Below are 72,089 nucleotides of genomic sequence, written 5' to 3'. Positions count from 1 at the left end.
CCTCCTTTGTTTAATGATTTTATTTCTGCCATATCTTTGATATTAGTGTAGCTCTTGTCCTGCAGCAGGTTGGCCATGGCAAGTTGGCCATGGCAAGTTGACTGTGGCATGTTTGCCGTGGCAAGTTGGCCATGGCAAGTTGACTGTGTCAAGTTGGCTGTGGCATGTTGGCCATGGCGAGTTGACTGTGTCAAGTTGGCCATGGCAAGTTGACTGTGTCAAGTTGGCCATGGCAAATTGACTGTGTCAAGTTGGCTGTGGCAAGTTGGCTATGGCATGTTGGCCGTGGCGAGTTGGCCGTGGCGAGTTGGATGTGGTGAGTTGGCTGTGGCAGGTTGCTCATGGCGAACTCGCTGAACTGAGTTGTCATAGACCCAGAGTGCAATAATAAACTTTGAAGAAAAATAAGGGGTTGCATATTAATCATGCTACAAACCAACATCCATCATTCACTAGCCAAAGTTAGTTAAAGAAAAGGATGGTTTTGAACCCAGCCAGGTTATTGCAAGCTGGCTTGTTACGGAGAACTTCAGTTGTCTTCCATTTTCAGCAGAAAGGAGGAGAGGAGCTGAAGGGTTGATGCTGAAGACTCTCATGAGGCTGAAGAAACCACTTTCTGCTCTTTCTAGCAGAGAAGCTATTCTGGAAAAGAAGTTTTCTGGAAAAAAACATCACTGGTGCACCATTTGGCCAGACTAGAAATTAGTCAGGCAGAATGCATTTTTTTTTTTTTTTGCATATTTACTTCAAAAATGTAATCGTACCAACGGGGAAACCTTCAAGCCCGTGGCATGCATAGCAAATCGATTTCACTCTGGGTTCTCCCAGGACGGTTTTACCTGTTTTGCTCCTGCTTGCAACCTCCACCAGGTTTCCCAGACCGACTCAACAGCCTTAGACATGTTTTGCCATGTTCAGGCTTTGTCATGTTCAAGCCTCTTGGTACGACGTGGCCTGGATTCAAACCACCCACACACTAAAGGGATGAAAAGATCGAATTAGGAGAAAATTTCCACCTATTTATCCTCAAGAAGGAGGAGGGGGGGGATGGCAAACAAATAGTAAGCGTTGAGCTGCAGAGGTTGCCGCGCCCAACTCTTTTCTGTCTGTCAACCGACTAAAAGGCTTAGCAACTTTGCCATGGAATGCAAGGTTCTCCCTATCCAGTTGTGTTCAAGTCTAATTTCTTGGATGTTGTCATCATTTCCTCCTGCCGGGGTCATAGTATCTAGCTACCAAGCTGATAGATGGCTTGAAATATCGAGAAAAACCATGGTAGATGACAATCGCTTCAGTCATCTGCCTGCATATAGCTACCTCGTGATTCTGAGCATGCAATCACTCTGAATATTTATTACTAGACGAAAAGAGACTGAAGCAATATAACCCTTCGGGATGGAGCAAAAATTTTCAGAGGGGGGGGGCAGAGATCCATTATCTGAAATGATAATAGATTAACATCAAAAACACACCTAACATTTGTTTTTGTTTTTGTTTTTTGTTTTGTTTTTTCTTCCCTGTCTTGTCTTTTGTTCTTTTTGTCTTTTTTTTCTTTTCCCACTGGTGTGGGCATGTATTGTTTAAGATTATTATTCTTATTAATATTTTTAAATAATAATTACAGTCAAATGAAAATGGATATATGATGATAGCAATAGCAATAGCAGTTAGACTTATATACCGCTTCATAGGGCTCTCAGCCCTCTCTAAGCGGTTTACAGAGTCAGCATATTGCCCCCAACAACAATCCGGGTCCTCATTTTACCCACCTCGGAAGGATGGAAGGCTGAGTCAACCCTGAGCCGGTGAGATTTGAACAGCCGAACTGCAGAACTGCAGTCAGCTGAAGTAGCCTGCAGTGCTGCATTTAACCACTGCGCCACCTCGGCTCTGATGGTGATATGTATGAATATTTGAGTTAAAATGCTCGAGTTAACATGAGTTATGTTTGTTGACGGTGGAGGAGATGCACGAAAGTTTATTTGTGACCGACTGACACACTTTTTATAGCATGTAAAGAAAGATGTTGTACTTGTTTTAAATTAAAAATTAATTTTTTTTTAATAATAATAAAAAAACACACCTAACATCAAAAAGTCATCAAAAAAGCACAAGAAAGAATGTTCTTTCTGCACCAACTCAGAAAGCTCAAACTGCCCAGAGAGCTGCTGATTCTGTTCTACAGAGGAATTATTGAGTCTGTCACTTGCACCTCTATAATTGTCTGGTTTGGCTCTGCAAACAAACAAGACAGAAACAGACTTCAACAGATAATTAGAACTGCAGAAAAAACAATTGCTACCAACCTGCCTTCCATTGTATACTGGACGAGTGAAAAAGAGGGCTGTGAAAATATCTACAGACCCCTCACATCCTGGACATAAATTGTTTCAACTCCTACCCTCAAAACTACACTATAGAACACTGCACACCAGAACAACTAGACACAAGGACAGTTTTCTCCCGAATGCCATCACTCTGCTAAACAACCAATTCCCACAACACTGTCAATAATTTACTAAGACTGTATTACTATTATTCTTCTCTTCTTTCCTAGTATCTATCTCTCCCCACTTATGAGTATAACCATGTTCCTTGTATCTTTAAAATTTATATTGTTTTATTTCTTTCCTAGTATAATTTGATTGCTTATTAGTAACCTATGACTATCACTAAGTATTGTATGTTATGATTCTTGATTAATGTATTTTATTTTTCTTTATGTCCAGTGAGAGCATATGCACCAAAGACAAATTCCTTGTGTGTCCTATCACAATTGGCCAACAAAGAATTCTTTTCTATAAAGAATTCTATTCTATTCTATTCGAGACTGTGTGTGTGTTTGAGTTTGAGTTTCATTTTATTTATATGCCGCCCTATTCCCTGCGGGACTCAGGGCGGCGCACAAACCCAAAGGAGGGGAAGGGAAAAACACAAAAACTACAAAAGTACAGGGCGTTTAAAAAACAACCAACAGCCACACGATTCGAGAGGGGAAGGGAACTCATCAACCCCAGGCCTGCCGACACAGCCAGGTTTTAACGGCTTTTCGGAAGGCCTGGAGAGAGGTGAGGGTCCGAATCTCTGCGGGGAGTTCGTTCCAAAGGGCCGGAGCCGCCACAGAGAAGGCCCTCCCCTGGGTAGTAGCCAGATGACATTGGCTGGTAGACGGAACCCAGAGGAGGCCTACTCTGTGTGATCTAATGGGTCTTTGGGAGGTAATTGGCAGCAGGCGGTCTCTCAAGTACCCAGGTCCAATACCATGAAGGGCTTTATAAGTGACGACTAGCACCTTGAAGCGTATCCGGAGACCAATCGGTAACCAGTGCAGCTCGCGGAGGATAGGTGTAACGTGGGTGTACCGAGGTGCACCCACAATCGCTCGCGCGGCTGTGTTGTGAAACGTTTGATTAAAGCCTTGATAACTTTTGCACACGCACTTGGCATCTCTTTTCCCATCTTCAGTACTATCTGTTATTTACTTGCAATGTGTAATGATTCAGTCAGATCTTTATACTGCAATGAGCCAACTGCACATATTAACATACTCTGCAATCTCTTCAAATAAAGAATGGCTTCAGAGCCAATTCTGTCATCACCTCTTATGAATTTGCATTCCTTTTTATTTTATTTTATATTTTTAGCGGGGGGGAAATCCACTCAAGGCATTTTTATCTAAATCTAAAATTATCACCTGCGTTACTTACTTCTGCAGATATTTTCACCCTGTGTCTTATTTTATTATTTATGGGGTTTTTTTTATAAAAAAAGAAACTTTGATCTTTATGCCAATCATGATAAAGGGAGAATTTTTAATGAATACGTGGAATAAGATAGGTAGTTTAACAGCCAGTTTGTCTAGTTCGGGTATGTGTTTTTGTGTTTTTAAATGGGCGTTGGCGTTTATTTTTTTTACTTGTGTAAGATCTAGTTCATAATACTGTATCTGTTTCGATAGTTTAATCCAGTGTTTCTCAACCTTGGCAACTTGAAGATGTCTGGACTTCAACTTCCAGAATTCCCCAGCCAGCGAATGCTGGCTGGGGAATTCTGGGAGTTGAAGTCCGGACATCTTCAAGTTGCCAAGGTTGAGAAACACTGGTTTAATCACTCGCAAGCTTTCAGGTAGCACCGATACCTTAAGACAGTGTTTCTCAACCTTGGCTACTTGAAGATGTTTGGACTTCAACTCCCAGAATTCCCCAGCCAGCATTCGCTGGCTGGGGAATTCTGGGAGTTGAAGTCCAGACATCTTCAAGTGGCCAAGGTTGAAAAACACTGCCTTAAGATAAGCATCAGAACTAACCAAAGGCATAGGTAATTCTGTATGCTCAATAATTTATTCAAAGCTCAGATGCATTTATTAAAACATAGAATCAGTCTATTGAAAACATCAGGAATTCCCTTCTGATCAGACCACTTAATTCTGCATTGTGCTAAAAGAAGAGTGTATTTGTGGCTCGGGGTTGAAACGAGGGCTCCTGGGTGATCTCTAAGCTTGGTTGTTTTCTTGCAGACATATCATTACCCAATGAGGTACCATCATCAGTGCATTTTGCTGTTGCTTCTACGAAGATCCAGTCTGGTGACCCAGGAATCTCATAACCAATCTTTGATAGCAGTGGCATACCAGAGCTCTTAAATTGGAGATCTTTACAACAGGTTGCAGGCTTCTCCCAATGGACCTTCAAATAAGGGGTAACAAAGCATCTACCTAGTATTGATTGAGATCACTAGTCCAATTTGTTCTGGATTGTCTCTTCCAACTTCACCAATTTGGGGCCTTAGACTCTGGAAAGAGTGCAGGGAAGAGCAACAAAGAAGATTGGGGGACTGGAGGCTCAAACATATGAAGAACGGTTGCAGGAATTGTATAGTCTGGTAAAAAGAAAGACCAGGGGTGACATGATAGCAATATTTGAGGGGCTGCCACAGAGAAGGAGTGGGCACGTATTCTCCAAAGCACCTGAAGGCAGGACGAGAAGCAATGGATGGAAACCAATCAAGGAGAGAACCAATCTAAAACTAAGGAGAAATTTCCTGATAGTTAGAATTATTAATCATGGAACAACTTACCTCCAGAAGTTGTGGGTGCTCCATCACTGGAGGTCTTTAAGAAGATACTGGACAATGGTATAGGGTTTCCTGCTTGAGAAAGCAGTTGGACTAGAAATCCTCCAAGGTCCCTTCCAACTCTGTAATTCTCTTACTAAGATCTATTAGGTGGGAAAAGACGTATGGGAGAACATCCTGGGACAGTCTCTAACCCTACTGCATGTTGATCAAGGGTCTTTTCCTCCCTAGAGTAGATAAGTTCTTCAGTGCTACTGTCATAGATTACGTTTTGCTGCCAATGGTGCTGCAGGTGAGCATTTAAGAATTGTCACACATCTGGCAGTGTTCCTACGTTGCCTGATTTTTTTTTTCTACCCCATAACTCTTCACAATCCAGCAATGGGCAGGGTGCCACCGAAAATAGAGAATGACTCACCCAGACTTAGTCCCATCAACACTGGCTGAAGACTGTTTATATTCAAGCACTATTTAACAGTAACAAAATGTGTGGATGTGTTCCTTATTAGTACATCGACCAAAGCATTGTTCGGTCAACAGTCTATTTCACTTTTGGTCTGGTTCAGGAGTTCTGTTCATCTGCTTCAGGAGCACCTGGTCTCCACTTCCAAATTTAGAGAGGCCATGGACACAGAGGTGACATCCTCATCCTCTCCCTTTAAAAACGTGAAGCAGGAAAGATGAGAGACCTGGTGTCAGGGGTGGGCTGCTGGGGGTTCGCACGGTTTCGGGTGATCCTCTAGCTAGAGTTCTGTCCAGTTCAGCAACCCCCCCCCAAATGCCAACTTGGCTGGCCACGCCCATCCTTCCTCTTACGCCCTGCCCCGCCCATCCCAAGAGTCTCCACATGGCCCATTCATTATGCAAGGTAAGTGCAGGGCCCACGCAGTGGCTTGGGGAGGGAGGGGAACAAGCCCACCGGAGCATGGCTGGGTTCCAGCTGCTGCTACTGCCGGTTTGCTCAGAGACGCATTGCGTGCGCGCATTGGATGTGTGCTATGCGTGCATGCACAGTACTTTTAAAAGTGCTTCTGCACATGCACAGAAGCAAAAACCAAGATGGTGGCGCTTATGGCGCCGCTGAGAGAACCGGTTAGGAGGCATGACAGGCCAAGTTACTACCTACTCGGCTGAACCGAGCCAAACCAGTAGGAACCCAGCTCTGTACTAGAAGTTCCAGAACTCCAGAAACTGGCCCCCAGAGCCCGGGGGAAGCAGTTTTTGTCCTCCCGGAAGCTCAAGAAATCCCTCCGGAACCTGGAGAGGGTGAAAAATGCTCTCCTACCATGGTGCAGGAGGCTGACTAGGCCATGCCCACCAGGGCCACACCCATCCAGCAACAGTGCAGCAAACCTGTTGCTGCAATTTTTGAAGTCCACCTTTGTCTGGTGTGTGTTTTATTTTTACTAGCTGTTTGTATGATGTTTTATAACCTACCCCTACTCTGGGGAGGAAATACCCTTTTGTCTACTTCATTCTGATAGTTCTTTTTTTTAAAAAAAAATCCAGATCATAAGTTGATTCAGAGTATATCACTATCACCTGTTGCTCATTCTTACCTTGATCAGCTTGGCTTCCCTATTATCAATTTCTGCATACCGTACTTTTCGGAGTATAAGATGCACCTTTTTCCTTCAAAAAAGAGGCTGAAAATCTGGGTGCATCTTATACACTGAACATAGCCTTTTTTGCCCCCTGAAACCCTGCTGCCTTCACTAAAATGGACAAGCATAGCCTTTAGGAGGCTTCCAGAATGCTCCTAGGGGCTGGAGAGGGCAGAAATGAGCTCAATTTCGCCCTCCCAGCCCCCAGAAGCACTCTACAAGCCTCCTAAAGGAGGCTTGTAGAGCTGAAGAGCCGAGGTGGCGCAGTGGTTAGAGTGCAGTACTGCAGGCCACTTCAGCTGACTGCTATGTTGCAGTTCAGCGGTTCTAATCTCACCGGCTCAAGGTTGACTCAGCCTTCCATCCTTCCGAGGTGGGTGAAATGAGGACCCAGACTGTGGGGGCGATATGCTGACTCTGTTAACCGCTTAGAGAGGGCTGAAAGCCCTATGAAGCGGTATATAAGTCTAACTGCTATTGCTATTGCTATTGCTAAAGGCTATTCATGGCCATTTTTGCAAAGGGGTGGGGTTTCAGGAGGCAAAAAATGCTGAATTCAGTGTATAAGACGCACCCAGATTTCGTGAAAAATGGTCCGTTTTTAGGAGGTCTGCAGAGTGCAAAAACTTTTTTTTTAATTTGCCTCTTCAAAACCTTGGTTTTTATACTCCGGTATGTCTTATGTTCCCCAAAATATGGTAATTTATTTGTTCATTAGATGCATCTAAGTCCACCGCTTCACCGGTTTCATGGGGTATTATAATGCTCCTTCCTCTAATTTTATCTACAAAAAAGTAATGTAGATTACTTAAATATAGATTACTTAAAAGAGGTTGGAACAGAAGATCAATAGGAATCCAAATCACCCAGTGAGGTCCCATGAGTGGGTAGGTGGGTGGGTTTGGGGGTGTTTTTTTTGCAATATATTGCAGACAGATTTGAATGCTGGGATTCAAATAGCTGGGAACTGCCACCATCCCTAGTAAACTCCACTCAACTGCTCCCATGCCAAGAGAGAGTTGTACTACTATGAGCAAGTTGATACAGGTATAAAGCCGAGGAGGGAGGAGGTATTGCCAGCACCCTCATTTGATCTCCTTTTATGACTAAAAACAAACAAAAAACAGGATGAAAAAAAGTATGAAGGCCCTTAGTAACAGTACACAGAGATTTCCTGTGGCACCGTGTCAACTGGTATGTCGTGAGTAGGCTCCTAAGGTTCAACCTGACCTGAACCTCCAACAAAGTCTCTTTCGGTGAGATTCAGGCCAAGAATTGATTAGCATTGATCATATTACTATGCAAGCAGTTTTGGAAAACATCTAATTTCCAGCTCGAAACAGAAGCTCCTGCTCAAGAGGAAGTCCCATCCAATTGCTTCCAGCCAGATGAGTGTTATTCATGCTTGGGGCTTTAGCAATACTTCGTGAATCATATCTCCTGCTAAAAAAAGTATCCAGTGGAAATCCTTTTGGCAGTGGTGTTCTGTTCTGTGGGTGTGGCTTGGTGGGCGTGGCAGGGGAAGGATATTGCAAAATCTCCATTCCCACCACACTCCAAGGGAAGGATATTGCAAAATCTCCATTCCCACCACACTCCAGGGGAAGGATACTGCAAAATTTCTATTCCCACCCCACTCCAGGGGAAGGATACTGCAAAATCTCCATTCCCTCCCCACTCCAGGGGAAGGATACTGCAAAATCTCCATTCCCTCCCCACTCCAGGGGAAGGATACTGCAAAATCTCCATTCCCTCCCCATTCCAGGGGAAGGATACTGCAAAATCTCCATTCCCACCACACTCCAGGGGAAGGATTGTGCAAAATTTCCCTTCCTACCCCACTCCAGGGGAAGGATAGTGCAAAATTTCCCTTCCTACCCCGCTCCAGGGGAAGGATACTGCAAAATCTCCATTCCCTCCCCACTCCATGAATTGCATGCATAACCTAATGGAGGCTTATAGAGTGCTGCTGGGAGCTGGGGGGGGGATGGCCTATTTTTTGCTCATTTCTGCCCTCCCCAGCCCCCAGGAGCTCTCTGAAAGCCTCCTACAAGCTATGCACGGCCATTTTGATGAAAGGGTGGGGCTTCAGGAGGCAAAAAATGCTGTATTTGGTGTATAAGACGCGCCCAGATTTTCAGCCTCTTTTTAGAGGAAAAAAGGTGTGTCCTATACTCCGAAAAATACGGTATTTTCTGCCCCTTTTAGAGCTATGCCGCCTATGGTCTGACCTAAGCATAGTACATAAAATTGTCTGCTACACCGTCTTACCTGTCAACGACTACTTCAGCTTCAACCGCAATAATAGACGTCTTTTAATTTCTGGGTTGTAGTCCCCATCTATGGTGATCTTGGATCCCAGGAAAATAAAATCTGTCATTAAACACAAAATTGCCTGTTAAAGTGTCCTACCTGTCAACGACTACTTCAGCTTCAACCACAACAATACACAAGTACACAATAAATACAAACTCAAGGTAAACCCCACCAAACTCGATTGCAGAAAATACGACTTCAGCAACAGATTGGTCAACGCCTGGAATGTTCTTCCTGACTCCGCTGTTACTTCCTCAAACCCCCCACAGCTTCAGCCTTAAACTGTCTACTGTGGGCCTCACCCCATTCCTCAGAGGTCAATAGAGGCTTGTATAAGGACACTAAGTGCCTAATGTCCCTGTCCTACTCTCCCCATTTATTCGTATCTATTTCCGGTGTTCTCATTCATGTTTATTCTTATTCGTGTTATCTTGTACATGAGTGACAAAGTAAATAAATAAAGTAAATAAAGTAAATAAAATAAAACAAATAAAACAAAACAAATAAAACAAATAAAACAAATAAAACAAATAAAATAAATAAAATAAATAAAATAAATAAAATAAATAAAATAAATAAAATAAATAAAATAAACAAATAAAACAAATAAAACAAATAAAACAAATAAAACAAATAAAACAAATAAAACAAATAAAACAAATAAAACAAAAAATAAAAAATAAAAAATAAAAAATAAAAAATAAAAAATAAAAAATAAAAAATAAAAATAAAACAAATAAATAAAATTATAAAATTATAAAATTATAAAACAAAACAAATAAAATAAATAAAATAAATAAAATAAATAAAATAAATAAAATAAATAAAATAAATAAAATAAATAAAATAAATAAAATAAATAAAATAAATAAAATAAATAAAATAATTAATAAATAAAATAAATAAAATATTAAATAAAATAAAATAAAATAAATAAAATAAATAAAATAAATAAAATAAATAAAATAAATAAAATAAATAAAATAAATAAAATAAATAAAATAAATAAAATAAATAAAATAAATAAAATAATAAATAATAAAATAAATAAATATCAATTCTACAGGCATCCCATTTGACTTCCGGCTTCACATGGGAGCATGTTCAGGGGCCCTGGAGACTCTGAACAAATTTGCATGGGAAGAAATTAAAATAAAAGCACTTAATTGCTCATCAAAAGGATTGTTCTCCATCTTCTTCAAAAGGTAAAAAAGCTGGAGACGAGGCCCTCATCTTTGAAACACCACAATCAGCAGCTCTGAAAGGAAGAGCAGAGTTTTGCTGAAATACCTGTTTAAGGAGAAACGAGTATGTCACCCCTATTATCTCCTAATAGAACATTTATGATGAATTAAAGTTTTAATGGCCCATAAAAAAAAACCCCAGCTTTGTGATTAAAAGAAAGACAAACTAGAACACCACCCTCATCTAAGTTACTACGCAACTGGGAAAAAATAATCATAATAACATAAGATCAAGGCTCAGTCTAAGAAGTCTAGATTTATATTTCTGGGGTGAGGCCAGCAAGATTTGAAAGATTATTTCTTTTTCCATCTAAATAGAAGGGAAATAATACAACCCACTGCTTAACAAACAACTTACTAGATTCTGAATTGTCTTGGGAGACAATTTAAAAGAAGTTTGAATGCAAACACAATTGCTGGGTTGGTTGCTCAGACTAAGTGACTGGAAAATGGAACCCTAACGAAGAGAATGGAATGGAGGATAGGATGGGATAGGATAGGATAGGATAGGATAGGATAGGATAGGATAGGACAGGACAAGATAGACAGAGTTGGAAAGGAGCTTGGAATAGCAATAGCAATAGCAGTTAGACTTATATACCGCTTCATAGGGCTTTCAGCCCTCTCTAAGCGGTTTACAGAGTCAGCATATTGCCCCCAACAACAATCCGGGTCCTCATTTTACCCACCTCGGAAGGATGGAAGGCTGAGTCAACCCTGAGCCGGTGAGATTTGAACAGCCGAACTGCAGAACTGCAGTCAGCTGAAGTAGCCTGCAGTGCTGCATTTAACCACTGCGCCACCTCATCTCAGTAAGACTTCTAGGCCAACTCCCTGCTTAGACAGGAAACCTGTGATGGCAAACCTATGGCATGAGTGTCCAAAGTGGCACACAAAGCGATGTCACGCGGCACACACGGCCTTGCCTCTTTGTCTTCCTGGTTTCTGGCACACATGCGCATGCAACAATCAGCTGTTCTTCACATGCACAGCAGTGCCAAAAAACGGTGTGTGCATGCTGATTGTCAGGTACGGATGTGCACCAGAACCCGGACGTTTGGCTTTTCCGGAGTGTGATCCCTTCGTGCACACAGCAGGTCGAGAACCGGCCTGCGAGAGTCATCCAGAACTTTGGACTCTTCTTTGAAGGATTGTGGACCACAACTCCAAGTCCTGCACAGATTTCATATGAATTCTGTGGAGTAGACAGAAGAAGATAGGAGGACTTGGTCCATGTTGTCCCAGGCCCCATGGAAGTGTAGTTAGCTTTCTACAAGCTTTGAACACCTGTTATTTCCTAGTAGATTTTAAGGACCTGGCAACCTAGTCATTTTTCAGGTATAGCTGGGAATCTGATTCAGGTGGGTTTTTGTGCTGTGTGGGTTGCATCCTTCTGATTTTAATTGTGAGCTATTCTGAGAGGGCTTTTGGCTGTAAGAAGCCAAAAGTTATGCATCTTCAGTTGAGTAACTGCAAAATGCATAAATCTTTTCTTGCATGCTATGACTGTGTTGCCAGGTGCTTAAAATCTATTTGGAAATGAAGAGTGTTCAAAGAGTTTTACAGAAAGCTAGCTTCTATGCCTCACTTCAAGGGACTGAAAGTTTCATCCCTGTGAACATTGGAAGAAGAAAAAAGAATTTAGGATTGCAAAAGGTCTTGATTACCTTTCCAGATATACAGATGCTTAAGAAAAAGCATCACTTGCAGAAAATAGATTTCCTGATCTTGAATGAGTAGGTCTAGTTTAATTAAAAGAAGGACTAGGGGTACATGATAGTACTGTGCCACTATCTAAGGTACTGCCACAAAGAAGAGGAGGTCAATGTATTCTCCAAAGCACCTGAAGACAGAAGAAGAAGCATTGGACGGAAACTAATCAAGGATAGAAGCAACCTTTGTTGCTGTTGCTTCTACTAAGATCCAGTCTGGTGACCCAGGAATCTCGTAACCAATCTTTGATATAGCAGTTGCATAATGGAGCTCTTAAATTGGGGTGCTTCCTTTACAACAGGTTGCAAATAAGGGGTAACAAAGCATCTACCTCATATTGAAATCACTAGTCCAACTTGCTCTGGATTGTCTCTTCCGCCTTCAGCAATTTGGGGCCTCTAGAAAGAGTGCAGGGAAGAGCAACAAAGATGATTAGCGGACTGGAGGCTCAAACATATTAAAAATGGTTGCAGAAATTGGATATGTCTGGTCTGGTAAAAAGAAAGACCAGGGGTGACATCAGAGCAATGTTCTGATATTTGAGGGACTGCCACAAAGAAGAGGGGGGGGCACATATTCTGCATCTGAAGGCAGGATGAGAAGCAATGGATGGAAACCAATCAAGGAGAAAACCAATCTCAAACTAAGGAGAAATTTCCTGACAGTTAGAATTATTCATCAGTGGAACAACGTACCTCCAGAAGTTGTGGGTGCTCCATCACTGGAGGTTCTTAAGAAGAGATTGGTCTGAAATGGTATAGGGTTTCCAGCTTGAGCAGAGGATTGGAGTAGAAGACTTCCAAGGTCCCTTCCAATTCTGTTACTTTGTTAATAACCCCAGGAGCCCTTGTTATGGGTTTGCAATTCCTGTTTACACAATTTCTAATGGGATGTTTTTGTTGATAGGGATGTAAAAATTAAGTAGCTCACAATCAAACATGCAATTGCTTTAATACCTGGATAGCAGAAACAATCTCTAGAAGATAAATATTTCCTCTCTGATGACCAAGACTGAAGTGAACCACAAACATTAAATGTCTCTTAGAAGTCATCCACAACACCTATAATTTATTATGTGCTGCTGTACTTTGTCAAGCTGGCAAAACTGTTTGTAAATGAAAACAGCTGCATGTTTATCCAAAACTATTTTGATCTCCTTTTAGGCAGGATGGTGACATCATGCTCAAAAAGAGGCCAGGCTGATAACCCAACTCACCACTTGGTTACTTGTTTATTGATTGAATTATGGTTTTTAGGTCTTGCCTACTAACTAGAGAAGGATCAGCAACCTGCAGCTCTGGAGCTGCATGTGGCTTTTTCATCCCTCTGCTGCAGCTCCCTGTCGCCAGTTGGCACCACAATTTTGAGAGGAGTTTCCATTTAGGGGGGTGCAGGGGGTGCCAGGCGGAGACTCTATGGCAAGTGGGGGGGTGTTTCCAGTCAGCCTCACAATTGATAGGGCTTTTGGTTAGGGCAGGTAGAGGAAGAAGGATGTTGCGCTAGGAGGAGACTCTATGGTGGGGAAACAGGATTTCCAGTCAGCTACAGAATTGAATGGGAGGCTTCCAGTTAGGACCTTTGTGATTCTTTGAGTGTTTAAGGTTGCCAACCCTTGAACTAGAGTTTTGAAAAGGCTTGGTGTGCAGTTTCACTATAACCAAATAGGCAAGAATTATTAGGATACCTATATTATTTCCCCAGATGTTTTAACTGCTACCCGGCTTCTGAATCCCTGTGTCATCTACAGATGTAAGGTGGGAGTCATGTTAACTTTAAGTGGATTATGAAGCCATCACATGAAGGATGTGGATTATGCCACTGGCCTCCATGATGCTGTGAGGTGCATGGGATTGCTTGTCCTTCCCCTGTCTCCTGTTAAAAAGCCCAGATTTTTACTCAAACGTCTATGGAGATTCTCAGTCACCCAGGTCATGGTTGTCCCAAAGGTGCTTTTCAAGAGGCAACTGGACTTTCTGGTTTTTCTTTGAGGACATTTTGCTTCTCATCCAAGAAGCTTCTGCAGTTATTGGATGAGAAGCAAAACGTTTTCAAGAAAAAAACCAAGACAGTCCAGTTGCCTTTTGAAACAAACCTTTGGGACAACTGTGACCTGAATGATTGAGAATCTCCACCATCCCATGTGAGCCTATCCAACATTCTCATGAGGGGCATGGTCTTCCATGGTTTAATTTCCATGTGGACCAATTTATGCAGGGATAGGACTGATGTGTCAGGATTCGTGCAAAAGAGTAGACTCTTAAAATATTACAATAAATATAAAACAAATTAAAATCCACTTGGACATCTACAGGAAGGGGATCAAGAAAGCCAAGATTTATTTATTTACTTATTTACTTACTTACTCACTTACTTACCTTACTTACTTATTGATTTATTAGTTTGTCAAACATGTACAAAATAGCAGGTATAAGTATGAACATGGACATGAATAAAGGAAATGAATACAAATAAATGGGGACAGTTGGACAGGGACAGTAGGGACGCTGATGCTTATGAATGCCCCCTTTACGGACCTCTTAGGAATGGGATGAGGTCCATGGTAGACATTTAAGGTTGAAGCTGTGGGGGGTTGAGGATGTAACAGCGGAGTCAGATAGTGCATTCCAGGCGTTGATCACTCTGTTGCTGAAGTCATATTTTCTACAATTGAGTTTAGAGGGGTTCACCTTGAGTTTGTATCGATTGTTTGCCTGTGTATTATTGTGGTTGAAGCTGAAGTAGTCGTTGACAAGAAAGATGTTGTAGCAGACAATGTTGTATACTGTGCATAGTTCGGACCATCGGCGGAACAGTTCCAGATTGTCCAACCTCAAAATTTCAAGCCTGGTGGCATAAGGGATTCTGTTGTGAGCAGAGGAGTGGAGGACTCTCCTCGTGAAGTACCTCTGGCTCCGTTTGATCGTATTAAGGTCCGATATACAGTGTGGATTCCAGGCAGATGAGCTGTATTCGAGAATTGGTCTGGCAAAGGTTTTGTATGCCCTAGTTAGCAGTGCAATGTTACCGGATGGCTAATCATGTTACCAAGATGGCTGCTTGAGAGAGAAGTACGTAAAAGAGACAGGGCTTCCACTATATCATGGTGGCCACCAATGACTTCCTTGATTCTCCTGCAAGGTGCCTGCATCTTCTGCAGCAGGAAGCCACGGATACCATGGAGCTTTTAGCATTTCATTGGGGCAGTTTGCTTTGGATTTTAGCCAGGGGTTTTTGGTAGATTTTTAAAATTATTTCCGGGATTAAAACCTGACTTTCATTTTTAAAATAATAATAATAATAATAATAATAAAACAATTTGTTTTATTTGTTGTCCTGAATAGGTTTCTACGACAACACACTAAACTTTCTGCAAGCTTGGTTTTGCTTGGTTTTGTGTTTGTCCCTGCTTTAAAAAGGAGAACACAAAAGGCATTTTGAGACAATATCCCCTCTGTGGCAGGAGGAATAGCTGCAGGGGCTTGTGTATGTGTGTGTGTGTGCGTGTGCGTGCGTGCTTAACTCTCCAATGTCAATATAGACTTTCTGAAACCTGTTCCAGTCCTTTAGAAAGCTAAGAGCAGCTCTTAAGAACTTATGACAAGCAAAACATTTGTTAATCAGAAAAATTACAGCCTATTCATCCTCGGTGTTTGATTTATTTCGGTGCAGGCCCCACTGATTTCCATTGTAAATTGAGCTTGTAATAGGAACGTCTATTGATTCTTGTGCAGCCAGAGCTTAGAAAGGCAGCTCTGCTTATCATCTATGATTTATTGGCATAATAAGGAGCTGTTGAAAGGGGTTGCTAGGTTTGAAGAAATGCTCAGAGGGCAATTAGTTACTCTTTATCTGCTAAAACACCAGACCGAGCTGATAGTGAAAAGGGTCGGAAGAGCCAGACTGCAGAACCCTCACCCAGCACTAGATGGCAGACAGACACACCCACAATAGGGAGGGGCTCTTGGCAGCCCTCAAGAGGTCATGCAGAGGTTTGCAGTATGTATTCTGACCAAGGCTTCCCGGGAGCATGAAGCAAACTCCTGGTCATGACAAAAACCCCTTTTATTGATTTACTGTGAATTCTGCTCATTCACATCCAGAAAAGTCTTTCAATGGAAGATTTACAGTCACAGACCTTATCTGGCTTGGAGAGCTGCCAGGCTGATATCTGCAAAACTTGGCAAGGAGTCTCAGAGAGCCATAAACCAATTAAGCGAACTAATTGTCTCCTGCAAACTCCACTCCCCTTTCACTTCTCTTTTATTTCCTCTAGGAGGGGCCATTCATTATCTGGCCTTACTCCCAAGTCGACACTTGTTCTTTAGCTGTTCCTTTTGTCTGGCAACTCTGTGCAAATGCACACAGGGAACAGGCTCCAGTTGTTCATCTGCCTCACTGATGTTTGAGTCTGAAGGCAGGTGATAACTGTCAGACGGCTCTGGCCCCCTCTCTGCCTCCGACACAGAGCCCTCATCAGAGCCTTCCTCAGACTCCAGGACTGGCTCATGTTCCTCCCCAACCTCCTCACTGTCTGAATCTGCTGCCAGCTCCGCTGGCCGTTGGTGGCTACAACAGTACTCTTGAATCCAGTTTAGGAAACGGGTGTGCATGTGAACCAGGGGTGGGTTTCAACCGGTTCGCGGTGGTCCCTGCGAACTGGTTGGTCGGCGAACCCGGAAGTAAGTAACTTCCGGGAACGGCAACTGTCCCACCCGCCCGCCCGCGCTCCTTACCCAGTTTTGAAGAGTTCTGCGCTTCCACGCATGCGCAGGACGCATACATCTCCTGCGCGATCCTCCAGGAGCAGCTGGAGCATCACACAGATGCTAGTACGCATGTGTGTGCCGCGCACGTGCACGAGGACGCCACCGGCCCCGTTCCAACCGAACCGGTTGGAACGGGCCAAGAAACCCACCCCTGATGTGAACTAAATGGTATTATTTATATCTATGAAATTGTTACCAGGAGGAGGAGCAGATACATCAGTGGGCGCATCTCTTGAAGGAAACCAAATCCTGCTGGAAGCCAACTGGGTGCAAAAGAAATAACCTTCTATTTTTTCCACACACAAAAAAGGCTGGTGCTTATTTATATAAAGGTTCTTGAGAAAAAGGATTTCAGGTTTGGTTGTACAAAAACCAGTAATATAATAAGAATCACACAAACTTACCACATAATGCCAGAGAAACTGAGAGAAGGGGATGTTTTGATGCTGCCAGTCCCAGAGAAGAGTGGTGTCCACAAAATGAAGATGGTGGCTACGCTCATATGATTTGACCATCTGGCTATGGATGTGATGTTGACTGTTTTGACCAACTCCCTGGGGACACTTCTGATAGAGACCTCTGTTTTGACCGAGTAATAGAAATGTCATTGTAATCTAGTGGCAATTAAGCAATACAACCGAACACTTAAAAGCCGCATTCATTGTCATGCTATTTACCGTATTTTTCAGAATATAAGACGCACCAAGATTTTGAAGAGGCAAATTTTTTTAAAAAAAGTTTTTGCACTCTGCAGACCTCCCAAAAACGGGCCCATATTTTTTTCAAAAAAAGGGCATGAATAGCCTTTAGGAGGCTTGTAGAGTGCTCCTGGGGGCTGGGAGACCCCCAAAATGAGCAAAAATGAGCAATTTTCACAAAAACCGGTCCATTTTTTTTCCAAAAAAGGGCATGCATAGCCTTTAGGGGGCTTATAGAGTGCTCCTGTGGGCTGGGGGGGAATTGAGCCAAAAACGCTCAGTTTTCGCTCATTTCTGCCCTCCCCAGCCCCCAGGAGCACTCTGGAAGCCACCTAAAGGCTACGCATGGCCATTTTAATGAAGGGAACAGGGTTTCAGGGGGCAAAAAAGCCTGTATTCGGTGTATAAGACGCACCCAGATTTTCAGCCTCTTTTTTGAGGGAAAAAGGTGCATCTTATACTCCAAAAAAATATGGTATTTAAATCCCAAAGGTGCTTTTCAAGAGGCAACTGAACTTTTCTTCATTTTAGTTCAGAGTTGAAGAAGCTTCTTGGATGAGAAGTGAAACATCTTCCAGGGAAAACAAAGAACATCCAGTTGTCTTTTGAAAAAGCAACCATGACCTGGGTGACTAAGAATCTCCATAGGCATTCTACTTATTTAAAGTATTTATTTTCTACCTCCTGTAAGCACAAGCTCATGTCTGGTCATCTCATGTCGTTAAAAATACCAGCATATCCTCCAGAAATGTAGAGATGTTTTGAACTGACCTTTGGAGGACAAGACATATTTCAGCAACTCTATGATTCCTCAAAGATTAGAAATGACGCTCTTATTTTCAGGAAGACGTCTTTCAACCCTTCTGGCCTTCTTGTAAGCCTTTTTTCCCCCTACGTTTGAAAAATCCAAAAAACCTTTCAAGAAGATAAGATGGTTGGAAATGAGCAAAATGGAAGAAGGACATTGCATTGTGTCACCATCCTGCTCAACCATAAAATCCTCATGACACCAACATTCACCATCTTGCTTAAACAGGTTTGGGTGTGGGGAAATATATCTTTTTTTAAAAAAAAAACCACATTGCAGCATTGTTAAGACTATGTTGTTGTTAGTTGAGAAGTAGTGTCCAGCACATCGCGATCTCATGGACAAATATTCCTCCAGGCCTTCCTGTCCTTTACCATCTCCTGGAGTCCATTTAAGGTCACGCCAACTGCTTCAGTGACTCCATCCAGCCACCTCATTCTCTGTCGTCCCTTTCTTCTTTTGCCCTCAGTCTTTCCCAGCATGAGGCTCTTCTCCAGTGAGTCCTTCCTTCTCATTAGGTAGCCAAAGTATTTGAGTTTCCTCTTCAGGATCTGGCCTTCTAAAGAGCAGTCAGGGCTGATCTCCACTAGGACTGACCAGTTTGATCATCTTACAGTCCAAGAGATTCACAGGAGTCTTCTCCAGCACCATAGTTCAAAGGCCTCAATTCTTTGGCGCTTAGCTTTTCTTACGGTCCAATTTTCAAAGCCATACATTGCAAATGGGAAAACCATAGTTAAGACTATGGCAATGGTGAATTCTTTTAGTTGCATGCTGATACTTTAAAGGAAATAATAAATTGGGACATGTGTTAAATGCTCCTGGCTGACATTTAAAAAGATAATAAAAATGGTGCCCCTAAAAACCAAATTTGCTTTTAATGGAAGAAAGTTAGCAGTAGCATTGAGGAGGCAGGACAAAAGAGCAGATGCTAATCTTGGGAAAACTTTTCATGTTCTCCAGATCCACACTTGGGATGGGATGAGTGGACCAGTCCCAAACACCCGAGAGGTGCTTCTCAAAAAATAACTGGACTTACCAAGAATGTCCAATTGCCTTTTGAAAAGCACCTTTGGGACAATCATGACATGATTGAGAATCTCCATAGATATTCAGTCCAAGACATACAGAGAGAATTGAGGTCTGATCCTGGCCCACCAGCTCAAGAAGCCAGAGGTGAGATTCTTTCTTACAAAGATATTGTCTGTGTTTTGTGTTTCTCCATGGGAAGTAAGTCATGCAATCACAGGTTTATTGTAAGTACTGGAGAGGCAAAAGGGAAAGTACCTCCAAATATTCAAGCTTTCCTATTAATATCATCCTGTTAACTATAAAAGGACCCAAATCATCCTACAGTAAATAATCTGTATGGTGACAAGTAAAGCTCAAGTCACACATTGCCTTTGATGTTTTAATGGCCACTCCAGCTTCATGATAAATCTCCTCCACCTTTCATTGGTAATAATTTTGCAAAGCCTGAAGCGGCTCGAGTCATCTTTACTGTTCAGTTCCCAAGGACGAAGATGTCATAAAACTGTGGGCTTCAAAGAAACTGCTCCTTTTCTTCCCCTTCTTAAAAGGAAATGTCTTCTATATTCTACACAATTCAGTGCCCTCCTCCCATTTTCCACCTGCTCTTCAAGCCATCGTAAGCCGTCGGCCGTAATCCCAGTGTTAGCAATTAAAATGTTCCCATTGTCCCTCTCATGCCTGACCAAGGTCCAACTTTGATACCCCTTTGGCACATGCAGAGTGAAATGGTCAGCGTTCCATGAAAGGTGCATGTGGTCCATTAAATCCATTTTCCCATTATTCCCCAAACTAATTAAATAGCAATAAGTGCAGATGACCAATGTTGTAACCACAATGGCAATTATTGAGATGAAGATATGTGCAGGGATAGAGGGAGGAAGGACAGGGCCTAGTCTTCTGTGGTTCAGAGCAGGATCAGCACCTGGCCAGAGGTGATCGGTTGACTTGCCCCATCTTTTACAAACAGGGAGGATACATCCCTTCCGCACTGCAGGTTCTCACTTTGGCCAAGTGGCTGGTACTCCCCAGGTCCACTCTTAGTACAACGTTGAACCTGAATCCTCACACATTCAATAAAGCTCTTTGCTTCTCGAGGTTTAGCCCCGGCTGATCCTCCATGTGTTGCGTTTCTCACTCAGCAATATGATCAACGAAGCAAAAGTGCTGAAGCCAAGGAAGGGCTTGTGTCAAGTGTGAGCAAGAGCTGTTCTTGGTTTCTACATTAACCCCTCCAAGTGCAGGGATAGCAACAGCAGTAGCACTTAGGCTTATATACCAATATATAGAGCCAAGGTGGCGCAGTGGTTAAATGCAGCACTGCAGGCTACTGCTAGATCAGCAGTTCAGCGGTTCAAATCCCACCGGCTCAGGGTTGACTCAGCCTTCCATCCTTCCAAGGTGGGTAAAATGAGGACCCAGATTGTTGGGGGCAATATGCTGACTCTCTGTAAACCGCTTAGAGAGGGCTGAAAGCCCTATGAAGCGGTATATAAGTCTACTGCTATTGCTATTGCTATACCGCTTCACAGTGCTTTACAGCTCTCTCTGAGCAGTTTACAGAGTCAGCATCTTGCCCCCAACAATTTTGGGTCCTCATTTTACCATCCTCAGAAGGATGGAAGGCTGAGCCAACGTTGAGCCAGTGAGAATCGAACTGCTGGCAGTTGGCAGAATTAGCCTGCAATGATGAATTGTAATCGCCTGCGCCACCACAGATAGAATAATTGGGTTACACCAGAGTTAACAAATTAGCAGCCTGGAGCCATGTTCACTACTGTTCTGTTCATAGAAGCCATTAAGCCAGAACCAAAGAGTTACGTTCACACAACTCATTTAATCTATTTGGTTTTGGGTCAGCCATTCTGTTTTATAATATGGTTGGGAATATTCCACTAACACAGGCTGAGCGTTCTTCTGTTGTCTTCCGATTTGGAACAGCTTGTTGATCAAACTTCAGGAAGGGGAAAAATTAGTTTATAAGCAGCCTCGATCCTAAGGATCCTCTCAGGATCCACCTGAATTGCTTATTTATGATCCAGATCCTTTAACTATATTGTGCAGTTGGACCTTCTCCCTTTCCACGCTTCATCCTATACTAGGAAATTTATGCTGTGAACTGCTTAGAGAGGGCTGCAAAAGCACTGTGAAGTGGCATATAAGTCTAAGTGCTATTGCTATTTAGTTTGCCAAGGTCTTTCCGCTTCTCAACATGACTATCTTCCATAAGATGCAAATCCACAAAGATCAGTTGTTGCCCTCATTGACAACAGGAATGGACTGAGACCTCCACCAGCCTACAGGACATGCCCATTTAGAAGGGAGTCTCACCGAGTTGGCTGAGACTTTCTTCCACATGAATGGGTGTTGGGCTCAGTTGCTTGCTTTTGGGGTCCAGCTCCTGTCTGCGGATACTTAAGTAGTGCAATGAGAGGCTCTCTTTCTTGCCGAAGGAATAGGCATCCGACGTTAAGGTGGCTTGGGATGCTTCCTGGACTGGGACTCCACAAAGTATCATGTACAATTCACCATGGCCAACTCACCATGGCCAACTCACCATGGCCAACTTGCCATGGCCAACTTGCCATGGCCAACTCGCCATGGCCAACTCACCATGGCCAACTCACCATGGCCAACTTGCCATGGCCAACTTGCCATGGCCAACTCGCCATGGCCAACACGCCATGGCCAACACATCATGGCCAACTCTCCATGGCCAACTCACCATGGCTAACTCACTATGCCCAACTCACCATGGCCAACTCTCCATGGCCAACTCTCCATGGCCAACTCATCATGGCCAACATGCCATGGCCAACTCGCCATGGCCAACTCGCCATGGCCAACACACCATGGCCAACACACCATGGCCAACTCTCCATGGCCAACTCACCATGGCTAACTCACTATGCCCAACTCACCATGGCCAACTCTCCATGGCCAACTCTCCATGGCCAACTCATCATGGCCAACATGCCATGGCCAACTCGCCATGGCCAACTTGCCATGGCCAACTCACCATGGCTCTCAGCAGCTGCCATGGCCTTTTCGCTACAGGACAACTCGCAGAGTTAGTGTTACACTAATAGTGTAGTGTAACCAGTGTTACCCTAATATTAAAGAAATGGTGGAACAGAATCATTAAAAAAGGATGCAAAAGGAGGGACAGAATGAAATGTGAATAGCAAAAATTAAAATGTTTTTATTTATTTTAAACAATTAAATAGAATTAAGTAGAATTGTGACAGTATATTGTCCCATGGTGAGCTGTCCTGCAGTAGGTTGGCCATGATGAGTTGGCTACAATGCATTGGCCATGGTGAGTTAGCTGCAGCAATTTGGCTGTAGCAAGTGGTCCCATTCCCCCTTCAGAAGCCAGGGTGCAAGAGCTTGACTCAGGCCCTTGCAGTAGGCACGTTTATGGGCAGCCTCCGCCTTTCACCTTAGACAAAACAACATTTGCCATCACCGTGATGGATGTATTTACAGATGGCCCTGGCTAACATCATTTGATAATCAAGTTTCTCTCCTCTTTGCGAGGACTGGCTTCTTGGAGACGACTGAAAAGTCCTTTTATATCACAGAAATTAGCCGAAACATCCGGAGGCATGCTGTGTCCTCTTGAAATGCTCACATTTCATTTGATTGTGGCTGTTAATATTTCAAAGATGAAGAAAGGCCCTTCCCCTTCTGAGGGGGGGGCTTTAGCTTTTTGTGTGAACTCCCCACCCCCAGCAAGACTGAGTGGATCTAGGGTTTTTTTTTATTTAAAAAGAAGGGAGGGTGAATCTCAGGATACTGAACAGAGTTTGGAAAAACGAGACTTGTGCAGAGAAAAGCCTATTATTCAGTGTGGAAAATCGTATTACGTCTCAGCCAAGGCTCAAGTAGATCTTGGCTTAGATGCAGCATTGCACTAACATCCTCCGCCTCTCCTTCTCCTTCTCCCTCCTCCTCCTCTCCTCCTCCTTCTCCTCCTCCTCCTCTTCTCCTCCTCCTCCTCCTCTTCTTCTCCTCCTCTACTACCTCTCCTCCTCTTCCTCCTCCTTTTCCTCCACTTCTCCTCCTTCTCCTCTTTTCCTCCTTTTCCTTCCCCTTCTCCCTCCTCCTCTCCTTCTTCTCTTTTTCTCCTTCTCCTCCTCCTCCTCCTCTTCTTCTTCTCCTCCTCTTACCTCTCCTCCTCTTCCTCCTCCTTCTCCACTTCTCCTCCTTCTCCTCTTTTCCTCCTTTTCCTTCCCTTCTCCCTCCTCCTCTCCTTCTTCTTCTCTTTTTCTCCTTCTCCTCCTCCTCCTCCTCTTCTTCTTCTTTTCCTCCTCCTCTCCCTCCTCCTCTCTCTCTTTCTCTCTCTCTGCAGATCTTGGCTGAAATGGCAGCTGGTGGCAGTCTCGCTAGAGACTGAATCAAATTTCTTTTTTAAAAAACTGTTTTCTGTACAGAGAATTACACATCAACACAAAATAAACAGCAAGGTTAAGCTTTTCTCCACCTGTTGATCCCACACCTAGCAAAGATTTCCTATCTTTTTAATAGGCTTTTTAGGACAGGCCTATTCTATCTTTGTGGATGGGGGTCAGACTATCATCCACCAAATATCCTAGTAAGTATCTCATCAATGTGATTAAAATGTAGTTGGCTAGTTTGAGGATCGATGTGTGCTCATATCCAGGCAATTTTAATTCCCTTAGTACCTGGTGTTATTATTTCTTCAAAAGGGGTTGTTGATAAATTGAGTTCATAGATAACTGTGATGCTCTTGTCTTTCAAGACATTTCTTTTGTTCTTTAGTGGAAATCTGCTTCTCTGTTTATGCGCCTTATTTATCTGGGGAGTAAGTAAACAACAGAGAACAGAAGACACCTAAGGAAGACCTGCTATGCTATAACACCTGTTACTTTGAATGGTGTTTACAATGACAACTAAGCAGAATCAGACTGGTTAGGTTTTACTTTAGTTTAGTTTAGTTTAGTTTAGTTTAGTTTAGTTTAGTTTAGTTTAGTTTAGTTTAGTTTAGTTTAGTTTAGTTTAGTTTAGTTTAGTTTAGTTTAGTTTAGTTTAGTTTAGTTTAGTTTAGTTTAGTTTAGTTTAGTTTAGTTTAGTTTAGTTTAGTTTATTGATCTTGTATACCGCCCACTCCCGAAGGACTCCGGGCGGCTCACAATAAACAAGGGAAGGGGATAAATAAACAAGACAACACCTTAAAATACGCAACATCCACAATTACCGTGGGGTTGGATATTTCACAAGCCCCCCGGCCTGCTGGAGCAGCCAGGACTTGGTGGCTTTGAGGAAGGCCGGGAGGGTAGTAAGGGTCCGGATCTCCACGGGGAGGTCGTTCCAAAGGGCTGGAGCTGCAACAGAGAAGGCTGTCCCCCGGGGACTCGCCAGCCGACATTGGCTGGCAGATGGAATCCGGAGGAGACCTAACGTGTGAGATCTAATCGGTCTATGGGAGGTAATCGGCAGGAGGCGGTCTCTCAGGTACCCAGGTCACATGCGACCCAGTGGGAAATAGCAATAGGAGCAGCAATAGCACTTAGACTTATATACCACTTTGTAGTGCTTTACAGTCTTCTCTAAGTGGTTTATAGAGTCAGCACATTGCCCCCAACAATCTGGGTCCTCGTTTTATCAGTCTCAGAAGGATGAAAGTACATCTTGAGCCAGTCAGGATCGAACTCCAAGCTGTTGGCAGCCTGCAATATCACATTTTAACCATTGGGCCACCACCAATACCTCAGCAGAAGGCAGAAGCCAAACACTTCAGTTTTGTTGCCAGAAAAGGCTACAGGACCATATCAGAAGTCAATGTCTGGACCAGTGGTGGGATTCAGCCAGTTCACACCTACTCGGGAGAACTTTTTAAATTTCTAAGCAGTTCGGAGAACCGGTTGTTAGAAGAAATCTCCTTTTGTTTTTTTTCCACTTTACAGGACTAATCCTATAAGGAAGGCAGGAAGTAAACATGCTGGTGTTGTTTCTAGCTTGATCTTTATTGCCCTGCTTACAGAAACTGCCTCTCCAGTTAACACTTATTACATTGTAACAGCTAAGGTGAAGCGCCCATCAACGTGAGTGATGTTGAGTTGGCCACGCTCACCCAGTCACATGACCACTGAGCCCCGCCTAACCAGCTGCTCATTAGGGCAGAGAACCGGTTGTTAAATTATTTAAATCCCACCACTGGTCTGGACCATATGCCTCAAGGATTGCCTGTCCTATCAAGCAATCTCATTCTCTTCCTTTGGAGGTAAGTTCTACCATGCGTAGAGTTAGAGTGTTATAGTATAGTGCAATGATGTATAACCTTTTTCTCCTCACATGATGAAATTGTGTGCACACCTGTGACAATGCATACGCCCTTGCCAACACCCACAATACATCCCCATGCTCCCCCCACCCCTCCCATACATGCACATGTGATCCCAGCTGCCCCCCCCCACACACACACACATATGCTTGTACATCTTTCACATGCAGGGCAGAGACCCAAAAATCAGCTGGCTGGCAGGAGGCGCACACACATGCGCGGTGGAGCTGAGCTGGGGCGATGGTTTGTATTTTACCTTACTCTTATTTTAAATTGTTTGTATAAGATTTTATTGGTGATATGTGTGTTAACCTTGTGCTTTGATATGGCTTATAGGCCAGTGGTGGGTTTCCAATTTTTTTTACTACTGGTTCGATCGCTTGCTTGCGCGGAAGGGGGTGGGTGGGTGGAACCTCCCACCACCGCCACTACTGGTTTGCCCACTCCAGGCCGAACTGGCAGAAACCCACCTCTGCTATAGGCTAATCAATAAAGCTATCATATCATGTTCTTCTTTAGAAGAATGGCTTTCACCAGATGAACCAGAGTCTTTCAAAATCCTTAAACACAACATGTATTCACACACACACACACACAGAGAGAGAGAGAGAGAGAGAGATTTTTCTCACATTGGGTATAAAGAGTTCCACACCACAATTTTTAGGCACTTTTTATTGTCAAAAATTGTTTGTCTTTTTATATATAAACCATTTCAATATCTTTCAACAGTAATATCGCTGTTTGCTCGATCATTTGCATAGGATATGTCACCATACAAAAAAAATATAAGGAGAGGGAAGGAAAAAGAGAGATCTGAAGGGAAGCAGCAAAACAGTAACCAATATGCTTGGAGTTTCTGAAGGGTATTTTTTTTTCAGGATTAAACATTTGAAGCCTTACAAAAAAAAAATATGTACATCATCTATTTACAATTCAGAGGAACGCTTAAAAAAACCTATAACAAACTTTTCTTTTTAAATTTATCAAGTCTATGGAAAATTTGTTTCCTAAAAAATTTCTACCATATACCACAAAAATAAATAAAAAGATGCAAACACTAGTTTTGAACAAAGTTTTGCTGTGAGCTTTTTTCTTTTTTTTTGGCATGTCAGTTATTTAATTTTTTTTTAACCCTTTGGTTTGACAGCATGATATTACAGTTTTAATAGCTGTGATCCAAAAAGTCCCATCTACACCCATGTGATGACTTTTGAGAGCTGTAAAAGTTACAACCTGCTGTGTCTTCACCCCCTGCACCATAGCTATGCCTAAAAGAAGGAATCCTATTCCTTAGACTGAACTTGGGAACAAGGAGTGGATCAGCTCTCAAAATCTTTCAATCCTATGAGATTATAGCTGCAATTCCAGATCACTCAAGTGAGAATGTCCAACTGAACTCAAGAAGACTTGAGTCAAGGTAGACAAGGCAAGCAATAGCGCTTAGACTTATATACCGCTTCACAGGGCTTTATAGCCCTCTCTTAAGCGGTTTGCAAAGTCAGCATCTTGCCCCCAACAAACTGGGTCCTCGTTTTACCGATGTTGGAAGGATGGAAGGCTGAGTCAACCATGAGCCGGTGAGAATCAAACAGCTGGCAGTTGGCAGAATTAGCCTGCAATGCTGAATTGTAATCGCCTGCGCCACCACAGATAGAATAATTGGGTTACCCCAGAGTTAACAAATTAGCAGCCTGTAGCCATGTTCACTATTGTTCTGTTCATAGAAGCCATTAAGCCAGAACCAAAGAGTTACGTTCACACAACTCATTTAATCTATTTGGTTTTGGGTCAGCCATTCTGTTTTATAATATGGTTGGGAATATTCCACTAACACAGGCTGAGCGTTCTTCTGTTGTCTTCCGATCTGGAACAGCTTGTTGATCAAACATCAGGAAGGGGAAAAATTAGTTCATAAGCAGCCTCGATCCCAAGGATCCTCTCAGGATCTACCTGAATTGCTTATTTGTGATCCAAATCCTTTAACTATATTGTGCAGTCGGACCTTCTCCCTTTCCACTCTTCATCCTATACTAGGATCCAAACCAAACATTTAGGCCAACACGGGGTGAAGCTTAAAATTTGAGGATTTTTCACTCTTTCTGAAGATATCTGAACAAAATATCAAATGGTTATGAAAACGATGTAAGAGTCATGCAGGTTAGTGCTAACTTTTTCCTATGAAATATAAGATTTTTGGCTCTTCATCAGGAAGGTTGCAGCAATGTGACTCAACAGGCTTGGACAATACTCCATGTCAAATAACTTTGGACTTCAAAACATCTTCTAGAATGAAATTTGGGTGGGCTATTTTTTTTAAAAAAAGAGAAGCACAGGGCTTCCTCGGCAGAAGCAGAGGCAGGGTAAAAAAAAAAATGCAAAACATCCCTCTCTACCTTGTGGACTTTGTCCAAAGAAAAGAACCCCAATTATCTACTCAAAATTTTCAATGTTGCCAGATGTGCAACTCAAAACTTAAAAAGCAGCCCTCCTGATTGTCCTTTCTCAAAACTCGCTGTTCTGTACATGGGCCAGAAGTGGGTTTCCCATAAATTTTATCTCTGGTTTGTTACACACTGAAAATGTGAGTGCACGCTACTTACACACATGCGCACAGCATAGAAAACATGGCTAAATTGGATGGCATAGCGTCCAAGCCGGTCCAAACCGACTGAATACCACCACTGGCATGGGCCTATCTAGCTGGCGAACCTCAAAAAAAGTTTATAGGACTGAACTTAAGGTTCCCCACATCTTTGGGGAGGGAGTCTTCAAGACAAAGAATTTGACACATTCTGCTGCTTTTTAAAAACACATATATATATATATATATTTAGAGCCTTACTCCTTCGAAGGCTACTCTGTCTCCACAGATAATACTCGTTGGCCAAATAACTGACCCGGACTGAACAGTAAAAAATATAATTTTTAAAAGACAACAAAAATACAGCTATGAGGGATTTCTTATCCTATCTACACACTTTACTCGGAGGGAAGGCTAGTTAGCTCACAGTTCTAGATCATCATGTCAGTTGTTGCCGGCTGAATATAACAGCAAAACCCAAAAACTAATTAAAAGAACATACTGCTTGCCATGATTGGTGGCTGGCTTACAGATCCTAGCTTGTTATGTCAGGATAGCTTATTCCTGGACTCTTTTGGTGTTTCACTTCTGAATTTTAACAAAGAAAAAGAAACTAGGCCATGTCCCATTAAGTCCAGTGTTATTTTGCTGGACTGCAGGATGGATTGAGGCTTGCTCAATGCTTGTTCAACAAACCACAATTCAGAACAAATCCTAAACCTTATGCAATAGATGAACATAGTCAGGAGAAGGAAGCCGAATAAGTATCCATTTAAGATTTGAATTGTAAATCCCGGCTACCAAATAATTCTGTTTGCTCTTATTGGTTTGGATAAAAGTAAATTTGATGGGAAATAAGCCTGTGGAACTCCATGGGACTTAGGTTCTGAGTAATCACAGGTATGCAGGGGTGGGCTTCAAAAATTTCAGCGACGGGTATTCTGCCCAGTCGCTGGGTGGGCAGTCATGGTGGGCATGGCCTAGACAGCCTCCTGCACCATGGGGGAATGAGGACATTTTTGCCTTCCCCTGGCCCCAGAAGCTTTCCTCGAGCCTGTGGGAAGGCAAAAACTGCTTCCCCCCGGATTCTGGAGAACCTCCGGAAGCCGGAAATGGGCCCATTTTCAGCCTTCTGGAACTTCCTGGAGGTCTGTTTTTCCCTCTCCCTGAGCCTCCGCATAGGCCCTAGTATCCAAAACAGGCCGCGTGGGGACTCCTGGGAGGGGCGGGGCCAGCCAGGGATGGGATTTGGCGGTTGTCCGAATCGGCCATAACATTAATTACGGGTTCTCCCGAATCTGGGCAAACCCATAGCAGCCCACCCCTGCGGGTATGACAGGAAGCACATATTGGATTCTGCCCCTCTGAAGTCCAAAGGACCAGGAAGTGCTGGATGAGCCAAACCTGTTGACTCCTTCTTTGCTCCATGAAGAAATGAACAGATTTATTTCTCAATAAATACATTGATGGGAGTCTCTCACCTAATTGGTAACTCGCATCTAAGAACAAGGACTTGAGATTAAATCTCCAAGTCAGCTGGCAGCAGTTTCCTTTCCTACCTCTGAAAAAGTTAGCAATAGCCTGTGAATCTAACGCTGTGTTTAGATTAGCATGAAAGATACCATTTCGCTTATGGATTGAAATCAATAGATTTGTTTTGAAGCAAGAGAACAGGTAATTTCATTACCCTTGAAAGATTAGTCCAACTGTACAGGACTTCCATTCCATGTGTTCCAACGCTGGCATTCTTTCCTACTAAATGTGGTTTGTCCAGAGGTGGCATTCAGCTGGTTCTCTCCAGTTAGGGTGAACCAGTAGCGCTGGCTGTGGCAGGCTCCACCCACCTGCCCTGACATAATGCGCGAGCCCTGCATGTGCACAGAAAGAAGTGCATACATGTAAACAAGATGCGCAAGAGCAAAGTGAGCAAGCGATGCATGCTCACATTTGTGTAGAGCTGTCTAGAGCTCCCAGGTATAAGCTGCACAAAGCTGGCAACTTCTAGAGCAGGGGTGTCAAATTTGTTTTCATTCATCAGGGTTGTGTCTGATCTCGGGGGGGGGGGGGGGTGTCGGATCTGGCGTGGCCAGGGTGGGGATGGCCAGCTCGATGTCACTCGTGTTGGGGGTGCCTGTGGTGGCCCAAGTGCTCTGCCAACAGAAATGGGCTCCCGAGCTCTGTTTTCAGCTATGATGGCCTCTTTCAACCCTCTGCCTATTCGGTCACATGGGCAGCAAGCCACTCCCATTAGGTCACATGGGTGGCAAGCCACTCCCACAAAGGAGGCCACACCCACAGAGTAGGTTCCAACAATTTTTGAAACCCACCACTGATGTGGCCCTCCCGAGTTCCATTTTTGCTGGCAGAGGCACCGCGGGCCGGTCCTTCTAGGGGTCCTTCTAGCCCCCTTTAGGCTGTTTCTAGGGTGGCCCTACAGGCCAGAGGTAAGCCCCCTGCAGGCTGGATCCGGCACTCCTGCTCTAGAGGGCAACCATGAGTCGGAGTTCTCCACCACCTAGTGGTCACCTGGATTTCTGCAGGCCAACTCTGGTCACCTTGGAATGGGATCCCTTGTCCCATTTTTAGCTAAAAGACATTTTGCCATGTCAGCTCTTCCTTTGGCATTACAACGCATTTGCACAGCGGTGATGTTTTCATTTTAATTACAACTTCTTCCTCTTAAAATTACAGTACTTTTTATGTTGTGGAAAGCCGAGTCTCCCAGATCCAGCTTTGTACCTTACAGAGATGAACGCCCAGACAATTTCAACGTTTGTCTGACTGGACAAAATTTGGGACTATACTTCCTTTTTGTTAACAAGACGCAGCAAAGTCTCATCCCTATTTTCAGGCCCCGTTCAGGCTGATTAGCTTTCTTTTTTATTTTTCCCAACCTCGGTGCAATTCAAAGTACTTTCAAAGGTCTCTGGCACACACTGAATCGGGGTGAGCAAAATTCACAAGATATTACATTAATGTTTCACCAGATTAGCGTTCTGATATTCTAAAATCATGTTCTAAATCCTTCTTTTTAAAGCAGGACTAAGTTTAGCTTATAGTAAAAGGTTTAACATTAGTCTTAGAGCCTCTCATTATTTAAAGCTTCTGACAGTTGCTGAATAGCTGGCGTTGTGGAAAACGGTTGTCCCCTTACACCACGGGGGGGGGGGGGAATATGGATTCTAAACTTTAAACACTCGGTGGATCCTTATGAATGCATACGCTGAATATTAGACGTGCCAGACCGAACTGTTCCTAGTGCAGATGCTTGGCACTTATCCTAACCGATTTGTAGAAAATGCCTTTTGCGATTTAAAATTAAAAAAAACACATTAAGAGCTGATTTGCATATTTACAAAATCTTTGTCACGGTAGACATGCAACATATGGAACATTTTTTGTTCTATGGCTATTTATGAATTTCATCTCTATATATTTCATCTCCACAGAAAAAAATATAAAATATAACAAGTATTTTTTTTAAAAAAACAAAACAAAAAAACATCCAGTACAGTTTTGACAGAAAATAAATTGCTTGGGGTTGTTCTTCTGGATTCATTTGGCTGTCAGTTCATATTAAATTATTTTTTTTTAAAAAAACACTGTCTGATTAAAAGTGTTTTGGTCAGGCTTCTAAAATTACAGATAATGCAGATTTTCAAATATAATACTTGGGATTTAGGGACCCGCTTCTCATGTATTTTTGGAAACATGAGTGAAGCATATTTATGCAATATATTTTTATCTGCCTTACATCCATTCACTGCCAAGGATTATAATTACAATTTGTGCAAAGCGAGTGCACAAAATCCCCAGAGAATCAGAATGTCAAAAGGATGAATCTTCCGTTGTCTTTTGGGGTTCGTGGACAAAATAGAGCCAGTTGGTCAGAGGGCCATGCATCCATGGTTTCCAGGATCAGAAGGTGGAGACCCAGTGAGACAAATCTCCTCTTCCTACTCCCCTCCTTTTGTGCAGATGAGCACCAGAACAGGAATGAGAGTCCTTGAACCAGAAGGTAGCACTTTTTGTGGCTGAAAAAAACCAGGATCTGAAAGCTAACCACTGAAAGTGTTGACAGTCCTGGTTTCTGTGGCCACAGCAAACCGCGGCTGTGGGGTCAAATGGCCTTCTTTTCTCTTTCTTTCTACTCTCCCAGAGCAAGAGGGACAAGGAGAGAGAAAGAAGCAGTGAAGCATCGCAGCTTATTCTTTTTTTATTCCATTTTAAATTCTGGCAACGCTTATGATTGAAACCGATGAACGGACCTGCACAGCCGTTGGCTGAGAACTGTGACTTGGAGACCCATGATGCTGCTCCGCCATGGAGCGACCGAGGGCCACGTGATCAAATTGGAGAGCCCATTTTGGCTTACCCGGAATCGCTCAACCACCCACCCGACACCCCCCGCCCCCCCATCTGCAAAAATAAACCCAACAACAACGTCATGACAGGCAGCCCTGAGATGAAACCTGTAGGACTTAAGTCCAAGATACAAAGAGTAGAGTCACAGGGCATTAAAGCAGTCAAACAATCCATGTCTCTCTGGACCGTGTCTTCCCTGTTTCCTCATAAATATACAAAATATACATTTCCAGTTTCTTCTAGCCTCATTATTATTATTATTATTATTATTTTTCTGCTTCTAAAAAGGAAGAGTTCGTACGCAGGCAAACCCTTAGCTATTTCTAATGGAAGGGGGAGGGTACTTGGGTCGCCCACACGTTGCATAGGTGCCCCCTGCCTTGTGAAGACGCAGCTCAGTTCTGGTGGCGCTTCATGTGCAGGGCCAGGTGATCGGAGCGCGAGAAGCTGCGGCTGCAGACGGCGCACTGGAAGGGCTTGGCGCCCGTGTGCTTCCGGTAGTGGCGGGTCAACTCGTCCGAGCGAGCAAATCTCCAGTCACATCCTTCCCAAGTGCATTTGTATGGCTTCTCTCCTGAAAACATCCAAAAAGGCAGAAAAGTCAGTCAATATTCCTTGGTTCGACAGGCAATATTAAAAAAAAAACAAAAAACAATTCACACTTTCATAGGAGAATTTCTTTGGATTAATCCTGGCTCCCCAGAAGCACGGTGGCTCGCATGGTTAGGACGCTGAGTTGGAGGTTAGCAAGCCCACATTCAAAACCCGAGGTTTGAGCTCCCTTCCTTTGCTCCAGCTCCTAATGGGGACAAGAAAGGAACTCCCAACTGGGCATGGTTGGAATGTCCGTTAGCAAGCCCGTGTTCGAGTCCCAAGGTTTGAGCTCCCTTCCTTTGCTCCAGCTCCTAGTAGGGACAAGAAAGGAGCTCCCAACTGGGCACGGTTGGAATGTCAGTTAGCAAGCCCGCGTTCGAGACCCAAGGTTTGAGCTCCCTTCCTTTGCTCCAGCTCCTAGTAGAGACAAGAAAGGAACTCCCAACTGGGCACGGTTGGAATGTCAGTTAGCAAGCCCGCGTTCGAGTCCCAAGGTTTGAGCTCCCTTCCTTTGCTCCAGCTCCTAGTAGGGACAAGAAAGGAGCTCCCAACTGGGCACGGTTGGAATGTCAGTTAGCAAGCCCGCGTTTGAGACCCAAGGTTTGAGCTCCCTTCCTTTGCTCCAGCTCCTAGTAGGGACAAGAAAGGAGCTCCCAACTGGGCACGGTTGGAATGTCAGTTAGCAAGCCCGCGTTCGAGACCCAAGGTTTGAGCTCCCTTCCTTTGCTCCAGCTCCTAGTAGAGACAAGAAAGGAACTCCCAACTGGGCACGGTTGGAATGTCAGTTAGCAAGCCCGCGTTCGAGTCCCAAGGTTTGAGCTCCCTTCCTTTGCTCCAGCTCCTAGTAGGGACAAGAAAGGAGTTCTCTACTGGGCATGGTTGGAATGTCAGTTAGCAAGCCCACGTTCGAGGCCCAGGAGCTACTGTGGGGCAGAATTGAGCTCTTGTCCTTCACTCCAGCTCCTGCTGGGGGCGTGAAAAGAGCCCCCAACTGAGCATCCCCAGGGCAATGGTGATATTACTGGCTAATCTGGTCAACCTGGAAGCACCTTGGTGCTTCCAACACAATACTATGCTATTACTCCCTTATATCCTTTTCTTCTGGCTGCAAGAAAGATCTTATATGGCACAGCATTCAAAAATACAACACCCAACAGGGACTGTGTAAATCTCAGTTGACCTACTACACAAAGTTACAGTTGGTGAACTAAGTCACAACCAATTAGGTTCACATAACACATGAAGCCAATAACCAAGCTTTACAAACTTTGGACCCATATTGTGTTAAGCCAAACTGCATTGTGGTTGAGCACATTCTATATACCTGTCTCATTGTATGTATCATGATGTAGGGCTGCCCAAAACCCCTTCTGGTGGTGTTTCCCCAGAACAGAAGTTACAATAGCAGAGTTTTTACCTACACTGTTTGAGAAGGAATCCACCAACTTCCAGACTGCCATATTAATGGCAAAGAGGAGCTACCCCACATGATCTTCCTACACAACCAGAAATCTCTGACATTCAGTATGAGAAACCAAAATAAAGGAGACCTGGAGATCTAGACCAGTGGTCCCCAACCCCCGGTCCGCGGACCGGTGCCGGGCCGTGGAGTACCTGGCACCGGGCCGCGCAGCGGCCAGGGGCCATGATCGCTGCAGCAGCCGGGGGCCATGATCGCTGCAGCGCAAAGGCTCTTGGGCCGTGCGCAAAAGCTCCTGGGCCGTGCGCAAAGGCTCCAGGGAAGAGAGCGGGCCACGGTAAAATTATCAAAGGCTGACTGGTCCGTGGCGATAAAAAGGTTGGGGACCACTGATCTAGACCATTTAAGGTTCTTAAGGAAGAACCTTCTTCAGCATTTCTGCTCACCTTCAGAACTCCAGTTACTGTGTGTACTATGGTCACAAAGTTCAGGTTATCAGATTCATGAACAAATGCAGACACCAGCAAACATCTTTTAGAAGGCCGGAAATACTGAGATGGATCCTTAGGTTCTCCTCTTTACACACTACTTATTGTGAGAACACAACTGGCCAGTTGGGGTACCCTTGGGGCATCATTCTTTTATTGGGTAGCTTTTAGAGTCATCAACAAATCCTATAGATATTTGTTTCCAACCAATGGCCAAACACAATAGGTTTTTTATCAGAAAATCAATAAAACATGGATTAATGGGTACAGCAGAAAGAAATCACACTTATGGACTCACTGTATGTTCTCCTAGCAAATGCAGGCTCCAGTTTCCCTTTAGTACAACACATGCAGTAGCAGCCATTTCAGAAGATGCCTACCAACCAAAGCTTTACTCTTCATGTTGATCGTTACATGGAGACACAAAGGATATTCTACCCTTTCCATCCAGATTTTCTTCAATGGTGCAAACATCACTCAAACGTGGAAAATTCAACTCAGATCAAAAAGATCTAAGGAGGCAGGACTCAAAGGGTGAACAGACACAGAATCTCATCTAATATTAACAAGAAAAGACATCCAGCAAAGAAGAGAATGTAAACAGACCAGGTCACAACCTCACTAAAACTGGTTGTGACTAAGTCCCCAAGTTAAAAAACAAGTTAAAACAGAGGAAACGTCAAGTCCATACAAAGCAACAGGGCTTTAACCAGTTTATAATGTCAGTTTGTCTCCCTGGTTCTTATCAACAATGGGATCAGGATGGGGGCTTCTGGGTCTGTCATATTCTGCCAACTGCACCCCTCTTGGCATCTGATCAAAGAAGCAAAGGGACCATGATGGAACCAGTGATCAGGAGTGTCAGATGAGGGTCTATGTATCAGTGACCCGTCAAAAGCGCGGAGGACAAAATCTCGCTCGACAAAAGCGCGCATGTGATATCATCACAGCGCGACGAAAAAAATTAAAAATTGAAATAAAATTAAAATTAAAGCAAGCCGATTCACATAAAGGTAAGGGTTAGGGTTAGGGTTAGGGTTAGGGTTAGGTTAAGGGTTAGGGTTAGGGTTAGGGTTAGGTTTAGAGCGTTAGCGTTAGGTTAGGGTTAAGGTTAGGGTTAGGGTTAGGGTTAGGGTTAGGTTTAGGGTTAGGGTTAGGGTTAGGTTTAGGGTTAGATTTAGGGTTAGGATAAGGGTTAGGTTTAGAGTTAGGTTTAGGGTTAGGTTTGGGGGGGTTAGGGTAAGGTTTTAGCTTTATTTTTACATTTTTCGATCACAGCGTGATGTTTTCGTCGCGCTGTGATGACATCAAATGCGCGCTTTCGTCGAGCGCGATTTTGTCCTCCGCGACTTTGTGATGGAACCCTATCTATCACATTCCATTTTCAGGATCTTCGTGAAACCTCAACCTGTTCAATATCTGGAGGAAACCAGCACGGAACACTGCCATGCCTCCTCGAAAGCCCAGGATAAAAGACAGGTCCTTCTGCCATGATTGTCTAGGGCAGGGGTGTCAAACTTGATTTCATTGAGGGCCGCATCAGGGTTGTGTTTGACTTCGGGGGCGGGCAGGGGGGCATGGCCAGCTTGACATCACTCCAGGCGTGAGTTCTGGCAGGCAATACTGCCGGTTTGCTCGTGTGCGTGCGCACATGCACAGTGCAATTAAATTAAAATTGTTCTGCGGACGCACTGAACTGAAAAACAAGATGATAGCGCCTACAGTGCCGCCTGGAGAACCGGTTCAGGGGTGTGGTAGCCCTGGGTCACTGCCGGTTCCAGCGACCCAGGCCACCAAACCACTACTGGTTCGCCTGAGCCGGTCCAAACTGGTAGGAACCCACCACTGCATCACTCATGTCAGGGGTGCCTGTTATGGCCCGAGCACTCTGCCAGGGAAAACAGGATCCTGACCTCCATTTTCAGCTGTGACAGCCTCCTGCAACCTCCAACAGCAAAAACAGAGCTTGGGAGGGCCGTGCATGGCTCTTGCAAGTTCCTTCTTTGGCTGTGACTGTGACTCCTGCAACCAGGGCCGGATTTTCCTATAGGCTAACTAGGCTTCAGCCTAGGGCTCAAGATCAAGAGGGGCCTACATTCAAATTGTTAGCAAAATTAAAATTACACTATTCTAAAAACAGTGAACACTAAAACACTGAACCGAAAATAAGGAGAAATTCTACGCATATGACTAATAAACAAACATACAAATGTATTCATTAAGATCATTCCAGCGCCGCGGCAGTTGGGGAGCCCGCCCACGTTCCCGCCACCAGCGGTCGGGCGAGAGGCGCGGCCACTCCCAGTAGCCGCCCCGTCGACGCGGAGCCCACCAGCGGCCAGGCAGGTGAGGGTGTGGGGGCCGAGCTGGGCAGCTGAGCGCAGCAGGGGAGGCGGCTGGCCTCGCTGCCTTTGCCGCAGAGCAGAGCCGCCCTCCGTCGGGAGGCCAGCTATATATATTGATATATATTGATATATATCACAGTAATGATGTATTTTATTGTCTCTCATGTAATTTACAAACTTAAAAATGGGAGGTGAAAGGGCCTCATAAGTGGAATAGCCTAGGGCCTCTTTTCATCTAAATCCAGCACTGCCTGTAACCCTCTATCAGAAAAAATGGAGCTCAGGAGGGCTGCATGCAGCCCTCTGGGGCTCCATTTTCACTACACAGAGGCACCATGGGCCAGATCTAAACATCCCTTGAGCTGGATCTGGCCATGGGCCTTGTGTTTGACACCCCTGGTCTTGGGAGATTCTTAGTCATCCAAGTCATGGTTGTCCCAAAGGGACTTTTTCAAAAGGCAACTGGATTCATGCAGTCATGCCATGATTCTGCCATGATTCATAGTCATTTCCCATCAAACCAAGCCAAGTGTACGTGAGGGCACATTGCAATCCCAACCCCCAGAGTAAAAAAAACAAAACAAAAACCAACACAATTTCTCCTTATTCCTCAAAGATAGGAGTGAACAACTATGCTTTTCAAATTATTATTATTATTTTCTCCCCACACACGAGATCGTTTGCATTTGAAGCCAGCTGCATGAGATCGTTTGCATTCAATGCCAGCGTTTCTGGAAACCGTTGACAAGGCTAATTTATCAAGCGTTAGGCTCATTTGCAAAAATTAGGCCACAGTTGTATCAGGCTGCTAGCACGTTTCTCCAGCCCAACCGGGCCCAAGATGATGAACACCTGAAATTATCTGTGGCTTCAATTGGCGCATGAGATACTTAACACCTTGGAAATTTTGACCACAGATTTATGTAACTGCCCAATATAGATTTAATTGCATGGCTTTACACAGTCCGTTTGGAACATACTGTCACAGATAGCTAAATGTATGGGTATTTAATTTAGCAGCCTAAGTGGGATATTTTTAAACATACCTATAAAATTCATAACTATGTTTGTTGAAATGATGGGAGGGTGTTCATAGAAACCAGAGGCAGGGAGTGAAATATCTGCTGTGGAGAACGAAGGGCGCTGTTCTGTGGGACTCAAAAAAAATGTTATTTATGTGGCCAAACTTCATTCACGTAAATCTGTGCTCACAGGTCATTTCCACAGTTTACGAAGTGCATTATCATAAAACCTGAACACACCCAAAAGCTCTTTTATCAGTTGCAACTGTCAACTGGAGCTGTTAGAGGGCTCTGAACTTGGACTTAGTTCTCAGGAGGAAAAAAATGCATCAGGAGGTAAATCTTTCTAAGCTACACCAGCACGTAGGAAGTTTGAAAGAGCAATTTCCTTGTAACCGAAGAACTTTGAGAAAAAGAGAGAGAGAGAAAAAGGCTAAATTAGGACCTAGCATAACGCTCACTGTCCAGGCACAGGATTGCTGGTCATCTCACAACTTACAAGCATTTCAGTATTTGAGAGGCTCCTATAAAGACGAGGGAGTCAACCTATTTCCCAAAGCACCAGAAGGCAAAGAAAGAAACAAGGGATGGAAACTAATCAAGGAGAGGAGCAACCTGGCACTAAGGAGAAACTTCCTAACAAGTGAGAACAATTAACCAGTGGAGCAGAAGTTGCCTTCAGTAGTTGTGGGTGCTCCATCACTGGAGACTTTTTAAGAAGAGACTGGACAGCCGTTTGTCTGAAATGATACAGGGGCAGTGGTGGGATTCAGTCAGTTTGCACCTATTCGGGAGAACCGGTTGGTAACTTTCTAAGTAGTTCAGAGAACCGATTGGTGGAAGAAATCTCCTTTTGTTTTTTTTCCCACTTTACAGGGCTAATCCTGTAAGGAAGGCAGGAAGTAAACATTCTGGTGTTGTTTCTAGCCTGATCTTTATTGCCCTGCTTACAGAAACTGCCTCTCCGGTTAACCCTTATTACCATTGTAACAGCTAAGGCAAAGCGCCCATCAACCTTGAGTGACCTTGAGTTGGCCAAGCCCACCCAGTCACATGACCACCGAGCCCCACCTACCCAGATGGTCATTAGGGCAGAGAACCGGTTGTTAAATTATTTGAATCCCACTACTGGTACAGGGTCTCCTGCTTCAGCAGAAGGTTGGATTAGAAGACCTCCAAGGTCCCTTCCAGTTCTATTCTGATTGAAAAATCTACCATCCCCAGGTTAAAACTGCACACTCAGTGCAGGGTGGTTCCACCACAAATGCGCGCACAACAAAAGCGCACCTGACTAAACCGCGGTGTCTAAAGCGCGGTGACAAAACCGCGCGACGAATGAGTGACTAATTAGCCCTAAAGCGCACCGACAAAAGCGCGCTGTAACGTAACCCTCAACCTAACCCTCAACCTAACCCTCAACCTAACCCTCAACCAAACCCTCAACCTAACCCTAAACCTAACCCTAAACCTAACCCTAAACCTAACCCTCAACCTAACCCTCAACCTAACCCTCAACCAAACCCTAAACCAAACCCTAAACCTAACCCTAAACCTAACCCTAAACCTAACCCTAAACCAAACCCTAAACCAAACCCTAAACCTAACCCTAAACCTAACCCTAAACCTAACCCTAAACCTAACCCTAAACCTAACCCTAACCCTAAACCTAACCCTAAACCTAACTGTAAATCTTACCTTAAATGAAATCGCGCTTCTGTCGGCGCGCTGTTGTCGGCGCGCTGTTGTCGGCGCGCTTTTGAAATCGCGGTTTTAGCGCCGTGGTGTTGTCGGCACGCTTATGACGTTCACGCTTTTGACGGGTCACGGTGCAGGATTAATGCCCCCACCACAGAGTTCAGTGTACACAAAACCTTTTGTAACACCCCCACGTCATCCATCCGCATTATGTAGCACAAACAGAAAAATAAGCTTTTCGTATACAGGCAGGATTTCTCCGCAAGGTTAATTTTACAGCAGGAACAAGCAACCTAGTGAGTTGTAAGTGCCTTACAGCATTTACAAAAGGAGAAAGAGGTGGAGAAGAAAGGGGCTTCAAGGAATGTCCCAAAGGTGCTTTTCCAAAAGGCATCTGGACTTTCATGGTTTGTTTGTTTTTTCCCTCTGAAAACGTTTCGCTCCTAATCGAAGAAGCTTTTTCTGTTCTGAATTGGAAAAGCATCTTGGATAAAAAGCAAAATGTTTCAGGGGGGGCAGGAAACCCCAAAGAAAGTCCAGTTGCTTTTTGGAAAAGCACCTTTGGGACAACCATGACCTGGATGATTGACCATCTCCATGGATGCTTCAGGGAATGAAAATGGATAAAGGCAGTGATGTTATAACCAGGCGCAACCTGGCATTTTCTCAGTAGTTAACCCCATTCTCTTTCTACATCCCCATAAGCCAACTGGATAGAGAACAATCCTGGAGAACATAGAAGAGAGAGACTAACAGAGTTGGAAGGGACCTTGGAGGTCTTCTCGTCCAACCCCCTGCTCGACCAGGAGACCCTAGGCCCACCGGTGGCAGGCAGAGCCATCTCTGCGGACACGCAAGCCGTTGCCCAGGTTAGTTCCACTGCACATGTGCATGTGCCTCCCACTGGCCAGCTGATTTTTGGGTCTCTGCTGGGAGACGCCCATGCATGCACAGGGGTGGGGGTCCCGCTCACATGCATGGGAATAATTTTTGGTTCCAGGAAGTTTCAAGGAGGCCTGCTAGCACCAAAATGGAGGAGGCTGCGCAGGAGGCTTCAGGGAGGCCTGCTAGCACCAAAAACAGGAGTTGCACGCACATGCGTGGGGGGTGGCACACCCATGCATGGGGGGGGGGCAGGACCTGTGCAGGGTCATTGAATTGTGGGTGTTGGCATGCACACACACTTTAGGCACCCAAGGGAAAAAAGTTGGCCATCCCTGCCCTATGCCATTTCAGACAAGTGACTGTCCAGTCTCTTCTTAGAGCCAAGGTGGCACAGTGGTTAAATGCAGCATTGCAGGCTACTTCAGCTGACTGCAGTTCTGCACTTCGGCTGTTCAAATCTCACCGGCTCAGGGTTGACTCAGCCTTCCATCCTTCTGAGGTGGGTAAAATGAGGACCCGGATTGTTGTTGGGGGCAATATGCTGACTCTGTAAACCGCTTAGAGAGGGCTGAAAGCCCTATGAAGCGGTATATAAGTCTAACTGCTATTGCTATTCTTAAAAGACTCAGGCACCCACAACTTCTGAAGGCAGGCAGTTCCACTGGTTTAAGTTTTCTCACTGTTAGGAAATTTCTAACTAATTTTCTAGAAGCAGTTTGTGCAACCCTTGTTGAAAAAGGTCTGGCAGGGATATGGCTGACTCAGACCCCGTCTCTAGGGTCACAATTCATCCTGGCTTCCTGAAGCTTTGGAAGAAGGTGTGATAGGATCAGCCAAACAGCAAAAAAAGAAGAAGCCACCAGGATCTTGGAGAGCGACCACATCCGCTCGAAACACGGCTGGCCACCTGTGTAGCTCTGCATCTAAAAGGAACTTACATTGTTCCATGAAAGGGAGTTGTCGGCCGACCGCACAAAAATCTGCCCATTTGAATGGATTTGTTAATTCAGTTGCGGATGCGTGCCAAAAACCCACACTACCCTTCACCTTCAAGTCAGGAGGATTTACTGTACAGTGCCTACCTTTCTAGGAGAAAGGTTTCCTAAAACCTGGGATAGTAAAATGCAGCTTTTCCATGGAGAGTTGGAAAGAAATCTTCTTTAATATAGAGTAGAGTAGAGTAGAGCAGAGTAGAGAAGAGAAGAATGAGGAGAAGAATAAGAATAAGAATAAGAATAAGAATAAGAATAAGAATAAGAATAAGAATAAGAATAAGAATAAGAATAAGAATAAGAATAAGAATAAGGTAGAATAAAGTAGAGTAAGAATAGGAATAGAGTAGAGTAAGAATAGAATAAGAATAAAATAGAATAAAATAAGAATAAAATAGAATAGAACAAGAGTAGAGTAGAGTAGAGTAAGAATAAGAATAGGGTGAGAATAAGAATAAGAATAGAGTAGAGTAAGAATAGAATAGAATAAGAGTAAGAGTAAGAGTAAGAGTAGAGTAGAGTAGAGTAGAGTAGAGTAGAGTAGAGTAGAGTAGAGTAGAATAGAATAGAATAGAATAGAATAGAATAGAATAGAATAGAATAGAATAGAATTCTTTATTGGCCAAGTGTGATTGGAAACACAAGGAATCTGTCTTTGGTGCAGATGCTCTCAGTGTACATAAAAGGAAAGATACATTCGTCACGAATCATAAGGTACAACACTTAATGATAGTCATAGGGTACAAGTAAACAATCAAATCATGCTAGGAAGCAATCAATATAAATCGTAAGGATACAAGCAACAAACTTACAGTCCTGCAGTCATAAATGGGAGGAGACGGGTGATAGGAACAATGAGAAGATTAATAGTAATAGTAATGCAGACTTAGTGAATGGTTTGACAGTGTTGAGGGAATTATTTGTTTAGCAGAGTGATAGCGTTCAGGGAAAAAAATGTTCTTTTGTCTAGTTGTTCTAGGGTTTTCTTGTTTTCTCATTTTAAGGCTAAAGAGGAGGATTGTTCTCTCCCTGGCTGAGATATATTTTTAAGGGGAAATTTTAACTGAATTAAGAATTGAGTAAATCTAACTATTGCATGCCAACACCCACTAACCCTAAGAATGCACCTTTATCTTTGTTTTCCTCCTTTTTTTCAGTTTCTGCTCCTTCCTAGCAGAGGATGAAGGATTTCAGGATGAAATCTGCATAATGTTTTGGCTGATGGAGAATAACAGAACTAATCTGTTGAAGTTTCTTTTCCTCAAGAAAGGAGAATAATCCTCAAATATTGAATATTTAAGAGTTTTAACAGGAGGAAATGAAGTAACATGCCTATTTTTCTGCATGGATAATGGAATTCTTCTCTCCGTGCTCTTCTGCTTCCCAAATTACCTTCTCACTGCATTTTTTTAAAATGTCCAACCCCCAACTTTTCATGCAAGTTTTAACATTTGCAAGATTTGCAATAAAATGTATACATTTTCCCAGAGAGGGAAAGTCTTTATAACTTTATAATAAAATGTTGTTTGACCTCCGGTACTGGAAACTCTTTTTTTTTTTTAAAGGCAGAGCCGAAAGCTGTACGAAAAAAGCAAAACAGCAGACATTTCCCAAGATATGACGATTAGAACAAGCTGTACCAACTAAGCTCCCCTTCTCCAAAATCAAGTTCTATAAAAAGTAGATCCCCCAATTCTTAATCAAGCTGCCACTACGTTCTATATAAGTGTAATTTTGGACTCTCAAAACTACACTTTACATGAAGGTAATTTTGCTTTCATTTCTGCTCTAACGTACGCCAGTGAAACTTGGACACTAACCTCACAACCGATACAGAACCTACGAGTGGCACAAAGAGCCATGGGAAGATACATTCTTGGCATTACAAGACAAGATAGAAAGAGCTGCACATGGATTAGAGAACAAATGAAAAATATACGATATTATCAAGAGAGTAAAAGAAGGGAAATGGAAATGGGCTGGATGCATAACAAGAAGAACTAATGGTAGGTGGACCAAGGTAGTTACAGAATGGATCCCATTTGATCAAAAGCACCCATGAAACAGATCTAAAACAAGATGGATCTACGACATCAACAAGTATTGTGGGCCCAAATTGACAATGAATACAATGGCTATAGTGATGGTGGTTGTAGTGGTGGTGAATTTGGCTTGCTCTGCCTTTTATCTAAGACCGCCTCCACCTATCTTGGACTACTATTCCCATCATTCCCCTAGTACCAAGTTCCTTTAGGGAAGCAGAGATAACGCTCGTGAGGATTTTCTTAAAAGGAACTTCAGCACGACCGCTTTAACCGAAGGGCAGAAACGAAACCTCTTGAGATGAAGCAGAAAAAGTATCTTGTTTGTATCTTTCTTGCGTTTCCACATATTTTTCCTGTCATTTGGTTCAGAAAAAAATACTTGGCACGAGTTCCAACACAAGAACTGTTTCAAAAGTTATTTTAAAGCTCATTTCCCTTGATTCACGATGCCGAGCTTTACCAGGCAGAGGAACTCCCCGATCAAACGACGTTTATTTGCTCAAAAAAGCAACTGAGACACTGAATTCTTTATTCTGTTTCTACGAGCTGCAAGAGTGGCTTTAACTTTAACCGTTTGCACGAAGTACAGAAGCTGCAAAGTTTTCGGAAAATAGTTGACTCTCCTCCAGAAATTGAAAAATGAGGATTGAGAGGTCGCGAAACCCAAGAATGCAACTGGCCATTAAATGCAACGCGCTGGAACATGATGTCTCGCGTTCAAACAGATACTGCACTGTAAAAGGATTACTGAAAACTTCTGAGGAACACGAGAGCAGGACGCTTCGGAGTTTGTTAAAATGTCAACACTGTTCAAATAAAACAGCATGGAGGAAGCTGGTACCGAGTCCTGGCGAAACAGCAAGACTTCAGTGCTTTCTTCCCGCGCCAGAAATATTATACACATCACTTCTGGGAAAACAGAACTGCTTTCCTTTTAAGTTCTGTTTCAACAGAAACTTGAGTTTTTTTCATAACATTAATTGGATTTCTGCATCATCTTCATCCAATCTCACCGATTTCAAATATTTGGTTAGGCTTGAGTCAATCAACAAATGTATTTCCAAGTCCTTTGACATCGCTCGTAACGCATCCCCACTTGCAAGTCAATTTATTTTTATTTTCAAAACCAACGCTTCGGGAAAGCATGTGGAATACATTTAGGAATCACTTTTGGTGGAGGAGCAACATTTTGTTTGGAAGCGGTTGAGAACAAAGCCCGAACCGAACAAGATAAGAAAAGGAAACTGGGAGGAAGAAAAAATAAGCTGGCTTTAACCATCTTCTAACTTATTAAGCAAATACTGAAGTTACTAATAACACGGCTCTCTTCTTTTTTAAATGTATCCTTGGACGAAGATTTGTAGAAGACTTTGCCTTGCGTGCAGGTTTTCCTTCGCCAAACATTATCCAGCCCATAAATATCCCCTTGGTGCTCTGATACTGATCATGCTCAGTTTCAGCTCCTGCACCATGCCAAGGGAGACTAAAAATACGTTACATGCTTTGCCCTATAATTATACCATAATTTCGGCGAGGATGTTGTTTTATCAACAATGGATGTTGTCATGGGAGCTAGAAATCTCCAATTAAAAAAAGAAAGCTCCTCGCACCGAAATTCCAGCTTGATTATGATTGAGGGGATCTGCATAGTTCTGACCCCCTCTACACGGGGAGTGAGGTGGGTGGGAGACGAGAAAGGTTCGTAGGAGTAGCTGACATGTGGGCCATTTTTTTCTTTTTTTTTTTACATGAATGAAAACAGGGGACAGCCGACAACCTGCTTCAAAGGTCGGCAGACACCGGATCTCACCGAGGGCTAAGGAAACAGTCGCTGGAATTGGGTTTTTGGCATATTCGGGATGCCCCCCCCCCCAATCCCAGAAAAAATTAATCATGCTTTACCAGAGGTGGCCTGCCGCAAACAAACCGCTTTACGGCTTAACGTCATGCATGAATGGGGAACAAGAAAAGCAGAGATCGGCTCCAAGTATGAATAGAACTCCTGGGCAGATTCTGGTCTCAGCCAGGGGGGCATGGGGGGGGGCAGAGCCTGGCTAGCCCTCATGAGACTCAGAAGGGAAGTGGAGTTTCTTCCTGGAAGAGAGACCCTCAAGGAACACCCACTCAAGAGTAGGGCCTTCTTCAAATCTTGCTAAAAGGAAACTTTTCCTCCTCTTTGAAATGAGGTCCATTTCACAAAATCTTGTAGCCAGACTTACTTACTTATTTACTTACTTACTTACTTACTTACTTACTTACTTACTTACTTACTTACTTAGAAAGGGAGGGAGGAGGAGAGGGAGGGAGGAAAAGAGAAGGGGGAGGGAAGGAGAGGGAGAGAGAGAGCTGCAAATTCAATCTGACAATTGAATTAGGCCCCAAAACCCCTTACTTGAACTTCACTCCTGTACCTGAAGCCCTGCTTAAATGATTTCAAGAGAACAAACACCCAGTCAGCTTGGCTGATCTGGAGCAAAAAAAGATTCTGAAAATCTGTAAGAGGGTTGCCAGCAAAGCAATGCATCAATCATTGGGAGAGACACATTTCTGTGCCATGCAGCCAACCTTGCTCTTGGAAGAGGAAGCATTTCTACAGGAACTGTGAGTTCTACAAAATGGGAGTCCGCTCACCCTTCGTGGCACACTCTTCCAATAGCAATAGCAAGGGCCACTCTGTTATTGCGGCGCTAGGGATTCAAACCACTGAACTGCTGACCTTTCTGATAGACAAGCTCAGAGTCTTAGCCACTGGTCCTTTTAGGATTACAATACTAAGTTACATCTAAAGAACAGTTGCTGGAACTGGGTACGTATAGTTTGATGAAAAGAAGGACTAGGGGAGACATGATAGCAGTCTTCCAATATCTCAGGGGCTGCCACAAAGAAGAGGGAGTCAAGCTATTCTCCAAATCACCTGAGGGTAGGACAAGAAGCAATGGGTGGAAACTAATCAAGGAGAGGAGCAACTTAGAACTAAGGAGAAATTTCCTGACAGTTAGAACAATAAATCAGTGGAACAACTTGCCTCCAGAAGTTGTGAATGCCCCAACACTGGAAGGTTTTAAGAAGATATTGGACAACCATTTGTCTGAAATGCTATAGGGTTTCCTGCCTAAGCAGGGTGTTGGACTAGAAGACCCCTTCCAATCCTATTTATTCTATTCCATTCCATTCCATTCCATACTCTACTCTACTCTACTCTACAAGGTTTGAAGAAATCGCTTCAGGATCTAATCTGAATGGACACATTCAGAAGAGAGAGACGTTCCCTTAAGACGGGTTCCAGCACAAGCCTAAAAGCTTGGAAGAACAAATCTTTGGTCCTGCTGACGGACTCAGATTGGAGCCTGCAACATTATCCTGGGACACCTATACTTGCCCTCATTCACAAATCACTTCAGGCATCTCAACCACTAAACCCTCCAACACCTTCTTCACAAGAAGAACGCAAGTCCAGATTTACCCAACATGAGCAAGTAAAAGGAGAAAGAGCTAAGGAAAATATCTATGCTCTAAATTGAGGGCCGCATCAGGGTTGTGTTTGACCTCGGAGGGCTGGGTTGGGGTGTGGCCAGGGTGGGCATGACCAGCTCGACGTCACTCATGTTGGGGCCAACTGTGGTGGCCTGAGTGCTGTGCCAGTGAAAAAGGGCTTCCGAGCTCCGTTTCCAGCTGCGACGGCCTCCTGCAGCTATCTGCCAGTGAAAACAGCTTGGGGGTATGTGCACGCAGCCCTCCTGAGCTCTGTTTTTGCTGACAGTGGGTCAGTCCCTCACTGTTTCTATGGTGGCCCCACAAGCCAGATCTAAGCATCCTGCAGGCCAGATCCGGTCCACAGGCCTTGAGTTTGACACCCCTGCTTTCAATTGTGGCTTAGAGATAGAAACCTACAAAGGGCATTGAGCCATTTTCTTTTGATAACGGAGAGCATCTGAACTATTGACCAGATAAGTTTCTGTCTCTATCACCGGCAAGGTTATTAGAGGCCATACAGCCCACAGATGTAGGTACTAAACAAGGGAGAAGGTCTTATCTTGAAGCTCTTGGCTAGGATGTTAGTCTTGCTCAACCCAGCAGCCAGCCCTGTAGGGGTTTTTTTGCAACCTTGAAACAGGCTGTCCTCGTGTGGAGAATGGCCAAGCGGACAAATCCTGGAAGTTAAGTGACGCAGAGTTAAACTGTTAATAGGCACCAGGCATAAGACATAAGGAGGAAGCACTTTTATCAGGACCATCTGGTAAAGCCACTTTCACACCCATAAAAGCAAATAAAAACATTTACTACAGTTATTTGGCAACGGAAAAGGGAAAGTCGAAACATGAGTGGATCAGGGAGCTTATTTCCACTTCCTCCTCTCCACTGGAAGGATTAGGAATGAAGCTACGAGCACAGGGTGAGATGCAAGCGTAGTCTACATTTACAATGTATGAGCATTATTTGCATATTGCCCCCAACAATCTGGGTCCTCATTTTACTGACCTCAGAAGGATGAATCAACCTTAAACCTCATCAGGAGCAAACTCCAGGCTGAGGGGAGAATTTGCCTGCAATACTACACTTTAACCACTGAGCCACCAGGGCTCCAGGACATGACAGGATGTCCTCAGGACCTCCAGGACATGACAGGATGTCCCCAGGACCTCCAGGACATGAGAGGAGGTCCCCCAAACCTCCAGGATATGACAGGATGTCCTCAGGACCTCCAGGACATGAGAGAAGGTCCCCAAAACCTCCAGGACATGAGAGGAAGTCCTCAGGACCTCCAGGACATGAGAGGAGGTCTTAAAAACCTCCAGGACATGACAGGATGTCCTCAGTACCTCCAGGACATGAGAGGCAGTCCCCTGGACCTTGGTACCACAGGCTTTTCGGTTCCAGTAATTCAGGCCTTGGATCGTACAAGCCATTGAAAAGTCATTTCTTGCTGTATTTAGCACTGAACCATCAGTGATTCCTGGAGAAGTCCCACTGAAAGAGACAAGTCTGGCTTTTTTAAGGATCTGCCACAAATCCACACACTCTGTCCTTGCCTATTATGAGTTCAGATAGCTTCTTCTATTTGGGAAATGGTTGCACCGCATACCACTTTGGGACTTTAGGTTCTAAAGATGGTCCTTCCAGATTGAGAGCTACCCCTGAGCGCCTTTTTTAGAGTTGTGGGCTGCCACGGGGCTCCCAAAAGTATGCAGAGATTTAACAGGCAAGATGCGGATGTTCAGAGACTTGACGCTTGTGTCCCCAAAGGTGCTTTTCCAAAAAGCAAATGGACTTTCTTGGGATTTTTTTTTCCTTTGAAAACGTTTCGCTTCTCATCCAAGAAGCTTCTTCAATTGCCTTGGATGAGAAGCAAAACCTTTTCAAAGAAAAAAACAACAATCCAAGAAAGTCCAGTTGACTTTTTAAAAAAAGCATCTTTGGGACAGCCCTGACCAGGATGATTGAGAATCTCTATAGATACTTAGTACTAAGGCTGAACTGTGGACTGCAATCAAGAAACACATTGAACTAACACAGCAGATCTCGTACGGTGACAACAACAGTCCATTGGGAGGCATCATTAGCCATGCAGCTCCTTAATCAGATTGTGCTTTAAGTCTAATTTAAGGGGGTTATTGTGTGTGGTCCAGCTAAGAGACTACAAAACAACTCAGTTCAGCCTAGGGAAAAAATAATTTAGTTTTTACCTGTAAGTTCTGTCATGCTTCTTTCTCATTTCTCTGTCTAACGAAGACCTAACAAGTCAAGCCAGTTCAACATTAATCTGTCTTTTAAAACTCCGTCTTTGGGATGGCCAGATTAGTCTGACCAGCTTTTTCATGTCTTCAGTTTAACTGAGATTTGAGTCTGGCAAAAGGTACTGAAGTTTAAAGATTCCACTGATTATTTCATATCCTTTGGCTGAAACTGCAATGTAACAACCCCAAAAAACATCCAAGGAACACTTGTTTTCAAACACGAGCTCGGGAAATATAAGTTCCCATTGCCAACGCCAGAGCCAGATGTACGCACCGCAGCACTTTCAGAAGTGGTCCTGTTTACAGCAAAGAATCGTCTTCCTTATCAGACATCAAATATCATGAACTGAAGCTTTCTTTAATCCCTCTGGGGCAGTAAGGGACATTCTTCCAGGAGATATATTGGGCACTTAATTAAAAACAAGATTTTGTCAGTTGTAAGAACTGAAAAATGTTTCAAAGCTGGCACAATCGCCTCTATGGGAAGCCAAAAACAGCAATGGTTAACTACTGAATTCTTGGAAGCCATTTCAACCCCAGGAACAGAAAGGGATTGGCAACACCTCCTGCTCCGTTGCAAGGCACTCAAGAGACTAAGAAAATCATCTAGGAGATGGAGATATAGAGAATCTGGATTCTGACACACAAGTAACGATACATATGTACAGTTACAGGCACAACAAACACCCAGACATGTATGTATGTATGTATGTATATACATACATACATACATACATACATACATACATGTGTGTGTGTGTGTGTGTGTGTGTGTGTGTTTTATTTGTGCTGATAAATAAATAAAGGGAGACTAGCATAGATCTATTTCAAGCTATTTAGCTCTCATCAGCTAGCCATACCCTTACTGGGATTCGAACCTGTGCTATATTGCATCTTAGGCAAACGTCTTAGCCATTAAGCCACAGGTCTCCTCCTTATCAGCTGATACCCATATATAGCTTATCAGCTTACACCCATATATATATGGGTGTAAAGGAAAGAAACTGTATTTGTACTCATGTCAGAAGTACTGAGGCACTCCGGGTTGAAAGGATTAGCCGGTGGTATCACCATTGCACTGGGGATGCCCAGTTGGGGGTTCTTTTCCCCAGTAGGAGCTGGAGTGAAGGACAAGAGCTCAAACCCACCCCACAACAGCTCCTGGGTCTCAAAGGTGGAGTTGCTAACTTCCTGTCTGACGTTACAACCTGTTGTGGCCAGCCAGATTTGGGCAGTGAGGAAGTTGGGGAGGAACCTGGGCCAGTCCTGGAGTCTGGGGAAGGCTCTGATGAGGGCTGTGTGTCAGAGGCAGAGAGGGGGCCAGGGCTGTCCAACAGTTATCCGTTGCCTTCGGAGTCAGACATCAGTGAAGCAGATGAACACATGCGCAGAGTTGCCAGACAAAGGGAACAACTAAAGAACAGGGGTTGACTTGGGAGTAAGGCCACAGGTGGACGATGAATGGCCCCTCCCAGAGGAAATAAAAGAGGAGCGAAAGGGGAATGAAGTTTGCAGGAGACAATTTGTTTGCTTAATTGGTTTGTGACTCTCCGAGACTCCTTGCCAAGTTCTGCAGAGCCTGGCAGCTCTCCAAGCCAGATAAGGTCTGTGACTGTAAATCCTCCCTTGAAAGACTTTGATGGATGTGAATGAGCAGAATTCACAGTCAATTAACAAAAGGGATTTTTGTCGGGACAAGGAGTTTGCTTCATGCTCTTGGGACGCCTCGGTCAGAACACAACCATTCGAAACACTGTGCTCCGAAGGAACCATTTACAGTCTGGGATCTCTTGTCCCCTGAAAGTGTCCGATTTTCTGCTCAAGATCAGAACAGGTTGGCCCCAAGATGGAAGTCAAGAAGACAAGGAACCTTCAGGGTTGCCCAAGTGGAGAAAAACATTGTTTTGCATTTATCTCTTGTGTCACAGTCTTGAGCTCTATGTCCATCCTGCCTCAGGTCCAAAGAATTCTTCTCGAACAAACACAATCAGCTCAAACTGACACAAGACCTTCTCCACAACACCTCAACATGCACAAGTCAAGCCTGGCATTGCCAGAGGAGTAAGGGTTGACCGACACACTGCAAGTGCCTTTTAAAATGCATCCATCTGCTCTCCATAAATATTAACTCGCAAGTAAGGAAAAGCAGAAGAATGTGTTTTAAAAAGTTATCTTCCGTTCGTGTGATAGCAACCTTTTTTTAAGATTAGCTACTATTTCTGAGGATTGCTTGGTCTGGATTAAAAATAAGCAACGTACATGTGTGTTACTATTTTGGCCTGGAAAGTAAGAGATGGCCTATCCACCCACGTATTTGTACTAACCACTCCACAGAATGGTTACCACTGCAGTAAGTATTGTTTAGCTCTCTTTTCTAAGATTAGCTGTAGCTCAGTGGCTAAGAAGTTGCGCTTGTCAATCAAACGTTCCCCCAAAGGTTTCCCCATTCCCGCCTCTAGGGGATGTGCTCATCTCCGTTTCAAAGCCAAAGAGCCAGTGCTGTCCGAAGACATCTCCATGGGTCATGTGGCTGGCATGACTAAACATTGAAGACACACAGAACATTGTTACCTTCCCACCAAAGGTGGTCCATATTTATCTACTTACATTTTTACATGCTTTCGAACGGCTAGGTTGGCAGAAGCTGGGACAAGTCACGGGAGCTCACTCCATTATACAGCACTAGGGATTCAAACAGCCAAACTCCTGACTTTTCTGATAGGCAAGCTCAGCGTCTTAGCCACTGAGCCACTGCGTCCCTCTTTCTATCTTGGTTACTTTGCTGAATTTATCACCATGGCTAGTCATCGTTTATATTTGTTTCCAGAATGCACCTGCTGTTTTGATTCATTTAACTTAAGGGTGTACCTAACAGCAAGTCTCTTCCGAGAGGAAATTTTATTTCTTTCTCTGTAGGTAAACAAATGTGCACACATTGATTGTCAAGTGCCAGGGAAATCAGGGGATTCAGGCAGTTCAAATGAATATAAAGATTTATTGCAAGCTTAAGCCCTCTACAAGAATCTGACCTACTAACAGTCAAGGGAAATGAGCGGGAATAAAAAGGCATTCAAGGTAGGCTGAATGCTTTCGAACAGCTAGGTTGGCAGAAGCTGGGACAACTAACGGGAGCTCACTCCGTTACATGGTGCTAGGGATTTGAACCGCTGAATTGCCGACCTTCTGGTTGACAAGCTCAGCGCCTTAGCCACTGAGCCACCACAAAGTCCCCTCCAAAAATCAATACTGATGGATTGATCAGAAAGACTTTATCTCCTGCAGCTTAATCCATAATCATTGACAACAGCTTTAAGAGTGGTTTACATCTCATTTCAAGGAATGCCATATTTTTTGGAAGTATTCGAGCCTTCGGTTTCCATATAGTCAAAAGAGGGAAAACCAGTCTCTGATCCAGAACACCAGACAAGAGTTTGGGAGGAGAAAGAAGCAGGAGAAGAAATAAAGAAGGGAAGACAAATAAACATGTCCCAGGATAATGTTGCAGGATATAATCTGGGTCTATCACCAGGACCAAAGATTTAGTCTTCCGAACTTTCGGACTCATGCTGGAGCCCATCCTCACGGAACCTCTTTTTCTGGTGAAAGGGAAGGTCCCTGAGGATGGCTCCAGTAGGATCTGAAAGCTTGAAAGACTAAAAATTCGGTCCTGGTGACCGACCCATGTTGGTTCCTTCAAGCAATGAAGAATTTCATTGTACGTCAAGCAGGCACTTCCTAACCTTAATTGCTTCACATGGACACTTTTAAATTCTTTTTGAAAAGAAGCCTACTTCAAAAGTGAGGATAAGATGTTCAGAAAGGCTAATGGTATCATACACAATGCCATTAAGCCATGGGGTGACTTGTTTCAATGTAGTAAACCATCTACCCACAATTGTGGAATTAAGGGTCAACTTGCCCAAACCAAGGTTCCAACCTAGTTTATTTAAATTGCATTGGTGGGGAGAGCAGTGTGTCCCATATTTTTAAATCTGCACACAGATTAAAAAGCAGCACTCCAAATGGACTACTGGCAAGTGTGAGGAACACAACAGAACTCACAACAAGCTTTTCCCTCTTGCCAATGCATTTTGCTGGGAATTGGGTGGTATAAACATCATCATCATCATCATCATCATTATTATTATTAACAATAATAATAACAACAGCAATAGTAATTTATTGACATCGTGATACTAGTAAATGTCAGAGTCGAAGAAAAAGAACTAGAAAAAAACCATGAAATATCACGACCTGGCCTTCAAAACTACACGGCTATGGATGAAGCATGTAACAGAGATACCCACTGTCATTGGGGCACTTGGTACCATGTCCAAAAATTTTACAAGATACATCAACCAATTGAAGCTTCCTGCAATAACACCAGCAGAACTGCAAAAAACTGCGCTACTCGGAACATCTTATATTTTAAGAAGGTACTTGATTGATACCTAGGTCGCTGGCAGCAAACCGTACCAACCATTAGCACCAGTCACTGGTATTTGTAATGCATTTTTGAATGTTCAGTTGGCTGAGTTTAATCAATGAATAATAACAACAACAACAAAAATAGGTGGATAAAAATGGCTAAAACCAGTCTAAGCAACTGGCTGACTGCGCAATCAACCCAGGGGTAGGTTCTGGCAGGCACTACTGCCGGTTCGCTCATATGTGCATGCTGCACATACATGCACAGCGCAATAAAAATTGTCCTGCACATGGGCAGAAGCGAAAAACAAGACAGCGGTGCTTACGGCGGCGTCTGGAGAACCAGTTTGGGGGCGTGGCAGGCCTGGATCGCTGCCTCTTCCAGTGACCCGGGCTGCCAAACCATTACTGGTTCGACTGAACCAGCCCGAACCGGTGGGAGCCCACCACTGAACCAACCATAATAATAACAATTTCAGATTCAATTTTCTATTCTCTTTTCAACTGACCTTCCTTTAGCCGTTTGAGGCTCTTAATGAAAGGCTATCGCTTGGAAGGAGAGAATGGCGCACCTGATCCCTTGCACTTCTATCTTGTGGGTCTCAATGGGGATTTGGGGTTATTTATTGAAAGTTTCAAGCACAAGAGTCATGCAAAAGTTGTAAATGGCTGGCTTACACCACACACTAAGCTCTCCTAGGCTTTCCCTTAGCATGCTCTAGTAAGTGACTCAAGGGAGTGTGACTTCAAAGCAGGGTTAACCGGACCATAGCTCTGTGGTGACTTCTGAATCTGGCCCAGTCCTGTTAGTTTGGAGCCAGGGTGAAGCTAAAGTGTTTACCCTCCTTTGCCTTAAGCAAACAGATCCATTTTTGGACAAGAAACCATATTTGCTCCAGTGAGTTACATGGAAACACTTTTTAGAAACACACCATAAATCCCAAACAGCCCCAACTCAAGACGCTGCCAAAATTCAACTTCCTTCTCTGAGGACTTGATTCTAAACCAAATGTCTTCCTCAGCCCTTCCCAGTCTGGAGCCCTTTATCAGAGATGCTGAGGGATGCCCGTCGCCCTCCAACCACCGCAACTATGCTGGCTGAGGATGAGGGGAGATGTAATCCCTTCTCCTGGAGGGCAGAAGAATCAGAGTGAAGTTTGTCAGAGGCTGAAGATAAGGCACTAGTTGCTACTCCTTGGAGATTAAATCAGAGACAGAAACCAGCTGCCAACATCTGCAGACTGGCTGGAGCTTCCATCTCAAAGCCCATCCCTGCCACCACCACCACCCAGACAAGCAAGGTGACAACCTTTCTGGTTCCCAGTGTTGTGGCCCGCCAGAGAGCTGGTAGCAGATTCGGACAGTGAGGAGGTTGGGGAGAAACATGGGCCATTCCTGGAGTCTGGGGAAGGCTCTGATGAGGGCTCTGTGTCGGAGGCAGAGAGGGAGCCAGAGCCATATACCAGTTATCAGCTGCCTTCAGAGTCAGACATCAGTGAGGCAGACGAACAGCTGGATCCTGTTCCCAGTGTCTGCATGCACAGAGTTGCCAGACAAAGGGGACAGTTAAAGAACAGGGGTCGACATGGGAGTAAGGCCACAGGTGGACAGTGAATGGCCCCACCCAGAGGAAATAAAAGAGGGGCGAAAGGGGAGTGGAGTTTGCAGGAGACAATTAGTTCTTTTAATTGGTTTGTGACTCTCCAAGACTCCTTGCCAGGTTTTGCAGCTATCGGCCTGGCAGCTCTCCAAGCCAGATAAGGTCTGTGACTTTAAATCCTCCCTTGAAAGACTTTGCTGGTTGTGAATGAGCAGAATTCACAGTCAATTAATAAAAGGGGTTTTTGTCTGGACAAGGAGTTTGCTTCCTGCTCTTGGGAAGCCTCGGTCAGAACACTCAGGTTCTTCAGCCCGTTTGCCCTGCCCACCGGCTCCCCAACTCCACCCCACCGCTTGGCCCTTCAGCCTCCTTCTTGCAAAAAGAATGCCGTTGAAGTCCCTGAACGCTATTCAGGTGGAGACAGGTTCCTAAATAAATACCATGAGACGGGGGGGGGGGGGCAGGATTTCTAACACACAAAAGAAAGCAGCACACTTTCCGTTTCGACTTCCAAACACGTCTTCGGTCACGGCTGCGGGCTTAAATTTAAAAAAAAATAAGAAAGAAAAAATGACAGATTGCCAAGAAGGGCGGATAACAGTAGATTTAAGAGGAATAGCTCAGAAGACCGAGAGCTACTCATGGACCTCCACAGATACTACAGAACAGGTTGAGCCGGATAAACAGGTCTGCGAAAGCCCTTGGGGAGATTGGAAAGAGTATCACACAAAACTTTTAATAACCTGTATTTCATGACCTACATTTATGAAAGCTTTCAAGTTGCAGGGGTTCATTAAGAACCCTGTTAAGAAAAAAAAAAAGCGAGTTAAGCCAAGCAAATATGCCGGACAAATTGGCATTTGGGTAGAAACGCTGAAACCAAGTTTTATTCTGAAAGCTCCAATTCTCTCCTCTTCCTCTTCCTCTTCCTCTTTTTTTTCTGCATGGTGATTTTCCATTTATAATATCAGCCATGATGGAGACCTGTGGAACAGCAGCGCATTTGGGCAAATAGATTTTCAGCAGGGGTGAAATTCAGCAGGTTCTGACAGGTTCTGGAGAACCGGTAGCGGAAAATTTGAGTAGTTCGAAGAACCGGCAGATACCACCTCTGGCTGGTCCCAGAGTGGGGTGGGAATGGAGATGTTGCAATATCCTTTTCCTAGAGTGGGGAGGGAATGGGGATTTTGCAGTATCCTTCCCCCAGGAATGGGGAGGGAATGGAGATTTTGCAGTATCCTTCCCCCAGGAATGGGGAGGGAATGGAGATTTTGCAGTATCCTTCCCCCAGGAATGGGGAGGGAATGGAGATTTTGCAGTATCCTTCCCCCAGGAATGGGGAGGGAATAGAGATTTTGCAGTATCCTTCCCCCAGGAGTGGGGAGGGAATGGAGATTTTGCAGTATCCTTCCCCCAGGAATGGGGAGGGAATAGAGATTTTGCAGTATCCTTCCCCCAGGAGTGGGGAGGGAATGGAGATTTTGCAGTATCCTTCCCCCAGGAGTGGGGAGGGAATGTGGATTTTGCAGTATCCTTCCCCCAGGAGTGGGGTGGGAATGGGGATTTTGCAGTATCCTTCCTCTGGAGTGAGGTGGGAATGGGGATTTTGCAGTATCCTTCCCCTGGAGTGGGGTGGGAATGGGGATTTTGCAGTATCCTTCTCCTAGATTGGGGAGGGAATGGGGATTTTGCAATATCCTTCTCCTAGAGTGGGGAGGGAAAGGGGATTTTGCAGTATCCTTTCCCTGCCATGCCCACCAAGCCATGCCCACAGAACCAGTAGTAATTTTTCTTTAATTTCACCACTGGATTTGCTTGGCTTGTTTCTTTGCAGATGTTTGATTATCCAAGCTAGATAACATCATCGGTACTAGTACTAACAATTGATGATGTTACCCAGTTCAGTAATGAAATGTCTGCAAAGAAACAAACCGCAGTCAGAGAGCACCAAGGAGCCCTCATTTCAACCCTGAGTTACAAATATTCTCCTTTACTGAAATCTTATCATTGCCATCCAAAGCCCAGGTGAGTAAGAGCTGGACCGTGGAAATTATTTTCACTGCAACCACATCCCGAAGACAAAAAATATACAACAAAGGGGCAGGAGTCACACACACCTAACCTAAAATGCAGTTGATTTTGGGCGTAGTGTCTACAGAGCCATAATAATTTGGACATCAAAACATTTGGCTTATTGCACCAGATGTGAAAGAAAAAGCAGAGATTATGGTTTGCTTTTAAAAGCCAGCCTTGAGCTAAATTGTCTCTTACACAAAGTTATCAGTTCAGTCATAGATTATTATTATTTTTTTGAGTTGACATTTCTGCTTTGGATTACAGAGAGTCCTCGGGTTATGACTATTTTTTTTAGCAACCCTTTGAAGTTACGACGGCACTGAGAAGAGTTATTTGCAAGCAGTTCTTGCACTGACAATCATTGCAACATTCTCTCTCGATCGTGATTTGGGTAATTTGGCAACTGGCATCTGTTTATGATGGTTGCCACATCCAGTGATCAACCTTCCAAGCCAGTCAAAGTGGCGTCTTGCTTAACGACCAGAGTGATTTGCTTAAAAAACCACAGCAAAGAAGGTTTCAAAGTCAGGTATGGTTAAGGGATGTGCTTCATTTGATCGCCGTACCACTTAAGAACAAATTTTCCAATCCCTACGATGGTCATAACTCAAGGACCATCTTTTCTTTAAAATTAATGCACAATTAAAATGAATTGGGGCAAAATGCAGACAGTCCCCGACTTACGACCACAACTGAGTCCAAAACTTCTGTGGTTTACGTGAGACAGCTGTTAAGTGAGTTTTGCCTCATTTTTATGACCTTCCTTGCCTCAGTTGTTGAGCGAACCAATAGTTGAAATCTTAGTAACCCAGTTGTTAAGCGAATCCATTGATTTTACTTGTCAGAAGGTCGCAAAAGGGGATCACATGACCCCCTCCCGTCCAACACTGCAACCGTCATAAATATGACTCAGTAGCCAAATGTCTGGATTTTGATCATGCGACCACAGGTCGCAACTGTGAAAAACATCCATAAGTCACTTTTTTTCAGTTCCATTGTAACTTTCAACGGTCACTAAATGAACTGTTGTAAGTCGAGGACTACCTGTAAGGCATTTTAACATTCCAACAGTCGGTCTACCAGTCTGCTTGAACAACCCAACACTTTTGTTTATTTTTAGCCAACTCTTTAAACAAACTTTTTCCTAGAGCGCAGGACACCACTTTCAAGTTTAGAAGAAAAAAAACGTTACTACATTTTGCACCCAAATATTTATAGTAGCCACGGGTTAAGGAAACACTTGCAGAAGCTTTTAATGCAGGCCGTGCATATTATGAAACCGTTCCTGCTCCCAACCGCGGGGCTCTGGGCCAGGGATGATGGGATCTGCAGTCTGGCAAAAAAGGAGAGATGTACGACATTCCCACACATAATTCTGGGATCAGGGCCAGAGTCATCCTGGACAAAAATTGCAGTTTCATCCCTGTAGCTGCCATGGAAGGAGGAGGGACAAGATCTTTCCCAAATTTTAGAAGCCTCCAGCAAGCAAATACATACAAGGTTCAGTAGTTCCTTGCATAAGGCAGGTGAAACGGAAGCCAGAGCCACCTTCGCTCTTCCATTTTTTCAGAGAGGGAGGTTCTCAGTCCTCCCTACATATTGACGGAAGTTATTCATTTGGGCATAACCGAAAGAGACAGAAGCCTCTTGGACAACTCAGATGAGACAAAGAGTGGATGGCCCACATAGATCAGTGACTTCTAGCCAATATCCCCCAGGGACCTGGGATCGCCAGTATAAGCAGTGACAGATCAGGTACTTTTAACCATAATATTGTACGGTTGCATTATGTACAATGTGATATTGTATCACAGCGGTCAGTCCTAGAGGAGGTCGACCCTGGCTGCTCTTTAGAAGGCCAGATCCTGAAGACGAAACTCAAATACGTTGGCTACCTAATGAGAAGGAAGGACTCGCTGGAGAAGAGGTTGAGATTGAGGGCAAAAGAAGGGGACAACAGAGAATGAGGTGGCTGGATAGAGTCACCGAAGCAGTAGGCATGAGCTTAAATGGACTCCAGGGGATGGTAGAGGACAGGAAGGCCTGGGGGAACATTGTCCATGGGGTCGTGAAGGGTCGGACACGACTTTGCAACTAACAACAACATTGTAAGACGCCTCGAGTTATCCTGTGATGGATGGCCAATACATTTTGCAAATAAATATAAACCATGGTTTATTGAACTCAGACTGACCTCCTCTGCAGGCCGTGTTAAGCTCAAGTAAGTAAGATTGTGACACAAACAACAATAAGACCACATTAGGTTGCACTGGGTGTCACCATAAGTCTAGGCCCACCAGGAATCTTCACCCCATGGAAGAATATTCCCAATTTTTCAACAGCAACCCGCCCGAAACTACACAGCAAAGAGAGACGGGCCTAGAGGAACAAAATTGCTCATCCCGAGAGGAAATCAAGGCTCAGCAAACCTTTTCTAACAATGTTTGGGAAACTTTGACTGTTGCTTTTAACCTTTTCTCTGTGCTTTGGTCCCTTTGAGAGAGAACGGGGGACTTCAGTTTATCAGAAAAAACTTCATTTCCATAGTAACTCTTTGCCCGGAGATATTTCAGTCATTCCACAATGAGCGGACGCTGAATACGGGCCCTTGTTTTACACACGAAGCCAAAAGTCTGATCTTTTCCCCCATTTAAAAACCAGATTCAGCTCTTAGCAAGGAGGGCGAAGAAGGGAGCCATTTCAGCTGCAAACCCAGCATTTTTTAAAAAAAAGAAAACTGCAGCTATCAAAACCATTCCGACAACTCAAAATTGCTTTGCCACTGAAACAAAAGTTTCGGGACTGTCACTCAAAATGTTTTAAAACCTTTTCTAAGATGATTCTGGGTGTTAGATCAAATCTGTGCAGAGTCATTAACTGACAGGGGTTTCTTCCCCTGGTTGATCTGACCACATATTTCAGAGACTTAATTGGTTTTGTTTTCTGCACGAAAGAACATCTGGCAAAACACTACCTATTTTGAAAAACATTTCATGCCAGAGAATGATTCAATCAACCCCGAAAAACCTACATCTGCAGAAATCAACTGGCCACACTGCCCGGTTTCATCTTATTCTTCCACCTCCAAACATTTAAGTCCCTCGTGAGAAGGGGAGCTGCTAAACTTCCCAAATCGTGTTCGGAGCCAGCCGACAATACCTGTTTGACAATGTATGCAATCTCAATACCTGTTTGACAATGCATGCAATCTCGCAACAGACTTCGTCAAGTTTATCACCTGCCGAGTGTCAGCCAGTCAACTTGAGAAAGAAAGAAAAGTTTATCGTGGAATGGAACTTGAAAGGAATGTTTATCGTTGATTTAATTTGATGCAGGCCTTATCGCTGAGCAGAAGGCAGTAGGCAAGGCAGTAAATCCAATTTTTTTGAAATAAATTTTTTTACGAAATGAGTGAGGGTAAGGGCCTTTTTGAGATTTGCAGCATGACCCCTAAGCACGTGCCGCAGTCATGGTTTTCCTGGGAGTTAAACCAAGGTTTGATGCACAGAGATTTGATCCAAAGATGACAGCACGCATTAAGTGACAACATAATTCAGCTGGTCGTGTGTGTGTGTGCGCGCGTGTGTGTGTGTGTGTATGGAAATTAATAGAGCTTCAAAGACAGTATTTATACACTGTTCAAATTCACCCTTTTATTTTCCGAAGCTTAAAAGTGTCCTTCATTTTAGTGATCAGCGTGGCTGATTTATAACCCTCCGTTTCAAGCAGATCAAGTTAAACCATTTCAAGCAAACCAGAGAGAGAAAAAAACAGGATGGCTAACGTATACTTATAAAAAAAAATCATAACCAGTAAAAAAAAAAAAACACGTACCAGTGTGAGTTCGCAGGTGTGCTTTTAAGTGGGAAGATTTTGTGTACACTTTAGTGCAACCTAAGATAGAAAAACAAAAAGAGATATTAAGTATCAAGCCCATTTATGTCTAGAAAACAGAAACGATCACCATAAAACCACAATGATGCTGGCAGTTCTAATGGCTGCCCTAATATATTTAAGAAATTCATTCCAATTTTCTAGCTTTTGCCCAGAGCAAAGAGAGAGCCGCTAGAGATACAAACAAATCGCAATCAACCACACCTAAATTTTACAGCTCAATACATTTCCTGCCCTAAACGTGCAAGCTGAGTTAATCAATCAAGAATATTATAATTACGCACCTCTCGTTTTATCCACTTCTCTTATAAGCTGCGTGTTCTACAGCAAAAATCAGTTATTAACACATAACAGAATCTGTTATCTGTCTGGGAAGACACACATCGGGGGGGGGGGAAGATATCAAGGAGCAGAAACGCAGCCAAAAACATGAAGAAAAAAAAAGTGAACGCACTTTTCTTCAAGTAGCTATGACTGCTGGTCTTCCCCATCCTAGTAAGCGAACTACATTTCCCATCATTCTGAGCCAAGAAGCTCACAGGAATGTTCAGGTCTGAGATGTGGAACGCTGGCTTAGGGCGTTGGCTACATTTACATTTAAACCTTGCATGTGCTTAAGGTGCATTATTTTATTAAATGTTTTCTTCTTTTGAAACCAGATTGCAAAAGGCTCTATTTGAGCAGATCGGCAGGCACATTGCACAAGAGGGAAAAAAAAACATTTGGAAAGGGTTTCTGGAAAGACTCTAGCGACAAAAGGGCCTCTTTCTCGGAGAGTTTGTCTCTCCGCCTTCCTCAAGCTTACCAGGGTAGTCACAGTAATGAATCCGCCTCTTCTCCAAGTCGGGGTTACTCCTCCGATTATATCTGATGGTTGGGATGCTCGGCGAATTCATGGGCATGCTCGCATTCAAGTTCGGGTTGTGGATGGCCAACTTGGAAGCGATGGTGGCAGCGTAAGACGGAGGCGGTGTTAAATTCTGCATCATTTCCACCTGTCGGTCGGGGCTGCCAGGTTCCGAACTCGGCGGCGAAGGGGGGAAGTAGGTGGCTGGCTGCTGCAGAAACTGACTGGGCATGGCGTATGTGCAGGGAGGCACCCCATGGAACTGTTTCATGGAGTTCTGGGGCATGGCTGGAGAGAGGGTGTTCAGGCCTGTCATGGAGGAAGACAGGGAGACGTTGCTAAGGGAGTCCATCCCTGCCCCGTTAGGCAGGTCTAAATCGGGAGAGCTGAGGAGCTGGTACAGCTGGCCCTGTTGGGGCCCAGGTACAGAGAGGCCTAGATCGGAGGCAGACATCTCCTGCTTGATGAAGAGGCTGTTGACATCCGGAGCCTGGTGGGGGCTGAAGATGCTTGTAAACTCAGGGAGAGCCTGGGCGGAGTTGGGGACCCCAGGAGCTGCCTCACTCTGGTGGCTGAAGGCACCGACCGGCTCTGTCTTGATGTGGGTTGCGGGGCCTCTCGGGGCTTTGAAGAGGCCCGTCCTCAACTGGGACAGATCCGGCAGGTAGAGGTTCATGTTGACGCTGTAAGGCACACCGTCACCGTTGGTGAAGAACTGATCCACCACCGAGGCACTGTCCCGGCGGTACTTTTTGTGCTCGGAAAGTGGGGGCAAGGGAGGAAGTTGCTGGGTCAAATATTTCTCCATCTCGCATCGGCTCTGGATGAGGACAAAATCAGCCAAAAAGAGGAACAAAAAGAGAGAGACGTAAGCTTACAAACTGGAACCATTATGCATCTCCAACACATTACAAAAATCGAGCCCAGGATGAGAGTTCTTACAAATTACACCACGCTTTCGATCTGCCCTCATTATCCAGAAGTACAAAGAATAGAGAAAATTCACCCAAAAGCTAATCAAAGAAACTCCAGTTTATTCCTGAATTAGATGCCTCTACCTTGAGAATATAGCAGCCTGAACAAAGATTAAAATTAAAATTCACCAGCAGGACTCATTTTCGGGAATTGTTCAGGTTTTGAATTTAAGTTTTGCATTCCCCCCCCCCCCCCCAAAGGAGATCCATCATCCAATCCAAATGGAAAGTTTTTAAATTCGCATTTTTTTTTTTAAGAAAAGCAAGCACAAGGCAGAAGGATCTCAACATTGAAAAGATGCATGCTTAACCTTCCTATCCAGACTACACCTTCAAGAAGAGGCAGAGCGAATGATAAGAATAGCTCATTAAAGCTGTTCGGTACACAAAATCAAAAGTGAAAATTAAACTATTAGATACATTATCTTGGAAAGCTAAATATAGCAAGTGATACAACTGGGTGGCAAAGCTCTAAAAAAGCACCGCATGCCATTTCCTACACTTCATCTGGAGGATTTTTTTTTTAAAAAAATCAAGGCTTCCAAGAATGCAGACACCCTGCTGGCTTGGGCTCTTTGGCATCTTAAGCCATTCAGGTTGTCCCCCTCCTTGTAAATAGATAGATGATAGATAGGCGATAGGTAGATAGACAGATGTGGAAGATAGGTAGGTAGGTATTTAGGTAGGTAGGTAGGTAGGTAGGTAGGTAGGTAGGTAGGTAGGTAGGTAGGCAGGCAGGCAGGCAGGCAGACAGACAGACAGACAGACGATAGACAGACGATAGATACAGATAGATGATAGATGATAGATAGATAGATAGATAGATAGATAGATAGATAGATAGATAGATAGATAGGATAGATATAGTGAGATATATGTATACATACACAGAGAGAGAGAGAGGGAGAGGCAGGCAGGCAGGCAGGCAGACAATAGATAGATGATAGATAAAGATAGATGATAGATAGATAGATAGATAGATAGATAGATAGATAGATAGATAGATAGATAGATAGATAGATAGATAGATAGATAGATAAGATAGATATAGTGAGATATATGTATACATACACACAGAGAGAGAGAGAGGGAGAGGCAGGCAGGCAGGCAGGCAGGCAGAATAGAGAGAGACGTTTTATATCTGAGAAGGAAGAAATAAAATCAAATAGGAAATCGTAGGGCTACTTTTGTGTCACTTTTATGGACGGGGGTCTTGTAGAGAAGACAACAATTCTCCTACAGGGAGAAGGCAAACGGGCAGGGGGTGTAAAATCTTGCGAGAGAAGTGAACTGCGAGTCCTCAAACATTTTGGTTTGAGAGAAGTAAAGACAATGCCTTAAACCAACGTCACTGCGTGCCACCAAAATCCGGATGGTTTCGCTTTCCCCAGGTTGGCTCTCTTTCGACATTTTCCCACCCACCGGGATGGACGGGAAGGCTCCTTCCTCAGGACTGCCGCCTTCCCTTCCCAAGACCTGAGGGCTCGGGATTCAACTTCCAGAGAGGGCAGGAGCCGGGGTGGAAGAGATCCTGAAGCCTGACCTGACCAGAGGTTTCGGAGAAGGCGGGTTTCAGCGGGGCACCCGACATTCCCTTCGTTTTGCGGGGCAGAGGCTGCCACCCACCTCTGATCACCCACCCACCTACCCCAGTTGCCCCGGGAAAGCTCCTGCCTCGGAGACCCCTTAAAACCACCCAAGCCGCTGTGCTGAACCAGAGGACCCGCGGACAGCGAGAGCCAGCAGTGGCGGTCTTCTACCTCGGGGTTAGGAACCCCGCATTCCCCTCCGGAACCCCAACAGCCGGGCCAGGGCTGAGAATGGGCTTCCTCGCCTCCCACTCCAAGCCAGCCCCTTCCTATCGGTCGCCCGCCCCGCCTGTCCGAACCAAGACCACCCAGGGTCTTCCGCCTTCTTGCTTAGCACCCAGAGGGGCGAAGTGGGGAGTGGGCTTGGGGGTGGGCAGAAGAAGGAAGTCTTTGGACCACCCTGAGCACCATTCTCCCTAGACCTTCCTATGAGTAGGGGGTCGCCAGCAAAAGTCGCGGGCAAGCCAGTCTCTTTTCACTTCCCAGCTTTGCAAGAACCCACCGGCTTTCCCGTCCCTTCATCCACAGCCATTTAAGGGGTCCCCATTGCCCACTCCAGGAAAAAAAAAGTCGCGGGGGGAAACTCTCCACGGGGGTTTCCGAGTGGAAGCGGCGTTGCCCAAGCGCGTCCCAGGGGACTTGTGGCTTTTCCCACTTTAGCCCGCCCAGCTGTCGGAGCCGGGGATCCGCTTCCAAAAAGGGCAGCCGGCCGGCCCCGTCTAAAATGACTTTTTTGCGTGGGCGCGCGAGCCCGCACCGCCTCCGCTAGCTCGGCCAGGCCGGGCACCCGAGGTGGCAGCTGCCGCCGCTCTCTCGCTCTCTCTCTCCCGCCCGCGCTCGCCGCAGGGAGGGGCAGCGCGCCGGGGAAGCCAGCGCCGGCACTCGGCCCGGGCCAAGCCGAGGGGGAAACCCGGCCCGCCCGCCCGTCCGCCACCCAGCCAGCTCCCTGCGCGCCCGGCCACGTGCGGAAAGAGGAGCCGCGGAGCCCGGCCGCGCTGGCCAGGTGCCCGCAGGTCCGAAAGCGGCTGAAACAGTGGTGGTAGGGGGCGGGGGGGGGGAGACGGAAAGCTCCGTCCGGTCATCCTCGGGAAAGAAAGCTGTGCCCAAGCGGGGAGGGGGGCGCAGAGCCCTTTTTGGGACGAGTCCCTGGAAAGCAGCGGTTGCTCCGGGGCCAAATGAGCCGTCTGGACACACGGAAGACCGGGACGCTCAGAGGGGACACCAACTTTTCCTTTCTTTTCTTTCCTCTTTTCTTCCCTTCCTTTCTTTCCTTCTTTTCCCTGGCTTCCTTCCTCTTTCCTTCGCCTTCCCCTTTCCTTCTTCCCTTCCCCTTCCCTTCCCTTTCTCTCCCCTTTCCTTCTTCCCTTCCCTTCCCCTTTCCTTTCTCTTCCCTTTCCTTCTTCCCTTCCCTTTCTCTTCCCTTTCCTTCCCCTTTCCTTTCCTTTCCTTCTTCCCTTCCCTTCCTCTTTCCTTCTTCCCTTTCCTTCTTTTCTTCCCTTCCCTTCCCTTCCCTTCCCTTCCCTGGCTTCCTTCCTCTTTCCTTCCCCTTCTCCTTTCCTTCTTCCCTTCCCCTTCCCTTTCCTTCCTCTTTCCTTTCCTTCTTCCCTTCCCCTTTCCTTTCCTTCTTCCCTTCCCTTCTTTTCTTCCCTTCCCTTCCCAGACTTCCTTCATCCTTTCCTACCCTTCCCTTCCCCTTTCCTTCCCCTCCCCTTTCCTTTCCCTTCACTTTCCTTTCCGCTCGCCCGCCTGCCCCACCCAGCTCGGACGAGGCCGGGACACACCCAAGCAGCCCAGCGGCCGGGACGGCCACCCGCCCTTTGCCCATGCCCCGGGGAACTCTGTATCCCAGAGTCGCCGTCGCCGCCGCCGCCGCCAATCCCTACGGGCGGGCTCCTCCTCACCTGCACCATCTCCTCGCCGGGCATCCGGGCAGCGTTCGGTTGCTGCTGCTGCTGCTGCTGTGGAGGAGCCGGCGGCGGCTTGAGCTCTTCTGGAGCCGGCGGAGCAAAGATCGAGCCTTCCCGGCCGCCCAAGACGGGCTTGAGCTGCGCGAAGACGGGCTCCTCGGGCCCCAGGCGGACGCTCATGCTCAACACCCGGGTAGCCATGGGGGAAGCAAGAGCAGCTCTTGCGGGAATGAAGGCGGCTGGCCCGCCCTTGCGCGGCTCACGCCCTCCGCCTCCGCCTCTTGCTGAAGCTGTTGCTGTTGGTGGTGCTGCTGCTGCCTCCGCCGCCGCCGCGCATCGGGCTCCTCTACCTGGCCGAGATCTCCCTCCCTCCTGGTGAACCCCGACGCGTGCCCGCCCGCTTCTATTTCAAGGCCTCCGCCCAGGAGGAGGCACGCCGGCGCCCCGCCCTGCCTTGCCTTGCACTGGGGAGAAGAGGAGGAGGAATGGAGGGGGGGAGGCTTGCTTGGCTGGCTGGCTGGCAGGCAGCAGGAGGGGCTAAGAGCGCCCCCTCTTGCCAGGCGGGCCGCCACCCTCCCCTCCCTGCCCGCCACCCCCAGTGCTGGGCAGCGGCTCCTCCCTTCGGGGCCAGCAGTCCGCCCTCTCCGCCTGCCGGGCCGCCCTCCGCTGGGAGAAGCGGCATCGGGCAGGCAGGGCAGGCCGCTCGCAGACAGCAGCAGCAGCAGCGCCGAGTCCCACTTCCCGCTGGGAGAGCCCGGCGCTGCCAGGCTGCGGGAGAGATCGCTGGATCCCGCTGGGCTGGCGTTCTCTTTGGTCCTCCGTCCCGGGCGTCTTTTGGCTTCTGAGTTCCCCGGAGCGCTGGGCTGGGATCCTCAGGGTTATATGGGGCTTCAGCCCGGCCCTAGGTTGCGCTCTGGGTGCCAAGGCGGGAGAGCAGGCGGTGCGCTGGGATGCTGGCCTGCCCCACGCCGTGTGAGTGCGAGCCCCCCTCGGCCCTGGCAGGCAGAGAGGAAGCCCCTCGCCCAAGGGACGGAGAGCTCCCCGGGAGTTTCACTCCCGTATTATTATTTTTGCCGGAGCGGAGGCGAGGTATGAAAGAAACGGAGTGTGAACCCCTCGGAAAACGAGGACCTTCTGCCGTTAAGGAAGTCCCGGGGGGGGACTGTTTGCTTTCCCCCCCCCCCCGCCCAAAGAGACTTACGGTTACCGAGAGCGGAGCTCCCAGGACCGCAGTTCTGCGCTCGGCCGGAGCTTTTGGGGAGCCCCGCCAAGTGCTTTAAGCACGATCGATTTAACACGGAACAAGCCAGCTGTCCCAAAGGTAGCCCACTGAACCGCGTTTCCTGGCCTGTTTTTCAAGGAGGAACTTCTGCACCCTTGCAGTCTGTGAAGATGACACACAAAGTCGAAAGAAAATAATCAAAAGCGGGTTTCCAAATGGGTGTACACGGTGGCAGCTGCCTACACATTAGAAACAGAATAACGTGTGTATTCCGTTTAGGGCTGGATTTTCCTTCCAAAGAGTCTCCATCCAAGCCAGACCGTTATTGTTATTGTGGTAAAATTATTCTGTTAAAAGTTCACCATCAATCAATACATTCCCCAACTGAAGCAACATTTTCAGCCTCCAGTTGCAACTACCTGCAAGAACTTCCATAGGAGAACAGATTTCAGTTTAAGAAATGTAGTCAAGGATGCTGGAGATTTGCAAATCTTGGTGATACAATCAAGACAACAGAAATCGCAAGAATCCAACCCAAAACCATGTGAGGGTGTTTTTCTCTGGATCAGAGAAGCTGCATCACCTGACCCTGAGCTGGCAGCCTATTTTTAGCAGAAAGGAGCCCCTGAAATTTAGTCCGTCTCTCCTATAGAAAGCTGGAACTGTGCTAGCAGTAATTAATTATTAGGGGTTTGTTATGCTAATTTAACAGCCTTGCTTTATGATGCTAATGTCCTCTCTTGTTCCTGCAAGGCCCTGGAGAGATGCAACTCCCAGGCATCCTGATAGTCTCCTTTGGCAATGTTGTTCTTCTGTCTGGCTTTGAACTTTCCTCCTTGAGGGAACTGAAGCATGGGGACACTTTGAGATGTTCTCTCCCCCCCCCCCTCTCCCTCCTGAATGCCTCCATTTCTGGCACCTGATTGGCACCCAGTTCTGCTTTCATGTAGAACCAGATTCTTTTTTGCACTATCTGGACTCCAGGAAACTATTCTTTGTACCAATAAAAGAGAATATTTGTAGCTCAGGGTTAAAATGAGAAGTCTCTCAAGCTGGGTTGTTTTCTTGGAGATGTTTCATTACCAAAGCTAGATAGCATCATCAGTGCACGGATGATGTCCCCTGTTATTGTTGTGAATAGCAATAGCAGTTAGACTTATATACCGCTTCATAGGGCTTTCAGCCCTCTCTAAGCGGTTTACAGAGTCAGCATATCGCCCCCAACAACAATCTGGGTCCTCATTTTACCCACCTCGGAAGGATGGAAGGCTGAGTCAACCCTGAGCCAGTGAGATTTGAACCGCTGAACTGCTGAACTAGCAGTCAGCTGAAGTGGCCTGCAGTACTGCACTCTACCCACTGCACCACCTCGGCTCATGAAGTGGTGTCCGACCCATTGCGACCCCATGGACAACGTTCCTCCAGGCCTTTTTGTCCTCTACCATCCCCCTGTGTCCATTTAAGCTCATGCTGACTGCTTCAGTGACTCCATCCAGCCACCTCATTCGCTGCCGTCCCCTTCTTCTTTTGCCCTCAATCTTTCCCAGCATTAGCCTCTTCTCCAGTGACTCCTTCCTTCTCATTAGGTGCCCAACATATTTGAATTTCATCTTCAGGATCTGGCCTTCTAAAGAGCAGTCAGGGTTGACCTCCTCTAGGACTGACCGCTGTGATACAGTATTACATTGTACATAATGCAACCGTACAATATTATGGTTAAAAGTACCTGATCTGTCACTGCTTATACTGGCGATCCCAGGTCCCTGGGGGATATTGGCTAGAAGTCACTGATCTGTGTGGGCCATCCACTCTTTGTCTCACCTGAGTTATCCAAGAGGCTTCTGTCTCTTTCGGTTATGCCCAAATGAACAACTTCCGTCAATATGTAGGGAGGACTGAGAAGGTCCCTCTCTGAAAAAAATGGAAGAGCGAAGGTGGCTCTGGCTTCCGTTTCACCTGCCTTGTGCAAGGATCTGCCATACCTGCTGGAGAGTTCTGAAATTTGGGATCAACTTGCAGTCCAAGGGACTCGCAGGAGTCTTCTCCAGCACCATAGTTCAAAGGCCTCAATTCTTTGGTGCTTAACTTTTCTTATGGTCCAACTTTCACAGCCATAGGCTGCAATTGGGAAAACCATAGCCTTGGTTAAATGGTTAAAATGTTTTTATTTTCCATTTTTCATTTTCATACACTCACATATATACTGTGCATAGCCGGGGCCATACAACATTAAACAATAATCACAGCAATTCCTCTTGTCAACAATACCCCCCAAAATAGAAACCCAATATACCTCTTCCACTCTCCATACACCTCTTTCTTCCGCCCCCCTCCAACTTTCTATCTTCCCTCCATCATTCCCCTCTACCCTACTTCCCCTCCCCCTCTACCACTCCTCTCTCCCAGTCCACTCCCTCCCTTCCTTCTCACCCTCCCTCCCATCCTCTCTCCCGCCCTCTCTACCCATCTTTCTTCTATCCCACTCCTCCTCCCCTTGGTGTATTTCTACTATATGTCGATATACTCAACTTGTCCTATTTTTACAGGGAAATTAAAGAGAAACAGTATACATGTGAAGTCGCATTACATTGAAATCTAACACATGGTATATAGTCTTGATGTTACCTAGTTTGGGTAATGTAACATCTGCAAGAAAACAACCAAGCTCAGAGAGCACCAAGGACCCCTTGCTATTCTTTGTTTTGGTATGTTGTTGGATCTTTCTGCCCAAGGGGACTCTCAAGGCAAATGTGGGAGAACACAAATGACATAGATGAACATGGAAAATGAGGGAGAACATAGCAGAAAACCAGTTGCCTGCTCTATTTTTTTTTTTAAAATAAGTAGATTAAAATTGGTCAATTTAAAATAATTTATTAATAGGGTAGGGCAGTTCAATTCTGGAGCTGACCGGAAGTTCAGTTTCCCCACCATAGAGTCTCCTCCTAGCGTGGTGTACTTTTTCCTCCACCTGTCATAACCAAAAGCCCTATCAATTGTGGAGACAATTGGAAAACCCTTCCCTTGCCATAGAGTCTTCTCCTGGTGCACTATGCTTCCTTCCTCCCACCCCCATCGGAAGCTCCTCTCAAAATTGTGGCGCCGATCGGTGACGGAGCTGCAGCAGAGGGAGGAAAGAGCCACATGCAGCTCCAGAGCCGCAGTTTGCTGACCCCTGGGGTAGGGCAAAGGTGGTGCATTATCACATCACCTTGTGATACTTGCAGGGTACATCCTTGTTAAAGGAAAACATGGATAGTCATTTCAAAGAAGCCTAAAATCATTACAATTCCAGGGAGTGAAGCTTAGATGCCAAAACTATTACACATAGTCCACAACCTACCACCATTTGTTTAGTAATTGTTCAAAGTTATGAAAGCCCTGAAAAAAGGTTACATCACCATTTACACTTGTGACCACGTACCTCCCCCTGGTCACCTGATCAAAATTCAGGTGTTTGCCAACAGGTTTATATTTCCGATGGTTGTAATCCCCTTTTGCAACTTTCTAACAAGCAAAGGCAATGGGGAAACCAGATTCACTTAACAACTGAGTTACTAACAACTGCAGTGATTCACATAACAACTGTACCCCCCCTTCCCTGATTTGAGTTGTGAGCCGCCCTGAGTCCCCTTCGGGGGAAAAGGGCGGCATATAAATATAATAAAATCAAATCAAATCAATCAACTGTGGCCAGAAAGGGCATAAAACAGGACAAAAGTCACTTCAACAACTTGTCCCCCTTTAGCAACAGAAATATTGAGCTCGATTGTGGTCAGTTGAAGACTACCTATATTGTGTGATTTGGAATTCTTCTTACTGGCATT

At 45.0% G+C, this 72,089-nt stretch overlaps 1 protein-coding gene across 1 annotated transcript; it reads right to left on the bottom strand.

Annotated features, from left to right (window-relative positions):
• Nucleotides 1-30,209: 30,209 nt before the first annotated feature.
• On the bottom strand, nucleotides 30,210-67,400 carry KLF5 (KLF transcription factor 5). The gene is made up of 4 exons (XM_087726249.1): nucleotides 67,035-67,400; nucleotides 62,529-63,390; nucleotides 61,664-61,723; nucleotides 30,210-33,078 (listed from the first exon to the last, which is right to left on the bottom strand). The coding sequence occupies exons 1-4, from the start codon at nucleotides 67,239-67,241 to the stop codon at nucleotides 32,900-32,902; spliced, it is 1,308 nt and encodes a 435-aa protein (XP_087582375.1). The 5' UTR covers nucleotides 67,242-67,400; the 3' UTR covers nucleotides 30,210-32,899.
• Nucleotides 67,401-72,089: the final 4,689 nt, after the last annotated feature.

This window comes from Thamnophis sirtalis, unplaced genomic scaffold (genome assembly GCF_051295495.1).
Source record: "Thamnophis sirtalis isolate CommonGarterSnake01/CBP01778 unplaced genomic scaffold, rThaSir2_p1.2 scaffold_12, whole genome shotgun sequence".
NCBI classification, from domain to species: Eukaryota; Metazoa; Chordata; class Lepidosauria; order Squamata; family Natricidae; genus Thamnophis; species Thamnophis sirtalis.
Note: the sequence above shows the minus strand (reverse complement) of the source record. Positions and strands in the feature narration are given on the sequence as shown.

What these genes read in the sequence shown, in the direction of transcription:
- KLF5 (XM_087726249.1), bottom strand. Translation starts at nt 67,241, where the DNA reads ATGGCTACCCGGGTGTTGAGCATGAGCGTCCGCCTGGGGCCCGAGGAG. An exon ending in TCATTACTGTGACTACCCTG is followed by an intron (nt 61,724 to 62,528) that starts GTAAGCTTGAGG and finishes TTTCTATCTTAG; the next exon opens with GTTGCACTAAAGTGTACACA. An exon ending in ACACCTGCGAACTCACACTG is followed by an intron (nt 33,079 to 61,663) that starts GTACGTGTTTTT and finishes GGATGTTTTCAG; the next exon opens with GAGAGAAGCCATACAAATGC.